At 35.2% G+C, this 72089-nt stretch overlaps 4 protein-coding genes, 1 long non-coding RNA gene, 1 other non-coding gene and 4 pseudogenes across 7 annotated transcripts in view; 4 read left to right on the top strand and 6 right to left on the bottom strand.

Moving 5' to 3' along the window:
* Positions 1-10036: 10036 nt before the first annotated feature.
* On the bottom strand, positions 10037-13564 carry LOC116119960 (wall-associated receptor kinase-like 22). Its single transcript, XM_031405900.1, has 3 exons — positions 12661-13564; positions 11687-11800; positions 10037-11368 (listed from the first exon to the last, which is right to left on the bottom strand). The coding sequence occupies exon 3, from the start codon at positions 10854-10856 to the stop codon at positions 10140-10142; it is 717 nt and encodes a 238-aa protein (XP_031261760.1). The 5' UTR covers positions 10857-11368; positions 11687-11800; positions 12661-13564; the 3' UTR covers positions 10037-10139.
* On the bottom strand, positions 10860-13447 carry LOC116119951 (wall-associated receptor kinase-like 10). The gene is made up of 3 exons (XM_031405890.1): positions 12661-13447; positions 11687-11800; positions 10860-11368 (listed from the first exon to the last, which is right to left on the bottom strand). Exons 1-3 carry the CDS (start codon positions 13445-13447, stop codon positions 10860-10862), a joined length of 1410 nt encoding a protein of 469 aa, XP_031261750.1.
* Positions 13565-20538: 6974 nt separating the features above from the next.
* LOC116119959 lies at positions 20539-23706 on the bottom strand (annotated as a pseudogene).
* A 6949-nt stretch (positions 23707-30655) lies between these two features.
* On the top strand, positions 30656-32538 carry LOC116119952. Its single transcript, XM_031405891.1, has 2 exons — positions 30656-30716; positions 31814-32538. The coding sequence occupies exons 1-2, from the start codon at positions 30656-30658 to the stop codon at positions 32536-32538; spliced, it is 786 nt and encodes a 261-aa protein (XP_031261751.1).
* On the bottom strand, positions 31051-31157 carry LOC116119984. The gene has a single exon (XR_004126477.1). It is a non-coding gene; the product is annotated as a small nucleolar RNA R71 (small nucleolar RNA).
* A 13154-nt stretch (positions 32539-45692) lies between the features above and the next one.
* Positions 45693-46547, bottom strand: LOC116119972 (annotated as a pseudogene).
* A 1358-nt stretch (positions 46548-47905) lies between these two features.
* On the bottom strand, positions 47906-50311 carry LOC116119973 (annotated as a pseudogene).
* A 4816-nt stretch (positions 50312-55127) lies between these two features.
* LOC116119953 lies at positions 55128-57430 on the top strand (annotated as a pseudogene).
* Positions 57431-62803: 5373 nt separating this feature from the next.
* LOC116119968 lies at positions 62804-65501 on the top strand. The gene is made up of 4 exons (XR_004126474.1): positions 62804-62975; positions 63579-63653; positions 63885-63959; positions 65248-65501. It is a non-coding gene; the product is annotated as an uncharacterized LOC116119968 (long non-coding RNA).
* Positions 65502-66504: 1003 nt separating this feature from the next.
* Positions 66505-72089, top strand: part of LOC116119979 (zinc finger transcription factor YY1-like) — a 5995-nt gene continuing 410 nt past the window's right edge. The window contains exons 1-6 of one of the 2 annotated variants that reach the window (XM_031405917.1): positions 66505-66779; positions 67433-67491; positions 68401-68600; positions 70310-70399; positions 70997-71140; positions 71782-72089. The exon at positions 71782-72089 is cut by the window's right edge and continues 408 nt beyond it. In XM_031405917.1, the coding sequence (XP_031261777.1) occupies positions 66694-66779; positions 67433-67491; positions 68401-68600; positions 70310-70399; positions 70997-71140; positions 71782-72089 (887 nt within the window). In that variant the 5' untranslated portion in view covers positions 66505-66693. The remainder of the gene's footprint in view (positions 66780-67432; positions 67492-68400; positions 68601-70309; positions 70400-70996; positions 71141-71781) is intronic. The other variant, XM_031405918.1, reaches the window with a different exon arrangement.

A 72089-nucleotide genomic window follows, 5' to 3' on the forward strand; every position in this document is an offset into this window, starting at 1 on the left:
GGTTCATTGAACCTCTAAGGTACAGAAAGGAGCGTCCGTCAAGTCCAGGTCGCTAGGATGAAGATTGTCAGGTCGCCTAGGCAAGGGATCGCGCGAGATCATGTTCGCTGCGAGTCTTGAGCGAGCTCACCCATACAGGTCGGAGCGACCAAAACCTCCAATGTGACTTAGTTTCCAAAGCTCGTTCCCAAACCTTAAAAAATAGGGGGCTTCTGTTATACCGGGAAAGCAAAGGGCTGACATGGGAAAGTCACGTTAAGGGTGACCTGCTCCGTTAGGGCAACACGCACACGTCAGACCTACAAAATAATATGGAGCTACACGCGTCCATTCCTCAGCAGCAAGTCGTGCGAAGTCAGCTTGGAAAAAGGAAAATGGGACAGTAAAGCCGGATTTATCCTGACAATCACACCAAACCATGGATTTAATGATGATTACACGCTTCAATTTGGTATAAAATGAAGAAGACCCCTCCATTAAGGGAGTCGGCATTCTTCACATAAAAAAAACTTCTTCTTGTAAAAACACTTACTTTTCATAACTCTCATTGTACGTCAGTCCGCCTGCGACCTGACCCACACTAATATCAATACAAATCAGTGGTGTAGGACTTGCTACCTTGCATCCGAACACTTTAAAGTCTTCTTGGCATTTATTTCACTTGATACATCCATCATCACGTGTGTTAATTCATCAAATAGCAATACCCACGTGAGAATTGGTTGGTGCCGAAAACGAGCATCAAAAGGGTGCTAGGACCTAACTGGGAAGGTCCATACTGGGTCGACAAAGTAATCAGACCGGGGACCTACCATCTCAAAAGGTTGAACGGTTCTAAAGTACCTCGAGCTTGGAATGTCGAGCACCTCCGGCCGTACTACCAGTAATCCTGAACTCAGTTCTCATTTTTTGTTAATTTCTTTTAAGTATTACTTTATTCGCTCGAAACAGATCGTATGTGTTCTGTTCGCATGTAAGGATTCGTTGACAATTGCTTATGTAAATCGCGAATTGTAAATTGTACATACAATATATGAAAAAAGCGAACTACACATTGAAAAGATAGTTCCATTCATTTACAAGTCAAAAGACCCGATTACAACGGGGACAACTCATTACGCTTAAGGCTGGTCGGGGGGATCCTTTGATCCAGAACCCCCTGCCTGGTCGGGTTGTTGGGCGCCCGCGGCTTCCAGATCGTCCTCTTCGGCCATAATACGCAAGGTCGCTTGCCAACCCTTCGGGAGGTCAGACATGTCCAAATCCGGGTTCCTTGCTCGCAGGGAGTAGATACACCCGATCGCCCAGTCCGCGGCCTTTTCTTCTAGCTCCTCTGACTGGTTCTGCATTTCCTCAGTCAGGGAAGCGATTTTGTCCCGACTCTCCTGGAGCTCGGCCTCGAGAGCTCCCCTGTCTTCTTCAGCTCGCTGAGCCCGTGCGAACGTCGCCTGGAGCTCCTGGTCCTTCTCGCCGATCTCCCTAGAGAGCCTGGCGGTGGTCCTTTGAAGTTCCTTGACTTCCTCCGCACGTCGATCTAGCTCCGCCTTCTGGAAGTCAACTGTTCGCTGAGCAACGTCCTTTTGGTTCAGATACCTATTCACTGCTTCCAACGCTTGGGTTCTTTCCGCCTCAACGGACTCCAAACTTTGCTTCAGCTTCGCGACCTCCTCCTGCAGGTCGCTCGTCCCCTTTGCCGCCCCCAGCCGCGTCTTCTCCATGGACATCCTCATCGCAAGCAACCCCTGCGAGCAAGATACGAGTTAGAAATAAATCAAAACGAAATTTCAAGTACAGCTGGTTTACCTTGCTCAGATGCTGGAACGATGTGGCCATCAGGTCGTCGCCCGTGTCTGCAAATTCGCCGTACGACTCCGACAGCTCGCACTCGAGCAGGCCATAGACAATTGGCTGCAGGTACTCGGGCAGACTCCCAAACGAGTCCAGAACAGGCGCGTCCTTCGCCTTGTCGCTAGTCACCGCCTCGCTCGCGGGTTCCTTGCCCGACCTCTTGGATTTCTGGCACGTTCTCAGAGGCTCCTCCTCGGATTCGGTCTCAGACTCTTCGACCTGGACCTGTTTCCTCTTCTTAGACCTTTGGGCCGGAGCCTTCCGTCTAGGGCGAGCAGAAGGTGCCTGAGCGACCTGTCCTGTCCCGGTCGCTTCTTGCGCAGGATGGGGCTGCGAAGGCGCAGAAGCTCGCAGCGGTTGTGCGGGAATAGCACGGGCAGCTTCGGCCGCCCTCTCCCTCTCCCTCTCCCTCCTTGATCGAGGGAAAGCAAATGGTGCTCGGCGGGACTGCCCGGACTCCTTTGGGGGCATGGTCTCTGCATTTAAGCTCGTCAGTAAGGGAATTTACTCATTACGACAAGAAAGGGACCAGTATAATTACCTTCTAGGGGTTCTAACGACGCATTGTCGCTGAAAAATCCGTACTTCCACAGGTTCGCGGTCGTCACAAGCTTCCTCACGTCTCGTTGTTCCTCGTCCAGTACCCCGAAAGATACAAGTCTGTCTGGATCGGCGAGTAGCTTTTCCTCGGTCGTTCTATTGACTGCAAAAGAAAACAGGTGCTTATTATGGGTCAAGCGAGCAGATAGCTAACCAACGAAAGAAAATACTTGGATCCTGAAAATGGCAGTGGCCGTTATAACAGAAAAAGAAAAACTTTGTCCGTAGGCCCCGCATTGCTGGGATAGCTAGTATCCCGCGGTAATGGAGGTCGCCGAGACAAATAATACGGGTCCTTGTCCCTACTCTTCTTCAGGTAGTAGGCGACGCCGAGCTCGACCGCGTTGGCTCTCCCAAGCCGTTCTCGCAGCACGCGATGTACATCGCGACCGCGATGACATACGCGTTCGATGTAGCTGCATCGGTGCGATTCCGAAATGATCCAGGACCGACCTGATGAAAGGATGGAAGGGAATCCTCCCTACACCTTAAAGACTCTCAGAGATCGCGGCAAGGCCGTCGGCCCGACGCCGTGACGGCCTAGTGTAGTCGAGGAAACACTCCGTGCGGATGTCGAAAGCTTCTTTATTCTAGCATATTCCTCGGAGGTGAGAACCGAGTAGACATCGAGAGCTGCGTCTCGGGAGCTCCCCGCGAGGAAGAGCTGGCTCTCCCTCGGTCCTGGATGTGACGGTTCCCTTCCAGTCTGCAACATCGACAGACACGGTCATTTAGGCCTCGTGTTGTCCCGTGCGGCGGCAGGGGACAAAAACTTAAAACCTAGTAATAGTTCAAGCCGCCATCCACGGCTTGAATCCAATGACGGCGTCGCGACTCGGTAAAACACTGGAAGACCCAACGCCATGGTTCAACCAAACCAATGCAAAATGAAAAAAGGAAAGAACCTTACTCTGTGGTATATGGAGCTGGGGCCGAAACTCGTTCTGGTTGGAAAAGCGCCGATGGGAGAAATGATTCTTGGTTTGCCAAAGTTTATCATCGAAGCGAAAGAATTTCGGTGACCTCATCTAAAAAATACAAAGTTTTTATATGGATTGCGAATCGACGGTTACCACCTCGGAACCGAAACGGCAGGTCTCTCTCTCCGCATTAAATGCGCCCCACGTCGCATTAAATGCCGTGGAAAGGGGCGTCGTTTCAAGCCCACGTCGCATTAAATACAGATATAGGGGTTGTCGTTTCAAATGTGTTACACAATCAATGCTGTCAAAACGGCATGGGTCATCATACCACGCATTTAATGTGTCTGACAAGCGTGTAACGCATGCAGAGTGCCTGACAGCGCAGAGCCAGGGTCATTGAACCTCTAAGGTACAGAAAGGAGCGTCCGTCAAGTCCAGGTCGCTAGGATGAAGATTGTCAGGTCGCCTAGGCAAGGGATCGCGCGAGATCATGTTCGCTGCGAGTCTTGAGCCGAGCTCACCCCATACAGGTCGGAGCGACCAAAACCTCCAATGTGACTTAGTTTCCAAAGCTCGTTCCTCAAACCTTAAAAACTAGGGGGCTTCTGTTATACCCGGGAAAGCAAAGGGCTGACATGGGAAAGTCACGTTAAGGGTGACCTGCTCCCGTTAGGGCAACACGCACACGTCAGACCTACAAAATAATATGGAGCCACACGCGTCCCTTCTCAGCAGCAAGTCGTGCGAAGTCAGCTTGGAAAAAGGAAAATGGGACGTAAGCGGATTATATCCTGACAATCACACCAACCCATGGATTTAATGTGATTACAAGCCAATTTGGTATAAAATGAGAGAAGACCCTCCATTAAGGGGATTCGGCCATTCTTCACATAAAAAAAACTCTCTCTTGTAAAAACACTTACTTTTCATAACTCTCATGTACGTCAGTCCGCCTTGCGACTGACCCACACTAATATCAATACAAATCAGTGGATGTAGGACTTGCTACCTTAGCATCCGAACCACTTTAAAAGTCTTCTGGCATTTATTCACTTGATACATCCCCATCACGTGTGTTAATTCATCAAATAGCAATACCCACGTGAGAATTGGTTGGTGCCGAAAACGAGCATCAACATTCTTATAAAAGAAACTATTGTTTGAAATGAATCTAGATCTATGGATTTGTCAGAATCAAGTTTGCAACTTGTAAAAGAACCAAGAGTTTGCCACTGTTGGAAATGAAAAAAGATGACAATTTTGGCATTGAAAATGATATTAGCCACAAAATTAGACTTGTAAAAAATGATATGGTTGAACATGCAACATGTTATTCTCTCCCCTGCATGTAGCAACATATTGGTCTTAATGAGATCGACAAAGTTTGAGCAGAAATACAACAGAATCAGCATTTTAAGAATTCTCCAGCAAACTTAAACATTTCTTCTTAGAACTTCTGTAGAAAACTTTTGACAAAAAATCTACAGTACCCCAGCAATTTAGAATCCAAAAATACTTAAAAATTTCTCTTAGAACAACTTCTGTAGAAAAATTCTGTAAATAGTCACTCCAGAAATGGTCATTCAGAATATTATAGTTGCTTACCGAATTGGCCTAAGAAACATTGAAGCTCCAGGAATCAGAGTGTATCAATGTCTTCCACATCATCAATCTGCCGCTCACCAAACACAAACCAAGCGGATGTCAAAAAAAATATGAAAAGAAAACCTACGTAGTCGCTCAAAGATGGGAAACATACATATATTTCCCTATCTTAGCATCATTCATTAAATGATGAAAGACTGAAATTACAAGATGTGTCCTCAATATATAATTGTAAGAAAGAATCTTGATCTCAAAACTTAAACCGATTATCAAGCAGATTAGAGGGCGAAGTACGGTGGTGAGAACCAGAAATGACAAATCCTAGAGACTTATTGATTGAGTGGATAGAAACTTGAGAGATTCAAACTCGAGACATTTAGATACTTTAGGAAACCAGTTCACTAGAAGCTTAAGCATTAATAAAGGCCTAACATTAGTAAAACATTATCTATAAGTACTATGACTTAATCACAATTCGTAAACCTGTAACATAACTCTTAAAAATGGACATGATTTTGGTCACTACTTAGCATAGTTACATGTACAATTGTTCAACACTAAACCCACAGAGATATGGATAAACGTTGGGAAAAGCTCTCTTTGATGTTTAGAAGAACTCAGAATTTTCCACAACAATTGAACCAGCCTGGATAAATTGCAGGACTTAGTTCAAGCTCAACATTGGTACTATACAGTAGTATAATAGATTTGTCAGTGCATTGCAAAATTGACTACTAATTTTGTATTTAGCTTAAACATAAGTTAAACCAAGCCTTATGTTAACTAGATAGCAAAAATGATAAGGCAAAATGATAAACAAGGCAAAGAAATATATGGTAAGAAATGATAGGTACCAGTTACAGCACAGGTGTAAGCCTGACAGTGTGGATCCAAATACGCATATATTAGCTTCAAAGTGTCTGTCACACTATATGGTTTCGCTTTTGAGTTTTCCGTAAACATTTTTTATCCAAAATGTCTACATAGTTGATGCAACTCACTGCTTAGAAGGTACTCTTGCTTCACCCTTAAGCTAAGTGTGATTTTAGTATTTTACAACAGTTACGGTTGAACATATAGCAAATGGTAAGAAAGATGACAAAAACTGATGAATTGTTTTATTGTAATGCTGGAGAATTACCTCCTTAAGCTGATTATATGTCACTCATTCAAAGTACATGGTCGGCCAACAACCACATCTATGGGACCATGTCCAGACAAAACAATTCACTTAGCATACAATTGCAAGTCAATTACAAAGTTGAAGATAAGTATAACAATGTAAAACACTCCATGTCTACACACTCTTAACTCCACCTCTGATTGCTCCAACACTTTGCTACAATTTGCTTGAGTCCAAGAAACCACTGGACGGCCAAGCTCCACTCAAGCTTCAATAGCCGAAGTCAACTTTCAGCTCCACAGCTTGAACTACCATCAAGCTTTCAACAAAGGGACCATGTTCCAACAAAAACACTCAAACAAGATATGAGAATGTTAAGAACAAGCAAAAAAAGGAATCTGAACAAAGTAATAAAACTCTTTTGAGGAATTTTAGAGAACAAATAATAGAATATTCAGGTTCAAAGAAAAACGCAAGGATGAAGAAGGTGATATATAATCTTGCTCACCATATCCTTAGAACAACAAGCTGACAAAGGCTTACACATGTTGGGCTATTTTAGGAAAGTTTCAAAAACTTTGTTGGACGCATGTGAAAAGGCACAACAACTTTCTGGACCACTTTTGAAATATCAGTACCTGCAAATAGACCTTTCACGTAGATTTGATCCTAATTGGAAAAATGTTTACACAATTGACTCCACACATATTATAACAAGTTTAGACTAAGAAAATGTGCCAATTTATGCAATATGTCAAGACATGTGTAAACTACAGACACAATTGTGCTTAACAAAAAAAAAAAAAGGTGCAAACATAAAAAATGAATATACACACATCTTCATAAGTTGACAAAAATATTTACAAAATACTTGTTCTAAATTTGTCTAAATCACAGTGGAGAATTTAAATTTGAAGCATGACCAAACATAGCCTCAAAAATAGAAGCAAGGACCAAGTTCAGAGTAGATATTAACTCGTTTCTAATTAGCATACCGAAGCGAAATCATGTTTTGGCACTAGAACAAAAGGTGCAAGGCAATAAATTAAACCTGTGAGATGTTAAGTCCTCCAGACCATAAGCACCGTACTATGAACGAAATATGTGTGAAGTTAGGGATTTGAGAGAGAAAATCTGTGCAGAAATTTTATTAATTTTCGACTGACATAATCATTGGAACAAGAGGAACAACAATTGTTTTTACAAAAAAAAAAAAAAACGGCAGCAGTTTGACTGCTGAAAGAAATCTACTTAAGCGGCAGCCTTCTGGGATGTTTATAACAGTTGCTCAAAGACGGCAGCGTTTCTGGAGATTATGATCAACAATATGGTACCAAACCTTTGAATTATTCTGACCTTGCAGAAGATATTGGCTTTCCCCCGGTCAAAAGTTCAACAAGAACAACTCGATAACTATAGGCATCGCTTTTATTCAATTTTACAAGTATATGTTAAATATTTAAACAGGATTGATAAGATTTCACCTATAGTTTATCTTGATTTCAAAAGGACTCTTTACCAGTGATTAGAAATCCAACCCGTACAGTGACCTGACCAAGCCAACGCGTCCTGGGCCGCCGGTCAAACTGGTGTCCAAAAGTTTGAAATCTAACAAAAATACTCCTAAAATTTACATGTAAATCCCTATAAGTTTGCAAAAACACCTCAAACACTACCGTTAGCATCGGCAAATAGGGTCTGTTTTCAGAAACGACAACACTCCCCATCACCACGAAAATACTCCTCTCAGTCTCCTAACCAAAACCTATCTCACCCCTCCCCCATTCGCCTTCCCATTCGTCTGCGACAACAGGCCTTTTCCGACAACGACAACACTTCCTATCACCGCGAAAACACTCCCCTCAGCCTTCTGACCAAAACTTATCTCATCCCTCCCCCATTTGCCTCCCCAGTCGTTGGTGACAACGGGCCTTTTCCGGTGACGACAACACTCCCCATTACCACGAAAACACTCTCCTTAGCCTCCTGACCAAAACCCATCTCACCCCTCCCCTGTTCGCCTCCCCACTCGTCGATGACAACAGGCCTTTTCTAGAGACATTGTTTTGCGATTCTTTGTTGATTTACTCACCAAAAATCGACGTTGTTGCCACCAACTCACCAGCCATTCCTCTTAAAAAAACTCTAACATTCTAGTCTTCAATTGTTTACGAATTAATATCCAAATTTCTAAGGTTTTGAATGAATATAGAAACTTGTAACCGAGCCCGGTGAAGGCTCTAGGTCACAATTCAACCTGTTGAACCAGCCGAGACAGACCGAGTTCCTAATCACTGCTCTTTACCATCATTCTTTCCGTAAACCCTCTTTCTCATTTAAAATATACAGTAAACATGTGACTGATTTACATAAATTAATCAATTACTTAATAGACATCTCAGGAAACTCTTTTATATATTCACTGAAGTAATAAAAACATCAATAAAATCGGAAGTAAATGAAGAATATATGCAACCAATTCTGGAGCTCATGGTAAATCAGTTTGTATAAAATCATGATGTCCACAAATGGCATACGTAATGAGGGAAAATTTATTTTGTATAAAATCACGATGTCAATGAAATTATATATATTTTCAATTATTATTTAACTAATAAATTAGAAGAAAAAAATTCAAAACTTGAACTTATTATGTCGAGAAAAGATTCCCACAACTTACACAAAATTAAAGAAGCAACTAAAAGTAAAGCAGACCAAACACAAGAATTTTAGAGTGGTTCAACCCACTCAATTTAGCCTATATCCACTATCTATTCAAATAATTTACTAAGCCAAACCTTACAATTGTGTAATTTTTGGATGAGAAAAATTAGAAACTTCTTACTCTATCCCAAAAAGTCCAATTACACTCTTAATAAGAGCCCATAATTACTATTCTTTTTTGTGTTTATCTTACACTTTTTAAGATATTTTAAACGTTTAATCTACTAATCTATTTAAATCTACTAATCTATTTAAAGGAGAGAGTCCCCTTCCAACTTACAACTTCCTTTCCCAAACAATATGAGATTTAAGGTACAATCCCAACATACTACCAGTCAATGCCCGGAAGCCAAATATAGTAAACACTGTTGTTTGACTACTGAAAACACCAGTCAATGGTAGTCAACCCTAGTCATGTTGACTGAAATGCTTTAATTGAGGGGAATGTTGACTAAAGTTGTTGTATTGCTTCTGTTTGGTTGCTAAATTAGTTTAGTTTGTTAATTTAGTTACAAATAATACTATGTTTACTCACAATCTTACTATCTTTTATAAATATAACGTATAGTATGAGTACGTATAGTATGGATACCATATATAATTTTAACAAAGATAATAAAGTGATTAATAAGATTATGAGTAAACATAACATTATCACAATAACATATGTCAGCTCTTTAGCTAAAAGGCTGTTAATGCCGTTAGTTTTATAAAGAAGAAAGTTAACTTCGTTAGTTTACCATTAGTGCTCTATTAATAACTTTCTTGTATTATCGAGCTCCCTTGATCAATATCGATCAAACACTGATTAACGTCGGTCAAAAGTAGTAAATGCTGTTGACAACGGTTGACCTACGATTGCCATATGTAGCGTTTTCTTTTTATAAACTACAATTACCATTAAGGGAATGATAGTATATTTCTGAAACTTTTCAGAGTTTTTCATTTTAGCAAATCTAAGAGGCAGATTTCTTTACCTCTTATCTTTTACATGAATTCTTATTAGTCGGTACACTTATTATCGCTGCTTTGATTTCAACTTATGTAGTTATTTTTTCAGGATTAATCTGGTGCGGTACTCTACAGTTCTTAATCTGGCAGATCTGCTGTTGGAGGAATAAATTAGTGTTGTGAAAATTTGAGTCCATTCAAATTAAAAGAATATCCAAATTAGGCTCAATTACTTTGGTCTTTTAGTACTCAATCCACTGATGTTCTAGAGCGAGTATAAGAAAAATCTCAAGTCCTATGTGATAAATGAAAATAATTTTCTGAAAAAACATGAATATTAATCTAAAATATGAAGCAAATAGGCACTACAACTGTATATTTTTTCGGGATATACGCTTGGTTAATAGCGGTTGGACGTCTATCGATAGACTTATATGGTCAAAAGTAGTACCAGTAGAAGTAGAATCAACATCCCAAGCCTCAAGTACTTCCGTTCTCTCATACTCATCCTCTTGATAATTCAACTGAATATGACCTTCTTTTATTGAAGATCGAATTCCTTCCAACTCCATTGTAACTTCTTTCATTGTGGGCCTTTTCTTCGCATTCATATTTAAGCACCTTTTCGCAAGATTAGCCACAGCCATTACCTCCTCTTTCTTGCCTAGCTTTAGTACTTGAGCATCAAGAATATCGTAAAGTTGATTCTGCTCCATACAATTAATGAAATATGCTACCAAACCTTTGAATTCTTGTGACCTTGTAGAAGATATTGGCTTTTCCCCCGTCAAAAGTTCAACAAGAACTACTCCATAACTATAGACATCACTTTTGTCGGTGAATTGGCCTGAACGAAAGTACTCTGGATCCAAATATCCAAAAGTCCCAAGTACTTTTGTGGTGACATGAGTTTGATCTATGGCAATTGATCTTGAAGTCCCAAAATCTGCTACTTTTGCTCTATACTTCTCGTCTAAGAGTATATTGGTAGACTTGATATCGCGGTGATAGATTGGCATGGAAGCTGACAAGTGCAAGTAACAAAGTGCTTCTGCAACTTCTCCCGCTATCCTCAAACGCATATCCTATGTGAGTGAAAGCTCTTCAATTTGACCATGAAGATAATGGAAAAGGGTTCCATTGGGGATGAATTCATAAACTAGTAAAGGGACCTCAGTTTCCAAACAACAACCCAAAAGCTTAACTATATTCCTATGATTGATTTGTGAAAGAATGGCAACCTCGTTGATAAACTCATCAACCTTACCAACTTCATCAACTATTTTTGATTTTTTTACTGCAACAATTCTTCCATCTGTCAACATTCCCTTGTAAACAGTACCTTGACCACCTTCACCAAGTATTCGATTCACGTTAAAATGATCGGTGGCCTTTTCTAAATCTTTTGAATTGAACAGTTTGTTTCTATCCACACTGCCATCAGAAGAAATTAACTGTTGTTGTAGAAGTAAACCACCATTGTGTTCGAAGTACTTCTCCTTGAGCTTGATCTCCTTTTTTCTCTTTATTATATTGAGCAACCACCATATTCCAACAATAAGTAAAATCAAACCTACAAGGCCTCTGCCTGTACCTGCATAATTCAGTAAGAAATCAGAAGAGAGAATTCATTTTTTTTTTCTTAGTATTGTTAAGAAATATGAGTTATTTTGTTTTATTGTTTATTAAGGGTAGATTTGTCTTTTCATTATTTCCTTTGTTTAGCCTATATATATATCTTTGTATTTAGGTTAAATCATACTTTTTGTATTCAATTGAATTGTGCAATATCAATGAAACCCTAGCCTCCTCTTTTTATTATTTTCTTTGGATTGTTTAACAAGTATAATTCACAAAGATTAATTTATCTACTTTAGAAATTTAACTTTGAAGGGTGAAACCGATGACATACCAAAAACGATCACGAAAACCTTTGACTCTTTCTTTGGGTAGCAACTGTAGCCTCCTATATAATTTTCGCAAATCATAAATGGTGGGCAATAGCCTAAGTTACATTCATCAATATCTGCCATGTACAAAAAACACAGGTTATATGATAAACTTATCACTCATTAAAAAAAAATGAATAGGTTAAGGATTTCAATATTGATAAAAAAATTTATTAGACCAAATTGGTATCTCTCTTGTGTTGTATATTATATAAACCATCAAGTTACATTAATATTATAAGAGAGACAATAAATAGACAAAAATTATGTCAGTCTTGTGTCGTATTACATGTTTATGGCTGGTTAATTTAGCTGAATATTTGAAAACTCTTCTAACTAATAAGACTTAGGGTGAGTTTGGGGTGGTTGTAGCTTATAATCATTTTTGTTTAAGCAATCACCCCCAAAATGTGTTTGGTAAACACATTTCAAAAAGCGTTGTTGTAACTTCTTCTCCTATAAGTGATTATGGGACAAGCTACAATAATCCCAAACTAAACCTTAAAATATCAAAGTTTTATAAATTTTCAAGCACGAGATGCCAACTAATGCTAAAAAATTTCGTTAAAATTTTGCCTTAATATTTGTCTACATCAACTAATGAGAGGAGTATTTAAAAAAATATATATACACATTCGGAGAAGGGACAAAGTAATTATAGTTTATAACAATTGAAAAAGAAATAAGAGTAATGTTACATATATAAATTATTTATTCAACTTATTCACTTATAAATTAATATGATAACCCTGTCTGTTTAACATATAATTTCCTTTAATTTATTTATTTTACTGTTTAACTTAAAGTCATCTAATAATATTAAAATACGTGAGTTGGCATAAAAGAGTTTGTATAAAAAATTTGTGAATAAGTATATTGTCGAACAAATAATATATAAAAGTCAACAAAAAAATTGGTCAGACATGAGGAATATTACCTTGACATCCTCTAAGAAGATAGGGATTTCCTTGGTAATGTTCGAAGCATTTACATTGAACAATGCTACTCCCAGAAGTACAACTAGAGGTTGATGTAAAGCTTGTTGAATTATTCAAAGCAGCTGACCGATTGAATGAAGAACTGTCTATTCCCCAATTGAGTCTGACCGGAACGTGCGTCATTCTCTGAAGATCTTGAAGATTGGTTAAGTTGTTTCCAAACCAATTTTGATCCACCAAAAAGGCATAATTGCAATCCTGTTGTCTTCCTCCATTACTGATGATGCTGCTTTGAGGAGCCTCGACGGATACATTAAAGTTCTTGAGAGGAGAACTAATTGTGGTCTGGCAACAGTTGATGCCGGATTGGCAACTACTATTTACCCCTAAATTTGTGGCATTTTCATTACACATGGAGAAGCATCCTGAAATAAACGAATTGTTGGTGGAAATGGAGGCAAGCTTGCTGCAACTTACGCCGGTGAATCTGTTCGAAGAACCGGAGGAGAATTCAAAAGGGGTTGTGTCCAAGTTAACAAATTGACTAGTTGATTCATTCTGGCAAGAATTGTATATCGGATGATTGACTCTCATGGTGTTTGTTAGTATTGAAATTTCAAGCAATTCCAAATTGATACTCCTCAAAAATGGTTTGCTCGAGTTGCAATCTACGGCGAACCAGTTGTCGACAGAGCAACCGGGTTCGATCCCAAATGGATATTGAATGTCCACTACTCCGCATTGTGAAGAACAGTTTCCTGATGATTGTGCTTGTGCCAATGCCATCATCGACCATGATAGCAAAATAATCCGAAACAGAAAATGTATAATCATTCTTCAATCGGTTTTTCTTTCTCTTTTGCTTGCCTTTGTTGTGAGTATAGACAATATACGTTTGGTGTGTACATGTCTTTGAATTTATGAGGAATAAAACATAATTGCATAGCCATATTGACTCTTCGTTCCGTAGACATGTCTTCAATCCAACTGCTATTGAACATTTCAAATTAGTAGTTTGGTCACACCGGCATCATTAAAAAGTAAAAAAAATTAGACTCTTTTCTGTATGTGACAAGTAGATGTTTAGTGAATTTTATTTGTTTTTAAAATGTGAGAAAGAGATGACAAAGTATATGTTAAATATTCAACAAGAGTTGTCTCAGTCAGATTTGTCTCCTGGATTTACTAAGTTAAAGTTTTTATGGAATTGGTCATATATAGCTACAGTCAAAGCTTCATTGTTGAAGAGACCTCCGTCTTCTTCCACATGAAGTCATGAAAAAGACATATTTAATTGATAAAGATATTGCCTATTTTATAAGATAACACTACTCTAAACCCCCTAAGGTATAGCCTAACTACCAATCCCCTCTAGTTTCAGAAATAACTCTGAACCCCCTGTTGTTTGTTAGAGTTACTGAATTTCTTGTTTTAAAAAGGACCCCTTACCAATTACCATTAATGTTTCCATGAATAACTAGGGGTGGGCAGGTCCTAGTACCCACCCAAATTCAAAGGAATTAGAATCGGAACTGGAATCAATCAGTTTCTTGAATTCGGAATCAGAATCGAAATCGAAACCAACCGGTTTTGGTTCTTAGAAGCCAAGAACTAGAACTTGAAACATCGGTTCTGGTTCTGGGTACTTAGGTTAATTTTAATTACCCTCTACTTTTTAAAAGTATGACAAATAGACCATCTAAAAATTACTACACCCCCAATAGTTTACAAAAATTATAATTCAATCCTGATTCTTACCTGGGTACCCAAATCTCGATTCCAGTTCTTGATGGTTCTAGTTCCTATCCGGAACCAGCCCTCATAGGGTAGGTTCTGGTTCTAGAAATTAGGAACCAACTAGTTCTAATTCCAATTCCCGGTTCCTATAGGGATGGAACCGAAACTGGTTGATTCCTAATTTCTAAAACCAAAACCTTGTGCGGGCCGGTTCCGAGTAGGAATCGGAACCTACCATGTGAGAGTCAGTTCCGAGTAGGAACCGAAACCGAAACCACGAGTATCCACCAGTTTCGATTCCGACAGGTTATTTTGCACACCCCTAAAACAACTACCAAAAAATAATCAATTCATTATAGGTTAGTATCAATTACAAGACACTTTTATCAAGACTTTATAGATACAGGTCAATTTTATTAGAAAAGACAATGAGATACAGTTAACGATTTAAAACTCATAACCTTAACTTTATTATTAAGGGTATTAAGGTAATTTTATGTGTTATATAGTTTCATTTAAAATAATTTTTTTAAAACTACAATAATTTGAAAAAACATATCAATAGAAAAATGACACATGTCAAAATAAAAATAAAAATAAATGAGGACATATCATATTCTCTTCTCTAATCTTCATGTCCCATAGTTGTAGACTTCTAATAAAAGTGTCATTTGGTTGATAATACAATAATGCTTGAGTTACAGATTAAACTACCGATTTGATATATTGACTCATGTGAATTGAGTTAAATTTTAAGATTTGGGTAATTGGACAGGTGGATCGGTATGTAAAAATCGGTAGCTTGATCGGTAAGTGTAGTATTGCCCTTAATAATAACTCATTTATTAATTGCAAGATTTGAAATAAATGCTTTGATAGCCAACGAACCGAAGAGCAGGGACAAACCCGGCCAATTATGTGAGTGGGGGCAACTATATAAAATAATAAATTTAAATATAAATATTAACTATTATATAATATATTTTTTCAATTTACATGTAACAAACAACTTTAATTCATTAGTTATCTCATCTTATGTTGGTAGTGAATTCTTTAAACTACTTATGTTTATAAACAATAATATTTAATATACAAGATCAATATGAATCCTATAAGTTATCAATGTCTTATATTATTATTTGATTTTTTTAAAGTCTTTCTTTTAAATCTTAAAAATATGTATGAAATGAGAAAATAAGAGGAGAGATATAATATTTATTTACTAACTTTTGTTAATATTTTATACGAAATTAAAGGTAATTTATAAGTACTTGCTACACTTCAAAAACCTTTATGGGGCCGTTTGGATCGGGTTAATATTAGATAACTGTGGTAATATTTTTTAAATTGAGCAGATGACGATGTTTAGTCGGTTTGTAAAAAATTATTCCCGAAATATTTGATGACAAATAGTAGCATTTGGGGGGTAAGTTTCCAGTAATCTTAATTAGGGGGGGAGGGGTGGTTTGTTATTTAAACTTACATTGGTATTACAATTTTTTTCCCATATTGCCCCTAAACAGTTGAGCATTTGGTCTAAATTAACCTTATATTTGTTAATATTTACAAAACACCTAATCACTCATGCAGACACTTTTGTCCTTACTTTTTAAAAATTTCGGACAACATTGCCCTTGTTAATATCATTATTTATAGAAATGCCTTTATACCAAGAACTAGCCACCACCGACAGCCACTGTCGACCGTCGTCAGAGTCGAAGGTTGCCAAAAGTCGCCATAATGGTGTACGACCGGCCGTATATGGTCGGTCGTGCACCGATGTGGCTTTTTTTGACATGGATTACAGATCTATGTTCGAAAAAAGCTAGATCTGGTTGTTTCGCGGCCAGATCTATGGCCGTTTCAAGGCCAAGCATGTGGTCGTGAAACAACGACTGATCTGGCCATGAAATAGCCAGGTCTTTGCCCTTGAAACAGCCAGATCTGTGGCACTGCCGGCGTCACGACCAGATTTGTGGCACTGTCAGCGGTCGCCAGCAGTAGTGGCTGGTTGCCGGTAGTGGCTTGGGGTGGGTAGGGATGTTTTTGTTAAGTTTAAAACGTTTTTGATTGCTAGGGTGTTTTTGCTAAATCTAAAAAATATGGGGTTAAAAGAAATTATTCAAAAAATAATAATAAAAAATACTGTTATATTAATATTTAAAAAGGAGGGTAATTTAGTAATCTATATAACATATCCACTCATTTATCCTCCCAACCAAACATATTATTCACCAATTTATTCAAACCAACCAAACACATTTTATAAATATTTCTCGTAATCTTCAAGGTGATCTTTTATTCCGTTAATATCCTCCTATAATAAAACATTATATGATCCAAATGTCCCTTATATATAATAACTTTACACCAAAAAATCAGCATGCCACATTGGGTTCAATCGAGTGAGCAGCCCCCACTGGGTCCAACGTTAGTCCATCCTTGCCGATGAGACACTAAATTGATTCTTTTCACACACGAAAAAATTATTTTCTCTTTTCAACTTTTCTTTCTCATATAAAATATACATCATGTATGTTACAGATTTACATAAAATTATTTAATTACGTGTACTTACTACATCTTAGGATAGCTCTTTGTTTGTATATATAATGAGTTAATAAAAATATCAATAAATCATGGGTTTGTCTACGATCAAAGAGGTTTGTTCTCTTCCTTAAGTTCTTAATTCAAACCTTGGGACCACCACCACAATAACATTGTGACATACTTGTCATTTGGACTTAAAGATGTTTCAATGGATCCCGTGACTTATCTAGTCATTTTTTTTAGGGTATTTAATGGATCCCGTAGATTGTTAAGGTACAAGTAAACTACCCGATACCTTTGGGCTTGTAGGTGTGCAATGAACTTGAGAGATTAGTTGAAGTATGTGCAAACTGCTCTCTCTCTCTCTCTCTCTCCTCTCTCTCTCTCTCTCTCTCTCTCTCTCTCTCTCTCTCTCCTCTATATATATATTTATAATATATATATATATATATATTAATTATATATATATATATTATATATATATATTATGCACGAGTGCATCTAATTACAATTAATGTGTTTGACAAAAAATTGCAGTTAAATATTACTAATTTATTATTATTTTCCTTTTAGATTTTATTAATGATTTTGTAATATAAACTTGCCCATCTAAGACCAAATTCCTTGCTACGTCCATTATCTCTCTCTAGAAAAATGAACTATAATTGGGAGATATATCCATCTCTATGGGGCCGTTTGGATAGGGTTAATATTAGATTACTGGGATAATATTTTTTAAATTGAGCAGATGACGATATTTAGTTGGTTTGTAAAAAATTATTCCCCAAATATTTTATGACAAACAGTAGCATTTTGGGGGATATATTGCTAGGAATCTTAATACCTTTGGGGGCGGAGGGGGGTGCTGTTATTAAAACTTACCCCTGGTAATACAATTTTGTTTCCCATGTTGCCCCTAAACAGTTGAACATTTGGTCTAAATTAGTTTTATATTTTTGCTAACATTTACAAAACATCAAATTCACTCATGCAGACACTTTTGTCTTCGCTTTTTAATTTCTTTGGACTACATTGCCCTTGTTATTATCATTATTTACAAAAATGTCATTATACCCAAAACTAGCCACCACTGCCAGCCACAGTCAACCGCAGTAGGAGGTGCCAAAAGTTGCCATAATGGCATACAATCGGTCGTGTATATGGCTGGCCGTACGCCGGTGAGACTTTTTCCAACCATGGATTCAGATCTAACTATTTCACGGCCAGATCTGTGGCCATTTCACGGTCACATCTTTGGCTGTGAAATAGCCATAGATCTAGCCGTGAAATGGCCAGATCTGTGGCATTGCCGCCGTCACGGCCAAATCTGTGGCACTGCTAGTGGCCACCAGCGGTGGTAGCTGGCTGCTGGCAGTGGCTTGGGGTGGGTAGAGGTGTTTTTGTTAAGTTTAAAATGTTTTTTAGTTGTTAGGGTGTTTTTGCTAAACCTGAAAAGTAGGAGGTTAAAAGAAATTATTCAAAAAATAATAATATAACATACTGTTTTATTAATATTAAAAAAGAAGGGCAATATAGTAATCTATATAACATATCCATCCATTTATCCTTTCAACCAAACATATTATTCATCAGTTTATTCGAACCAACCACACATATTTTCTAAACATTCTTAATAATCTTCAAGATGTTTATTTTGTTTATATAATATCTTAATATAATAAAATATTATATTGTCTAAACGCCCTGTACAGTAAGGAATAATTATATGTTCTTTTTTCTTGAAAAAGCGTAAAAAGGCACGCATACCTAACAGAAGAGTGAGGTTGAATAGCCCACTGAAATGCTCTATTGAGACATAGGAACTATTTGACCTGCTAAGAGACGCTTTTGGAAATTCATTTTCATCTTTATCAATACCTGAAAAGATGTATAATTTCACATATTAATAAGGTTATGAATGATGCTAACATACAAAGGTGGTATCGATATAGTTATCAATGTGTTAACACTATACTAATGGTAAGAAATAAAATATCATGCCAAAAAAATCCTACAATTATGTTATTATCATCCTACCCTTCACTTTTTATAGTCACCATCACCATCCAGCCATCACTATCCAGCCACCGGCGTTTTCAGCCTTGTTCTGGCTGATTTTTCACCCAATATCACCTCCAACCTCTTCCTTGTAACCCTTACACCAAGCCCCTTCACCGTTGCACCCTCCCATCGCCTGAAANAGCGTAAAAAGGCACGCATACCTAACAGAAGAGTGAGGTTGAATAGCCCACTGAAATGCTCTATTGAGACATAGGAACTATTTGACCTGCTAACAGATGCTTTTGGAAATTCATTTTCATCTTTATCAATACCTGAAAAAATGTATAATTTTATATATTAATAAGGTTATGAATGATGCTAACATACAAAGGTGGTATCGATATAGTTATCAATGTGTTAACACTATACTAATGGTAAGAAATAAAATATCATGCCAAAAAAATCCTACAATTATGTTATTATCATCCTACCCTTCACTTTTTATAGTCACCATCACCATCCAGCCACCACTACCCAGCCACCGGCGTTTTCAGCCTTGTTCTGGCTGATTTTTCACCCAATATCACCTCCAACCTCTTCCTTGTAACCCTTACACCAAGCCCCTTCACCGTTGCACCCTCCCATCGCCTGAAAATGGCCTCCTTGGCATTTGTGTTTTCTCCCAATTTTGAGGCTAGATTCTGGCCGATTCTCTCATTGAAAATTCACCCCAAAGCCACCAATCGAATCCCCTTCATCTCCTCAACAAAACCCGCCCTCTCATCATCTGTCGTCACTCACAATTTGCTACCCAAGTTCCATTCCCACCGTCGTGCGACAACTTTTTTTGGGCCTTTTTTCCACTGTTTTTCGGCCTTTTTGACCCCTCATACTCCTCTTTGTTACTTTGTTGTGGTTGTTGTGAATTCTTTGCCCACCAGTTATCATGCACTAGCCCAAAATCTCCATTCAAAGTCGTGCCCACCAGTTATTTGAGGAAATTCCTCAACTAGCTACCGAGCCAAGCACAGGCCATTTCCGACGATGGGAGGGTGCAACGGTGAAGGGGTTTGGTGGATTTTGGTGTAGGGGTTACAAGGAAGAGGTTGGAGGTGATTTTGGGGGAAAAATCAGCCGGAACAAGGCTGAAAACCTCGACAGCTGGGTGGTGATGGTGACACTGTTGGGGAAATAAAAAGTGAAGGGTAGATGGTAATAGCATAAGTCAAATTCAAAATTAATTAATTAGCTTAAGAGTGTAAATCTTGAATAAATGCAATCAAAGTATTAACTCGAGATTTTGTTAAACCTCTGGTGGGAACAAGTCGTTTGCCCTATCAATTTTCTTTAACAATAAACAAAATTAAAAAATAAATTAAAAGTTCCATATTAAACAAAATTTAACAATCTCTTTTAAACAAAAATTAATAATCATATACCATCATATCAAATTATTCAAAATACACAAAATCAATATTCGTTCATATGGCTTTCTTTCAACTCATCAAAATCAGACACCCATAATAAAATTCAATAAAAAATCATAAATCTACAACAAAAAAACAACCAAAACCAAGAAAATATGTGCACAGGTTGAATAAAAAGTGCAGTTTGCCACAGTTATCTCTGAATTAGTTTATAAATGCTATCACAAGACTGAAATATTATTCTAAATATTTTTTTTTCATGATTTTTCAGTTAATTAACAGTGGTTGGATATCTACGGATGGTGCAATGCTGTCAAATGTAGAACTTGTTGAAGTAGACACTACATCCCAAGGTTCGGTTACTTCAGATCTCACGTACTCAACCTCTTGATAATGTTGCTGAACATCAATATCTTTTCGTGAAGCTCGAATTCCCTCTAACTCCATCGCTACTTCAATCATTGAAGGTCTATTCTTCCCACTTAGGTTTAAGCACCTTTTTGCTATGTTGGCAATTGTCACGATCTCTTCTTTCTTTCCTTGATTTATTACTTTAGCATCAAGAACATCATATAGATGATTTTCCTCCATAGAAAGAATGAAATGCATCGCCAAACTTCTTCCTTCTTCTGATCTTGTTAACGATATTGGTTTTTGTCCAGTTAAAAGCTCAACAAGGACTACTCCAAAACTATAAACATCACTTTTATCAGTGAATTGACTTGATTGGAAGTACTCTGGGTCCAAGTATCCAAAGGTTCCTAATACATTTGTGGTGACATGAGTTTGATCAATTGCAATTGATTTTGAAGTCCCAAAGTCCACTACTTTTGCTCTGTATTTTTCATCTAAGAGTATATTTGTTGACTTGATGTCTCGATGATAGATGGGAATAGAAGCAGCTGAGTGTAAGTAAGAAAGAGCACCTGCAACTTCTATGGCAATCCTTAACCGCATATCCCATGTGAACGGTACCTCTTCATTTTGATCATGAAGATATTGAGAAAGAGTCCCATTGGGAACAAATTCATAGACTAATAAAGGAACTTCAGTTTCCAGACAACAGCCTAATAACTTAACCACATTCCTATGGTTGATTTGTGAAAGAATGACGACCTCATTAATGAATTCTTTCATTTTCCCTTCATCAAGACTTCTTTATAGCAACAATTCTTCCATCAGCCAACATGCCTTTGTAAACAGTACCTTGACCTCCTTGACCAAGAATCCTATTTGGGTTAAAATGATCAGTTGCCTTATCTAAATCCTCTTCATTGAAGAATTTGTTTCCATCAATATTGACATCAAAAGATGTCAACTGTTGTTGTAAAAGTAGACCACCATTCCTTTGAAAGAACTTCTCTTTGCGCTTGATCTCTTTTCTTTTCTTCATTAAGGTGCACAGCCACCATGCCCCAATAAGTAAAAACAAGCATCCCAAGCCGCCTGCTCCGATTGCAAGACCTGGACAATTCAATTTAAATTAGTAATAATACTTGTTTAATCCATATGTATAGCAAATGATATGTCAGAGTTAATCTATTTTAAGTTGAATTTTTTTTTTTTTTTTTTGACACAAAATCATATAATAAATATACCTAGCATGGCCATGTTGTCCTTCGATTTAATATTCGACCTAGGTGTGTAGCAAACGAAGCTCCCCTCAAGGTTTTGGCAATCCATTGTCCCGCAAACTGGTGTATTACATTCATCAATATCTGGTGCAAAAAGAAATATAGAATTAGTTCAGTTACAAATTAAAGATCGTCAAAATGCCCAGCAACAAGAACAGAAAACTAAAATTGAAAATGCAAAAAAAAAAAAAAAAAGTTGTCTATTCGATTTATATTTCGGTGGGATCCCTTTTCAAATTGATTATTTATTAACTTCTTTTGACACGGTCCCCATTAGGCCTGGTTGACCAGTTGCTGAGCCATAGTCACCCCATGCCCAGAATTTTTCTTAAATTTATCAATTCCATCCTTTATAGATTCAATTTTTATTTGGCTCCCCTAGTTTTTTTGACTAAATATGGGTTTCAAATATAAATATAAATGCTAAGTATTTCTTTATTTGTTTCTCCCTTTCTTTCTCACATTTGGTTGTTGTCTCATGTTCAAGCAGATATATGAAGGCTATAATGGTTCAAAAAAAAATAGAGGTGGGAATTTGGCCCGGTCCTAGGACCGGACCAGGCCCAAGGGAGGAGGGACTAGACCCAAGCCGGTCCCTCCTCCAGGGCCCAAGCTTGAGATTGGTCTCGGACAGCTCATTAATTTAGGGGTTAAAAATAATTTTACAAAAAAAAATAATAATAAAAAAAATCTCAAGCCCATAGGACTGGTCCGGGCCCTAGGAAAACTCATGGGCCCAGGACCCTCAAGGACCGGCCCAGGACTGACTAGGCCATGGCATTGCCCACCTCTAAAAAAAATAAATTATAAGAGTCACATATTTGGTTTGATGGAACAGGGTGATTTACCTAGACATCCTTCTTCAAGAAGATAAGGATTTCCTTCAAAACCATTAGAGCACTTGCATTGAATATTTTGAAACGGAGTAGTTGAAGTAGCATTGGAAGAAATTTCACAACTAGATGTTGAATTATAACTTGTCGATTTATTCCTTGCATACAGATTAAACGAGAAATCCTGAATCCCCCACTCCACCACCACAGGAACGTGCTTATATTTCTGAACATCTTGAGGGCTCTTTAAATTCGTTTCAAACCACTGTTGTTCCACCAAGAATGCATACTTGCAAACTTGCTGGTCATCTGCTTCATCATTTATGCCACGAATCGATGCATTAAATATCTGCAGAGACGAAGGGATTGATGTCTGGCAACATTCGATGCCATAGCAACTATTTTCTCCTATCGTAGTACTGTTCTCGCCACAGACAGATAAGCATCCGCCGATGACAGAAACAGTAGAAGACATGAATGCGAAGTTGTTGCAGCCGACGCCTGTGAATCTGTTTCTTGCTTCAGAGAAAACAAAAGGGCTTTCAGCCAGGTTAACATTTATACTTGCAAGTGTATCTTTACAAGAAGAAAATACTGGGTGATTTACGCGCATTGTGCCGTTTAGTGAAAGTTCGAGCACTTCCAGGTTGACACTGCTGAGGATCGGGACAGCAGAATTGCAGTCTATGGCAAACCAATGGTCGATGTAACAATCGGGTCCGATTCCGAAAGGAAATGGAATGTTAACATTGCCGCAACTGGATTGACAATTCGGCTTTGTTGATGCCTGTGCCGATGTGATTATAGGCCATGAAAGCAGTATGATATGAAACAGCAGTTGCAGATTCATTCTTCAAATCAATACTCCTGTTCTTTTGCTGTGTGATCTTAGTGAGTTCAGAAATTACTAATATTTATGTGTGCCGTCTCTTTATTTTAATATAGAGCAATGAAGTTTCTTGGATATGAATATTACAAATGGCCATATATGTTGACCGATCTATATTAGTTTAAAGGACTTGACCCGTTCCGTGGACTTTAATTTCTTGCTAGATGTTGAAAGAGACGAAGTCTTTCTCCACTTGGAAAATGACATTAATGATTAAGATTCCCGAGGTAAGAAACCACAATCCCATTTCTCATTCAATAATAATATACATACAAGACTTTATTACAAAGATATATATACAAGGCCATATAATAAAAACTAAATACATGATCGAATATAAATATTCATTAATAAAAAATGAATGGTATTTCAATTAAAGAATAATGTCAAATATTATTATTCTATCTAATTTATAGCTTATTGTTAAGATATTTCGTCGTTAGAACCAGATACAAATGTAACAGTTATTTTTAGAAAATATATTTTTTTAAAAATAAATTTGACTCATAACCCACTTTAAATTTAAAAATGATGATCACTTCATTAATTATATTTCTGTTTAAAATTAATATAGCTTAAATTTACCCAATTTCTACTGTTATATACCAGTGAGTCCAATACCTCAACAAGAATTTTGTTCTACGGGACCGAAGGATAATATATTTTTTACCACTTGTCATTTAGAAAGTGTTATAGATTGTAAAAGACAAATTGCTCAAAGAGACAAAGAATGAGTCAAATCTGGTTATAATAGCTTATGGAATAAACAAATCTCATCTAATCGACCTCAATGGTTGGTGAAGTAAACTGATATATATTTTATGCTTGTCTTAGTTGTAAGAACAGTACAAAAAACAAATGGATTGTCCACCATATACTACCTCAATAGTGTTGAAATCTATAGCTCATGGGCGAAGCAAACAATACATATTTTATGCTTGTATTAGGTGGCCACATTTGTGATTTGTTTAACCATTAAGTTTGTAAGGTGTTTAATAGATTTCGAAGATTAGTTGAGATGCGAGCTGACTCGAATATCTCGATCACCAAAAAAATAACCACTTGACTTATAGATGAATGACAAGACCTTAGATTATCCAGAGGTCTTGTATTTGAGTTTCACTAAATGACCATCTATAACATTTGTGACTATTTATGACTTATTTGAACCATTGAGCTTGTACGCATAAACTGACATGAATACCTCCGTCACAAAAAATATATATATATATATTTGTTAGACTACTTGGCTTATTGGGTAGAAATTTGACTCCTATAAGGAGAGTTACTGTAATGTAATGTTAAAATTCATTGAATTTAAAATATTTATGCAGAATGAATAATTTCATTCAATTTTCCACAAGATTAATTACTTACAAGAAAAAAATATTTTTTTTGGGGCTTGGATTTACAATATTTTTTAATTAAATTTTCTATAATATTTTTTAATAAATAAAGTACAATATAAGCTCTGACTTTTGGGGGCTTTGGATTTATTTCTTAAATTTTTTTTTTTTAAACTATCGTGTTAACCTAATACGATGCCTTACCCCAATCAAGATATATATACAGAGTTGATCTTGTTAAATAAATAATATTACAATTATCTACTTGTTCCTTAAATATAATTAAAATTCCTAAGAGCATGTTGTTAATACAATTGGAGAAAACACAGCAAGTCAGCATATGGAACTTGAGTGGTCCTATAATTTCTGGTAAATTCCCTCTTCTGATAATTTAATAAAAAACTACTATTTTCCCCATTGGTGGCCAGGTTAGGTCCTATGAAGAAATTAAATGTGAAGACATTATTAAAAGGTAATACTAGAGGTATAAAAAAATGTTATAAATATTTATATACAAAATGATGTGACAGAAAATGAATAGAAAATTGAATATGATGAATTTGATATTTACAGGCTATTTTTTACCACTTGCCATTTACTCATTTAGAAAGTGTTAAAGATTTTAAAAGACAAATTGCTCAAAGAGACAAAGAATGAGTCAAAATCTGATTATAATAGCTTATGGAATAAACAAATCTCATCTAATCGACCTCAATGGAAATATATATTTTATGCTTGTCTTAGTTGTAAGAACAGTACAAAAAATAAATGAATTGTCCACAATATATTACCTCAATAGTGTTGAAATCTATAGCTTATGGGTCAAGTAAACAATATCTATTTTTATGCTTGCATTAGGTGGTCACATTTGTTATTTTCTTGCCCGAGGCCGGTAAAGTGTTCAATGAATCCTGAAGACTAGTTAAGATGCAAGCTAGTCAGGACACCCTAGTCACCAAAAAATAATCACTTAGCTTATGAATGGGTGGCAATACCATAGATTACCCAAAAGTCTTGTGTTTGAGTCCCACTAAATAACCACTTACCACATTTGTGAATATTACCTATTGGGTTTGTAAAATGTTTAATCGACTTTAAAAATTAGTTGAGGTACGCACAAACTAACTTGAATACCTCAGTCACCAACAAAGAATATTTGTTAGACTACTTGGCTTAATTTGACTCCTATAATAAGGAGAGTTACTATAATGTAATGCTAAAATTCATTGAATTTAAAATAATTATACAAAATGAATAATTTCATTTAATAATTTATTTTCCACAAGATTAATTACTTACAAGAAAAAAATATTTTTGGGATTTGGATTTATAATATTTTTCAGTTCAATTTTCTATAAGAGTAATACTATACTTATAAAGAAATCTGACAAAGATTTTTATACAAAGTGATGTGGTAAAAAATGAATAGAAGAATTAATATAATGAGTTTAACTTTTTGTTTCACTCTTCCATTCATTTTTTGTCATCTCACTTTGTATGAAAATTTTTGCAAGATTTCTTTGTAAGTATAATATTATTGTTCCTTAAAATATTCAAAAAATTTTTTTAACTATTATGTTAACTTTAGATGCAAAAAATCTACCGTCATGAAAATAAGGTCTGATCCCGTGAGGATGAGGCCACTGACAATCCGATAGACCTGCACACATGAAAGGGCAAGATGAAGCTTCCGAAAAACATCGGGGTGGTGTTTGTCGTAGGCACTCCAACGCTCAAGTCAGCAAGGCCGAAAGAGATTATTTGATAAGAATTAAGGAGATGAAGAATTATCAGGAGTCTTGTCGGAAGCTAGGACTACGGCAGAGGCGTCAGGTCCTTGGGAACAAGAACTTTAGGAGCAAATAGATGGTTTTGAGTAGTGTAGACTGACTATGGGAGATTGCCTCTTAATGAGAGGGCAAGCCTCTGTTTTATAGTGAACCCAAGGGGTTGGAATCCTAGTAGGACATTGAGTCCTCTTTTTTGGGAGATAATCCCTATCAAGAAAGAAATATGATTTCTTGACCTTATCAGATTAATTAGTTTAATAGTTTAAATAAGATTTGGAGTCATAGTAGGAAACTAAGTGCTATTTTGGGAGATAATCTCTATCATGAAAGAGATATGATTTCTTGACCTTATCAGATTAAGTTTAATAGTTTGAATAAGATTTGGAATCTTAGTAGGACACTAAGTCCGATTTTGGGAGATAATCCCTATCATAAAAGAGATATGATTTCTTAACCTTATCAGATCAAGTTTAATAGTTTGAGTAAGATTTGGAATCTTAGTAGAAGAGGAAATAGAATAGGATTCTGATTTCTTATTTATAGACTATTACAGGCTAATGGGCTAAAACCCAGTTTAGCTTAACTTATAGGATAGCCCAACTCATAGAGTGGGTAGTTCGTAAGGTGATTTTAAGCTTATGTCCAATCGAGATTGGGTTGAGGCCTTGGGCCATGACATGTTTATTTCATTATTAGGCCTCGTCAAGCCCAAGACGATTTTTTGCCCTAACAGTTAGCCCCCCACTCTCTAAGTTAAAGAGTATTTAGCTTAGAGAGTAGATTTAATCGAATGAGTGCAGACTGAGCGGATTAGTGATAGCAGCTCGTTAGGTTGGATGGATCATTGTGCGAATTGGGTCGATGACTTTTCGATTTGAGGTGCAAGTCCTTCAATCGGTCTGGGCCGATTGAATGTGTAAATCTATAAATCGATCTAGGCCGATCGAAGGTGTAAACTCATGAATCGGGTAGGGCCGATTGAAGGTGTAAACTTGTGAATCGGACAGGGCCGATCCGAAGGTATAAACTCATGAATCGGGCAGGGCTGATCCGAAGGTGTAAATCCGTGAATCGAGCAAGGCCGATTCAAAGGTGTAAACTCATGAATCGGGCAGGGCCGATTCGAAGGTGTAAACTCGTGGATCGGGTAGGGCCGATTCGAGGTGTAAATCCGTGGATCGGGTAGGGCCGATCCGAATGTGTAAATCTGTGGATCAAGCAGGGCCGATCCGAAGGTGTAAATCCGTGAATCGGGCAGGGTCGATCCGAAAGTGTAAATCCGTGAATCGAGCAGGGTCGATCCAAGGTGTAAATCAATGGATCAGGCAGGGCCGATCCGAAGGCGTTAATCCATGGATCAGGCAGGGCCGATCCGAAGTTGTAAATTCGTGGATCGGGCAGAGCCGATCTGAAGTTGTAAATCCATGGATCGAGTAGGGCCGATTCAAAGTTGTAAATCCGTGGATCGGGCAGGGCCGATCCGAAGGTGTAAATCCGTGGATCGGGCAGGGTCGATCCGAAGGTGTAAATCCATGGATCGGGTAGGGTCAATCCGATGATGTAAATCCGTGGATCGAGCAGGGCCGATTCAATGGTGTATGCTAAGTGGAGCTTGTATGGAGATTACAGTCAAGTCGGCATGATCGACTTGTAGTTGAAACCTTTGAGGGCTATGTGGCCCAGTCAACGTGACCGACTTTGTAGTTGAAAACATTTGATTAAAGCTGGAGCAGTGACATGCATGACATATATGTTTTAAGCAAATAGTCAAACAGAGAGTTGATATGCATGATGTGCATGTGTTATGGACTGAATAAAGAGTGAGCTAAATGGAAAAATGGGCTGCATTTATTTAAGTAATAGGCCGAATAGAGAAAGATTTAACCAAATAGAGTGGTAGTTAAAAGGAGACAATAACACATACCTTTCCCCTTTAAGTGTTGCCACCCATGCTTGCTGGACCGAGTGGAGATAGGGGTGTTACTTTCTATGTCGAAGCTGAGCCAGTTGAAGTTGAGTGGGCACGTGATTCACTTTTGGGCTGATCCGAATGGGCACGTTAATATCGTATGTGCAGACCCAAATATCATTGAGTGGACTACTTGTGTTGTTCAGTGGTGCTGAGTGATAAGAACTTGAAAATACACATTTAGTTAGTGGTTTATGAGGATTAATTGTGGGAAATTAGGCTTAATTTGGTTAAGTTGCTTAATATTTTCATAATTTTCTTTTAGGGGGATCACGGCTATTTTTGAGTGTTTTATAGGCTACTAGTGCTTAAATGTTATACTCGGATGAAGAATCATGTTGGCAACGGAATAAGTGACGAGTGAAAACAAACAGATCAAGAATCGGAGTTGAATTGAAGAAGTTATGGAAGTTGAAGTAAAGAGAAGATTCTAGATTACGTTCCAGCTTACGCATGCATCAGTATTTTAAGAATATCTTGAGCTGTAGAACTCTAATTAATACGATTCTTGGACTGTTGGAAAGCTGATTCAAAGGATTACATTTCATATGTTTAAACTTTTCCAAATTACATCTTTATCGAGTTCAAAAATCAATATCTTTGAAGAATAGTGGAATGATGTGGGAAAAGGGCAGCAGCTACTATGCCGCAGCACAGTGCTGCGGCACAGTCACGGAAGTCACTAACTTTTTAACCATTTTTAGCCAAGAGAATAGGGTTTAGGGTTCCAAATCAAATAGAATTAAGGAAAAACAAACCCTAACCCTTGTGGGATATAAATAGAAGTCTTTTAGCATTATTTTGGGGAATCTTTTGGTGAGAAGAAAGGGAGAAAAATCTGGAGAGAAGAGAAGTAACATAAATTCTGGAGCTTTGATTCACAATATAGAGAAGTTTTCCTTATTCTTTTCTTGTAAACTCATGATGAATGTTTCAATAAATGTGATTGTTTCCTTCATGTTTATTATGAACTAATTTTATTCTCTAGGGCTAAGATGTCACCCAATCTCTTAATTGTGTATTGATCTTTGATTGTTAATTTGTATGAAGAATTTTTCCTAAGTTTTACTATTATTCCTAATGCTTTCGATTCTTAAGGGCCCAAGAATTGAATAAACCAATGGACTAATTTGAGATTGAGAGATGATACTTAGTTGGTCTACGGTAGTAAAACCATAGGTTGAGCGAATGCTAGAGATAGGTTACCGCGACTTGTGAGGTTTTGGTAAACTCCATAGAGCGTAATGATCCCCAATTGCTTAAATCTAATTAGAGATAATTCGAGTTAGTAATTAGGAGTTAATTTGATAATTGTTCGAGAGAAAATTATTGGAAATTTAAGGAGTTTGACGTGTAGGAAGAGCATAATAAAATTAGCATGAGAGATCGATACACATGAATAAGAGTTGGTGTGAAGTCTATGCCACAGGTCTAGTCATCTTGTTTTTACCCAAAGGTTTATTTTAATTGTTCTTTTTTTCAGTTTTCTTTTTAAATTCAATTGTTTATTTAATTTAGGTTTCCTTGATAAAATTTGGATTGATCAAATGGTAATAGGATAGTTTAATTGGTAATTGATTATAGTAATTACCTTGGGTTCTATATCCGTATTTTATACACTTTATTACTTGCACGATTTCTTGCACTTGTGAAAATCAACAACAAGTTTTTGGTGCCGTTGCCGGGGAATTGCTTTTATATTATCAATATCAATACAAGCTGTTTAGTTGCTAATTTGGTTTGTATTATATTTTTTTTTTAATTATTATTTTTAGTGCCTTAATTTTTAGTGTCGGACTGTATAGAGGAGTTAGTTCAATGACTGATACAGGAGTTGAAGTTGTTCAAAGAGCATTGAAGGACTACTCTAGTCCTACAGGTGAAGGGAGCTATTCTAGCATCAGGAGGCCACCAATTCAAGCAAATGCCTTCGAGATAAAGCTAGACATTATTCAATTGATACAGATTTGGTTCAATTCATAGGGTTACCTAATGATGATCCTAACCTGCATATGGCAAAATTTCTGGAGCTCTGCGACACATTCAAACACAATGGAGTATCCGATGATGCAATTAGGCTTAGACTTTTCCCATTCTCTCTTCAGGATAAAGCTAAGGCTTGGTTGATTTCTTTGCCATTAGGAAGTATTACTACATGGAATGAGTTAGTTCAAGCATTCCTTACGAAATATTTCCCACCTGTCAAGTCTGCTAAGATGAGGAGTGACATCACGAATTTTTTCCAGCAAGATATGAAGTCACTCTATGAAGCTTGGGAGAGGTATAAGGATCTCTTACGGAGGTGTCCTCACCATGGGCTACCAATATGGTCGCAGGTGCAGACGTTTTACAATGGGTTGTTGCCAAATATATAAGTGATGATTGATGCTGCAAGTGGGGGAGCTTTAAATAATAAAACGTCAAAGGACGCATGCAATCTGATTGAGGTGATGGCAAATAATAACTATATGAGGACTCCAGAGAGAACTTCGATAAGGAAATCAGTGGGAGTGCACAAAGTTGACGGTTACACTACATTAGTTGTTCAACTTTCGAACATTCAGAAGCAATTAGGTAATGTGTTGAAAGTAAATGCAATTGAATCTTCTTATCTAATATGTGACCTTTGTGTAGGAAATCATTCATCGAAGGATTGCCAAGAAAGGAACCCGTTTGCTCAGCCTGAATAAGCCAATTACGTCAATAATTTCCAAAGGGGGCAAGGGAATTCGTATTCCAATACATATAATCCAGCATGGAGGAAACACCCGAACTTTTCATGGAGCAACAACAATGAGCAAAAACAAGCTCCTGTTTTTCAACCTCAAGAGCCAAAATCTAATTTAGAGAATGTGTTGACCAAGTTCATTGAAGAGACAAGCAAGAGATTTGAGAAGACTGACATCCTAGTTCAAAATCAATCAGCCTCTATTAGGAACCTTGAGACTCAAATTGGGCAAATCCACAATATTTTAGTGGGAAGAGTTCAAGGGACATTGTCAAGCGATACAGAGAAAAATCTGAAAGAGAGAGTTAATGTTGTCATACTGAGAAGTGGTAAGGAGTTGAAGGAGGTAAGGAAGGAAGAAGAAACAAAGGAAAAACTCGAAGAAGAAAAAGAGGGCACAGGAGAAAAAAATGTCAATAATGCCCAAGCTTCAACAAACAATGACTCGACACTCTCGTATCCTCGCAGAGTGCAAAAACAAAGATTGGACAAGCAATTCGGTAAGTTTATGGACATGTTTAGAACTTTACATATTAACATTCCTTTTGTAGACATGTTGGAGCAAATGCCGAAGTACGCGAAGTTTCTGAAGGAGATTATCACCAAAAAGAGGAGATTTGAAGAACATGAGACTGTGATGCTTACGGAAGAGTGCAGTGCATTGCTATTGAAGAAATTACCACAAAAGCTTAGAGATCCAGGAAGTTTCACAATTCCTTGCACAATAGGTAATGTTCATTTTGATAAAGTTTTATGTGACCTAGGGGCTAGTGTTAACCTCATGCCATATTCGATTTATAAGAAATTAGGCCTAGGGGAAGTAAAACCAACCACAGTCCATCTTCAACTAGCTGATAGGTCTATAAAATACCCCAGGGGAGTAGTAGAAGATGTATTGATCAAGGTAGATAAGTTGATTTTCCCGGTAGTTTTATTGTTCTTGACATGGAAGAAGATCGGGAAGTACCTCTAATTCTAGGAAGACCTTTTCTAGCTACGAGTAGAACGCTGATAGATGTTCATAAAGGAAAACTAATCTTAAGGGTAGAGGATGAACAAGTTGAATTTAATGTTTTTGATAATATGAAATGTCCACCCAAGTTAGATACTTGCTTTGAGATTAGTATCCTTGATGATAAAGTAGTTGCGACCTTAGAAGAAAAACACCCTCGTTTACCCCTAGAAAAATGTGTTGTCAATTTTAGGACTTTGGAGGGAAATAAAGCAATTGAAGCTTTATGAAGATGGTGGCATTAAGGATAGAAGGGTTTGGATTTTCCTCGATGATCCAGATTGAAGGATTTGAAAAGTCGAGCTTACGACTCTAATAAAGAGCTTCTTGGGAGGGAACCCAAGCTCTTTAATTTAATTTTGATTTTTGTTTTGAATTTAATTTAGTTTTGATTTGGTTTGATATGTTAGTTGTTTATGTTTCACCCATTATTTCTGTTATGAACTCTAAATTGGCCAAGCATGGCACATAGTTTGTTTTCTTTTGGATTAGATTCCCGATGACTATTGGATACAACAAACAATATGCATGCCTTCACAAGATTATCTCCACATAAATGTTGCGCACGAAAGGTAGTGTGGTTGTTCTCTCTGCACATTGAGGACAATGATCATCTCTAACGTTGGGGGTAAGGAATATTTTCTTATGGTCAAATTGTTTTTGTGCTTTGAATTATCTCTTTAAAAGCTTTTGGGTGAAATTGTTTTAGGTATGTTGCTCATACATAAGTCAATGATAAGACTATGATAGTGAATTTGTAACATTGAGATTTTATTGACTTTCGCGTAATGTGAAGATGATAGTAGATGAAAATTGCATTTAGTTATGATTCTCTGGGAATAGGTTGATTGGTTGAATAATTCGGAAACTTAGAGACGTTTTAGGGTGTTTTTATGGGCAATAATTTTTTTTTTTTTTTTTTTTGGTGTGAAAATTGGGCATAAACTCTAGAACTCACTTGAGCCGAAATCCTAGAATCTGCATTGCTTAGGATATGATTTAAGCAATTTCTTTGGAACGATGAGCCTTTCAAGCCAACCTATATATTTTATCCCTACTTAACCCTTTGAGCCTATATATACACTTGGTAAGCCTTATTTTTTTTTTTTTTTTTTTTTTTTTTGTTGTAAACCTACTATCTCACCTTGACGATGAAGCCTAAAACACTTTCGACCCCTCTTATTGTGAGAGACTTAATTTAGGGTGACCTCATAGAAAAACTCATGAAAAGAAGTGTGGTAGAAGAAAATGAATATATCTTTTGGACCACAACCTGAGTATGTGCAATGAGATAGGTTGGGGGTTATGAAAAAAAAGAAAAAATGATAATAGTAGAAGCAAGGGGGTAGACGAATTTTTTCTTTTTGAGGTACTATCTTTCTAAAAAAAAAAAAAAAAAAAAGGAAAAAGATATTTCCAGAAAAATAGGAAGAAGTAGCTGGGGAGAAGAACTTGAAATGAGGTACATTACATGAGGGTTTTGTGCCAATGTTGGAAGGAAGAGTTCAATCAATATGAAAGGGTAAAGGGTGAATGAGAAGGGATGCAAGAAAGAGATTGTTCATGGTCATTTACTATAAAATATTAAGTCTCTTACATTTTGTTAAAAAATCATTTCCGTTCTTTCATAAACTATTACCCTAGCCTAACGTTACAACCATGAAAAAGACCTAATAATCCGAGGTGTGATTGGATTCTACATTAGTGGAGAGTGGTTTGAAAAGTGAGCCTATGGAGTTTGATTGCATAGTTGTTTTATTTTCGTACTTTGCCTATGGAAGCTATGCATAAAATCATCTGGGTTTTTGGATGAATGGTTTGTGAATGATTATGAGAGAGTCAATAACAAAAGTGTAGTTGAAATTCACTTTTTCTTTGCATTTGTGTGTTGTTAATTATTCGATTTGTTCACATTGACATAATTTTTTAGACTATTATATGCATGGATCCTAAAATATTTGTTTGAGTCTTTTGTTTTGAGTTTAGGTGAGGTTAGGTTTGGATGTTTGTGGGTATCATTGTTGGAAACCCTCACGAGACTATAACTTGTCCAACTACGGCCGCCTAGGGGTTTAAAGGCTTGTTGCATATTCTAAATGCAACCGTGACAATCTACAGAAGTGATTTAGGATAGTTTAGATATAGACTTTTTTTTGTTTGTGTTTTCAAGCTAAAGGACTTGTTCTATCGCTTAGCTTGCTAGGGACTAGCAAGAAGCTGGTTGGGGGTTGTGATAAGAGCTTGAAAATACACATTTAGTTAGTGGTTTATGAGGATTAATTGTGGGAAATTAGGCTTAATTTGATTAAGTTGCTCAATATTTTCATAATTGCCTTTTACGGGATCACGGGTGTTTTTGAGTGTTTTTCAGGCTACTAGTGCTTAAATGTTATGCTCGGATGAAGAATCATGTTGGCAACGGAATAATTGACGAGTGGAAACAAATGGATCGAGAATTGGAGTTGAATTGAAGAAGTTATGGAAGTTGAAGTAAAGAGAAGATTCCAGATTACGTTCTAGCTTGCGCATGCCTCTGTATTTTGAGCATATCTTGAGCTTTAGAACTCGGATTAAGACGAGTCTTGGACCGTTGGAAATCTGATTCAAAGGATTACATTTCATATGTTTACAACGTTTCCAAATTACATCTTTATCGAGTTCAAAAATAAACATCTTTAAAGAATAGTGGAATGATGCGGGAAAAGGGCAGCAGCTACTGTGCCGCAGCAAAGTGCCGTGGCACAGTCACGGAAGTCACTAACTTGTTATCCATTTTTAGCCAAGAGAATAGGGTTAAGGGTTCCAAATCAAATAGAATTAAGGAAAAACAAACCCTAACCCTTGTGGGATATAAATAGAAGTCTTTTAGCATTATTTTGGGGGATCTTTTGGTGAGAAGAAAGGGAGAAAAATCTGGAGAGAAGAGAAGTAACAGAAATTCTGGAGCTTTGATTCACAATATAGAGAAGTTTTCCTTATTCTTTTCTTGTAAACTCGTGATGAATGTTTCAATAAATGTGATTGTTTCCTTCATGTTTATTATGAACTAATTTTATTCTCTAGGGCTAAGATGTAGCCCAATCTCTTAATTATGTATTGATCTTTGATTGTTAATTTGTATTAAGAATTTTTCCTAAGTTTTACTATTATTCCTAATGCTTTCGATTCTTAAGGGCCCAAGAATTGAATGAACCAATGGACTAAGTTGAGATCGAGAGATGATACTTAGTTGGTCTACGGTAGTAAAACCATAGGTTGAGTGAATGCTAGAGATAGGTTACCGCAACTTGTGAGGTTTTGGTAAACTCCATAGAGCGTAATGATCCCCAATTGCTTAAATCTGATTGGAGATAATTCGGGTTAGTAATTAGGGGTTAATTTGATAATTGTTCGAGAGAAAGTTATTGGAAATTTAGGGAGTTTGACCTGTAGGAAGAGCTTAATAAAATTAGCATGAAAGATCAATACACATGAATAAGAGTTGGTGTGAAGTCTATGCCCCAGGTCTAGTCATCTTGTTTTTACCCAAAGGTTTATTTTAATTGTTCTCTTTTTCAGTTTTCTTTTTAAATTCAATTGTTTATTTAATTTATGTTTCCTTGATAAAATTTGGATTGATCAAATAGTAATAGGATAGTTTAATTGGTAATTGATAATAGTAATTCCCTTGGGTTCGATATCCGTATTTTATGCACTTTATTACTTGCACGATTCGTACACTTGCGAAAATCAACAACACTGAGTTGCAGTGGGGAGTGGAAAGTTTGCAGACAGTGGGGAGCGTGAGGGCTTTTATGACAGGTGTGCTGGAGATTGTGATGTGAAGTTGGTTTGAGTTGATATGTATTGGTTGGGAAGGGGCGATGGTTCGAGTTTGGAGTTTTGGAATACGGTGGGGTAAGGAGATTAGGCGAGAGTAGGGTGGTGTCACTTAAGCAGGTTTTGTTTGGGGGGTTTCTCTTCGTGTTTAGTAAATGACTTTAGGTGTTCTGAGAGGATTACTGCTGTGTTTTTAGGATTTCACTGCATGATTGGAGAAGCTGTTAGGGCGATTTTAGGAGAACAGATGGACATGTTTTGGGTTTCAAAGTGATGGCAAATCTCCGTGAAGTTGAATTGGGATTGGATCAAGGCTGGTCGAGTTTGAGTTACCTTCTAATTGAGCGGAGGTCTTAGAGATGCTGGCGTATTGCGGCATCTTCTCGAATGAACAACTTGACTAGTTTTATGGCGAGTAATGCATTGCAAAGCTCTGATGACGGTGGCAGACCACCTGGTGGTTTGATGATTGAAGTGAAAAGGCGCATGTTGAGAGGTTAGAGACAAAAGATATTGCATTATCTGAACATAGGATTGGAGAAGAGAGATTGTTGAAGCAAAGCCAATGAATCAAGTGGTTTAGGAACACAACTTTAAACTCTAACACATTATTATTCTATTATTAATTTAGAACAATAATATGAAGCTATTATTAATTTAGAACAATAATATGAGCTTCAAGGTCTTATACTACTCACTGAATGGATATAATATAAAATAAATTACGATGTGCCGAATAGATATAATATGGCCTATGAATAGATAAAACAAATGAAGAAAAATAAAGAAAAAAGAAAAAAAAATTCTTATCGTGACGAGATTTTCTAATTAACATTGTCAATCAAAAGGAGTTCCGTGTTGCCTCCAATGTTGTAAGTCATCATTGGCATATGATTGTCAGGGCCCTACGGTGGGCGTCAAATTGTAGATGCAAAAAATCTACCATCATGAAAATAGGGTCTGATCCCGTGAGGATGAGGCCACTAACAATCCGCTAGACCTGCACACATGAAAGGGCAAGCGTGAAGCTTTCAGAAAACACTGGGGTGGTGTTTGCCGTAGGCACTCCAACGCTCAAGTTAGTAAGGCTGGAAGAGATTATTTGATAAAAATTAAGGAGATGAAGAATTACCACGAGTCTTGTCGAAAGCTAGGACTACGGCGGAGGCGTTAGGTCCTTGGGAGCAAGAACTTTAGGAGCAAATAAATGGTTTTGAGTAGTGTAGATTGACTATGGGAGATTTCCCCTTAATGAGAGGGCAAGCCTCTGTTTTTATAGTGAACCCAAGGGGTTGGAATCATAGTAGGACATTGAGTCCTCTTTTTTGAGAGATAATCCCTATCAAGAAAGAAATATGATTTTTTGACCTTATCAGATTAAGTTTAATAGTTTGAATAAGATTTGGAATCTTAGTAGGACACTAAGTCCTATTTTGGGAGATAATCCCTATCATGAAAGAGATATAATTTCTTGACCTTATTAGAACAAGTTTAATAGTTTGAGTAAGATTTGGAATCTTAGTAGGACACTAAGTCCTATTTTGGGAGATAATCCCTATCATGAAAGAGATATGATTTCTTGACCTTATCATATCAAGTTTAATAGTTTGAGTAAGATTTGGAATCTTAGTAGAAGAGGAAATAGAATGGGATTCTGATTTCTTATTTATAGACTGTCGCAGGCTAATGGGCTGAAACCCAGTTTAGCTTAACTTATAGGATAGCCCAACTCATAGAGTGGATAGTTCGCAAGGTGATTTTAAGAGTAGGCCCAATCGGGATTGGGTTGAGGCCTTGGGCCGTGACATGTTTATTTTGTTATTAGGCCTCGTCAAGCCCAAGACGAATTTTGGCCCTACCATTAACCTAATACGATGACCTTACCCGAATCAAGATATACATACATATATATATATAGAGTTGATCTTATTAAATATAATTAAAATTCCTAAAAGCATGTAATTAATAGAAATGGAGAAAACACAGCAAGTCATCATATAGAACTTAAGTGGTCTTATAATTTCCGGTAAGTTCCCTCTTCTGATAATTTAATAAGAAAACTATTTTCCCAATTGGCACGCCGGGTTCGGTACTATGAAGAAATTAAATGTGAAGACACATTATTAAAAATTTAATTAAAAAAAAAAAACTATTTTCCACATGATTCATTAATATACTTTATGTGGTGCATTATAATATATTGTGTTTTTTTTTTTTTTTCTTAATTGAGAAATGCATAATATATATTTAGAAAATTTACAGTTATGCAACTGCTACAATAGGAGTTGATGAATTATGTTTTGGCCCATTTTTCATTTCTACCCAGCCCATTTAAATGGGCTTACGGAAGTAGAAATGGTAAATCTCTTAAGAATTTTATTAATATAGGCTTCTGGAGATAGTCCCAAAACATGTTGAGACATATCCCTATGAATCTTAATACCAATGACATAAAACGCCTCACCCATATCCTTCATACTAAAATGTTGAGGGATAAATTGTTTCACCTCATGCAGCAAACTTAGATTATTGGTTGCAAGTAGAATATCATTTACGTATAACACAAGAAATATGATTTTGCTCCCACTGACTTTGTGGTATATACACTGATCCATGACATTCTCTACAAAACCAAATGAAGAGATAACAGTGTGAAATCTTAAATACCACTGTCGGGAGGCTTGTTTAAGTCCATAAATGGACTTCTTAAGCTTGCAAACTACATGCTCACCATCACGTGAAATGAACCTATCAGGTTGTTTCATATAAACCTCTTCCTCCAAATCTTCATTGAGAAAAGCAGTTTTCACATTTGTTTATGTAAATCTAAATCAAAATGGGCAACTAATGCCATGATGATGCATAAGGAATCCTTTTTAGAAACTAGAGAAAATGTTTCTTTATAATCTATCCCTTTCCTTTGCGTGAACCCTTTGGTAACAAGCCTGGCCTTGTATCCCTCAATGTTGCCTAATGAATCTCTTTTGGTTTTAAATACTCATTTACAACCAATAGGTTTCTTTCTAGTCAGTAACTCAACAAGGTCTCAAACTTTAATATCTGCCATAGAATTCATCACGTCATCATGGCATTATACCATAACTCAGATTTACTATAGTCCATAGCTTGTGAAAATGTGTCAATGTCATCTTCAACACCTATGTCACAGTCAAACTTTTGCATATACACTACATAATCAGTAGGAATTGCTGATTTCTTTGTTCTAGTAGATGTCCTTAATGTGGTATCAATAGTTTCTTATTGAGACTATTGCATAACTGGTTGTTCCTCCTATGGTGGAGGTTGTTCATAATGATCTTCTAAAACAATCTCATCAGAACATAGACTTTGAATGATTGGTTTCTCATTGTTCACCCTGTTTGGATGAACAGCCAATCTTTTACTTGATGTAGGAGCATTATCTGAAACATCAATTTTCTTAGAGACTAAGTCTCTGAGTTGATCACTCCCACCAACCACGTCATTCTCAAGAAATTTGACATTTCTTGATTCAACAATTCTACTAAAATGGTTCGAACAATAAAACCTATATCCCTTGGATTTCTCAGCATATCCAATAAAATATGCACTAATAGTCCTAAAATCTAACTTTCGTTCTTGTGGATTATAAACTCTAACTTCAACTGGACAACCCCAAATGCGTAAATGACTTAAACTCGGTTTCCAACCTTTCCACAACTCGAATGGTGTTTTGGGAATACACTGCAGTTTTAAGAGCTTCGATCCACAAAGAATGAGGAAGTTTGGAGTTACTCAACATACTCTGTACCATATCCATTAATGTTCATGTTAGTGTATTCCTTAGGAACCAATTGTGTTATTGGTTTCAGGGCATTATATCTTGTAAATACTCTTTTAAGAATGGAAGAAAGAGTTATAATTTCACATGGTGTTTACTGCTTCATTTATATTATTTATAATGCATGTAAGATGTCCGGATGACATGGATCTTTAGAAGATCAAATCATCGAAGCATTCCCTACATAAGTAATGTTAATTGGGCAATAACATTGCATAGTAGGCATGTTGAATGCCTCCATTGAATATCATTTGATGGTATTAGTGTGGGTGATTATAAGAGGTATATCACTAGGGCATTAGCATGGATAAAAGGTTGGTGAAGTGTTTATCAAATATGACCGATTACGGTGAATCATATGGACATTTAGAATGTGGTCAAAGATACATCGTAGGATCGTACTAGTGTACCACTGATCCTTAGACCTGAGACATCATGGTTGGACTCAACATAGGATGCATATGATTCATATGGTGTATATACACGAGACTAGTCATGTTTTGTGTAAGAAGCCAGTTTGGTCATATGTTATTCATGTGCAAGGACAAGTGATGGTCAAGATGGGATCCGTTGACTTGAAATGGTTTGGTCCCGAGTTCCCAAACGAATGTCAATAAACATTAGAAGAAGGAAATCTCTAGCCAAAGTATAAAATAGTCATATGAAAATGAGTTTCATGATGACACATTCCATTGTATTGATTGAGAATTCGGATAAAGATTAAGTTAAGGGTTTTGACATACCATGAACCTATACTTAATCGAGATTAGACAACGGAGGGATTTTACTACATAAAACGTACAATTAAGAAAAAAGATTCATTGGAGTTTAACTTCATTGTGGCTTAGGGGTTATGGCGCATTGTTAGATGCCTACTATAATCGGTGGGAGTTTTTATCATAAAGAGTTATGATGAAACATATCGAATTGCGATATTGGGCCCACAGCTAGGTTACAGTGAACCTAAGTGTTCACACCTAAAAACCAAGTATGAGAAGAGAGAGTAATACATATCGTTAAAGGTTAACGATATTCAGATGTAAATGTGTGTATCCGAATTTATGTATTAGTGAGAAATGATTACTCATGGGAAGCTAGCACTTATCAAGGGGAATAAGGTAATTTGGTTATTATTGGATTAGATTCAATTATGGACTAAAATATATTATTAAATTGGATTCAATAATGGGTCAAATATTAAATGGGATTATTCTATATGCTTTAATTATAAATTTGTTTAAATCAAGGATTTAATATTAAGGAGTTAATATTAAATTGAAATTGTTTCAAGGACTTATGATTAATAATGATCTAATATTAAGAGTTAATATTAAATTAAAATTAGTTTAAAGTCTTGAAAATAATATTGAATTTGTATTAAGTGTTAATATATGATTCATATTACTTCAAGGACTTGAGAACAATTTNCTCTAAATTAATCAAATACATACGATCATAAAACATCAAATAATTTATAACATGAATTATATAATATAACACAAATCAATACAAAAATAACACATTATTTATGCATAGCAAAGTAATATATAACATAAAAAACCATCATACAAGCTGTCACTGACTTCCACGCACCACTGTGACTAAAGGACATGCCCCCACGCGCTTTTCACGTGCCGCTAGAAGGCAGCACACACTCCCATGCGCCTACATGGCACCACCACGCACCGTCACTCGCCTTCACGCGCCTAGGACACATTCCCATGCGCCTGATGCAAGCACAAGCTCTCTCACGCGCCACCACGCGCCGTCACACTCTCACACGCGCCTGAGCACGCATCCTCATGTGCCTGACGCAAGCATAGCTTCCTCACGCGCCAGCACACGTTGGGTCTGAATGCGGGTCAGTTTGACCCGTTTGACCGGGTTGGGTTGACCCGGTTTGGCCCATTGGACCGGTTCATTGACTGGTCTGGACCATTGATCGGTTCATTGACTGGTTTGACCCGTTGACCGGTTCATTGATCGGTCTGGACTGTTGACCGGGTCAAGTTGACCTAACGGGTTTTGGGCTAGGTTGATCGGGTTGTTTGACCCGTTTTGGCTTTTGACTTTGACCGGGTCAGTTTGACCCGTTTATCCTATTGGGTCGGTTCTTCTTGACCCGTTTTTCTGCAACTTTTATCCAGTTTTTTCAGATTTTCAACAGCCCGTTTCTGGCCATTTTTTCGGCATTTTAAAGGGGAAACTTAAATGTGGACATATGACCTATATCGGTGACATCCCAAATGACAATTTCGTCCTAAATCGGTGCCATAAATGGCTTCCGAAAACCACCCAAACAATAATTTCTAACCAAAACTTTAAACTAGCATAACTTTGCATCCAGAACTCCGTTTTTGACAAATAATATACCGTTGGAAAGCTTTTTCAACAAGGATTTCAATGACACCAAAATTGAAGACAGATTCTATTTATAATAAAAGTTATGCTTGATTTACAGTACGGGTTTTAATGGAAAAATCCCAAATTTTATGCAATATTTTTCATATTTGCAACAAACAACTTCATGCTAGGCAGAGATTCAAATAATGGCTCTGATGCCAAATGTAAAATACATTCATATTCCAATATTCATATAAAAGTGATAATACAATCAATTTCAATATAAAATCTCCATGGAATATATGCGGAAGTAAATGACAAACCTCCGGCCATAGCAATTGTTGTTTGTTCTTCTTGCTCCTTCATAAATTACAAGATCTTCCACTAACTGCAATTTTTGGAGTGATGGTTTTGAAACAAAAAATAAAAACTGCGTCAAATGGGGACCTGTAAAGTCTCNTTAAAGAAAAAATTTAAAAGATATAAATAGTTATAAACTAATATTAAAAAAATACTTAAAAATTAAAAAAGGAACTCAAATTATTATAAAATAAAAAAATTTAAGAAATAAAAAAAATCATTAAAAATTTATATAATTCTTAAATAATATTGTTACCCTTATCAACAATTAAGTCCAACAACATCTATTTATGTTTTGTCTATTTCTTAATTCTTAGGCATTTCAATTCATTTATTAAAATAATAATTTTAATTTTTTTTTAAACTTAATTCATTTACTAATACAAATGTCAAAGTTTTCTTATTACAAGACTTTTAAAAAATTAATTTATATACATATTTAAAAATTTGTATCATTCTTACTCAATTGATAAAATATTTACGTACTATTAACATTCATCTAAAATTATGTATAAATCAATATTATTTAAAACAGATAAATATCTTTGGTTTCACACTTGTAGAAAGCTTATTAATTAAGTTATCATCATTCTGAGTTGACAATGTTTCATTACGGGTATGCCGAAAAAAACGGGTCATATGTACAAATATGAAAAATGATAGAGTTATTGAAAATTATACACCGAATTTGTGCATCGAATGACGTGACAAAATCTTAACCATTAATTAATATTAACTTATAATGAATCAACGGTAAGAATTTCGTCATGTCATTCGGTATACAAACTTAGTGCACACCACTGTAGCATTACTCGTACAAATATATATAGGGTACGGGTCCACTCTTAATCTAGAAGTTGTGAAATAATATAGTTTATATAAATTGATAAAAGATTATTTTATTAAAAACCAAACTCCATCAAAGAAATATTGGAATTTGAAAATATACTTATACATGCATCCATAAAATCGAACACGCCATGTACTTTCTTAATCTTTTTCAACAAAAATTACATTAGCAAAAGACACTTCTAGAGGGTGCTTTAGCCTTTATCCGATTGATCAATGCTGCCCGTTGTATCTCAATCCAACATTAGAGAACAAGAAAAAAATGCAACAAAGCAAAACTCAAAAATCCAACAATCAATAAATCCATAATTCAAAAAAAAAAAAAAAAAATGGAAAAAATATACATCATGGTGAGTAGAAAAGTCCAAAAAATTCTCGATTCTAGAGCAAATTTGTCACCATATGTTTGCTCCACCAAACATTGCCTGAAAAAGACACTCCACATGCAAGTCCTTATATGAACTTGTGCAGGAAACAAAGTCTGTATTAAAATTAGATTTGTATGATGCTGTTAGCCCATCAATTAATCTGTCTAGTACAAATTAGATATGCAAACCATCTTGACAGATAACTACCAAATAAATAATGAAGAATCATCTACATCACCAACTGGTGAGATCATAAGACCATTGGTGAATGAAGGCCAACAATGCTAAACTATTTAACAAAGTATATGAACTCGGTGGTAAAAGCTAAAGACAACTACAAGTCTAATCAAGGCAAATAAGATTGGTGATCAACTAGTTCAAAGAGCAGTTTGAGGCATATACAACAATAAACTATTTGTGGTTGGAATAAAGAAGCAAAAACACACCATTATGAGAAATTGACTGTTTCTAAGAAATTAATAGACAGTTGATGCTATCCAACAAAATTAAAGAATTAAGAAAAAGCACAAAGCACACAATACCTACCTGGTAACATAGTTCCCATACTGCTCCTGAGCAAGAACATAAGCAGATTCCAAAGTTTCATCACTATACATTGACCTTGTTGTTCATCTGAACAATGCTCCAAAACTCTATTGAAAAGAAAATAAATAATAGTTTCAACAAACAAAATGGGATTCAAATAAATAAATACAAGAGTCTGCACAGCCAAGAAATTGTGTTCTATTACCTGAAAACACGACAACCCTATGGATGTGTAGAAAGCATGGCACTTGACCTCGAAAGCAGAAAATAATAAATCCAATTTTTCTGTAGGAACACTTTCTGTACCCTTCTGTATCACATGATCCCTTCTATCACGTTCCTGCAAAAGTTCTATTTAATTTGGTATTTCTTCCGCACTGAAAGCCTTCCCTTGGAATTTACTATGCTTTCTCAGATTGCCCAATCTACTCCTAAAAGGGTGGTGCTGTATCTGTTGACTGTCTCACATTCCAGTCAAACATCTCTAAATGACTAAATTACCTTAAAGGCCCTTAATCATTTATGAGGCCTGTGGGGCCTATAAAAGAAGGCTAAAAGCTTTTAAAGCCAGCACCAATCAGCTGAATATCATGAACAGCTCAAACCTCTCGCACTTGAAGGCTCACAATAACCACAAAACCAGCTATAGAAGAGCCATGTACCAAATTAAAAAGATATATTCGAGATAACTTAGCCCACCTCTGTATCACACGGCAGCCATACATCTGCAAACTTAAAGGCAGCATCTGGCCAACAACTTTCTCTGCAAGCTCCTTCTCTGCTCAGGACTTCCACGCTCAAAAAACTGTAATAATCAGAATTCAACAAGAAATAATCAATAGCATACTAATACAGAGTTCAAAGTCAGTAAGATAATTTGCTTAAAATAATATGCATTTGGACCAAATATGTTGAAAAGCATACCTTTGAATAAAATAATTCCCAAAAATATCAGTCATTAGTTTTGAAGCATGTGGAATAAACTTTTGAAAACGCAACCTTGTCTTCAAAACGCAGTGCTCCAGCTTCTGCTGAATAAATTGACTCATGTTGATCCACATTGAAATGAGATATGCATGCAAATTGATTTTCATATAGGAGACAGTACAACAATCTCATGATGTATGGCTTTAGGCAAACAAACTCAGTAAGAACACTGCCTGAATTCTACTATACGCCCTACTATGTCCGAGAGCTCAAGCTTTTGGCATGCTGGATTTCAGTTCTTCAAGAAATGAATGCCTCTGGGGTCATCAAAGAGTTTACTCCTTTTGCCCTTGCCATCCGGATAGATACCTGTATTTCTTTGTTAACCTGAGGATAACTTAATCATTTCGCCAACCTGGATGACTGTTCCACCAACTGGTAATGATGGAACAGTGGACGAAATAGGCGATACTGGAAATTGTGCCATGACACCCATGCCTGGAGGACCCCCATAATTACACCAATGCAATTCCCAGTTTTCTAGGATTTGGAATACCCAGACTCCCATTTGGTGGAGACAGAAGTTTCTGATCACCCAAATAAGCAGCAGAAGGTGGCTCTTTCAGTATAGAGAATCAACCTGAGCCCCAGTACCATTACTTGAGGGCAACCTAACATACTGAACTGAAGCACCGTATGCATCCCCAAAAGGGTGTTGAAAGTTGCGTTTGAAGAGGATTCACAAAAGAAGGTTGCAGCATCATTACATGTGTCCATAGAACTTCTGACATTGCAAATCACCCATAGGTGGTATGTTTTTGCTGTTGAAATGCCAGTAGTTTGAATATTAATGCTTGGACCTGAAGTAGCATCAAATGGCATAGGAACAGACCATGGGGAGGGTATCCAGCAACAAATTCTGGGAAATGCAGAATTCAGAGCATTCCACCTGCACTGTAGTGCAGAGCATACACACCAGATGGTGAAAATTTGGGTAAAATGGATTACCTGATGGCATATAGGTTCCCACTGTGCACACAAGGGAGTAGTTAGAACAGGGGATTGCATTGATGTTGCGCCTCGAAGAGAAATAGCATGTCCATCGGAGGGTTTTCCATGCCACTTTGGATATGATTCATTCCTGGTGATGTGCTTGACCCTGAACCTGATAGGGGTTCCTTGTTGTGCCGATGGATACTGTTGCAGCATAATTCTCCATGATACTGCTGCTCTTATTGTTCTTCCTAATTCTCTCTGCTTAGGGGCAACAATAACTGACACATCATCCCCAATCCACCAGTTTTAGTGGGTTATCATCAATTTGTCAGTTCTGAGAAGACCCTGCTCCATCAGGAGCTGTTAAACTAGGAAAAGACATAGCTAGAGAATCATTTTTGGATATTAATGCAGTATCATGTGAATCTAAGGCAGATTTATCACCCAAACATCAGCAGAGCCACTTGATCCTGGTACTCTCGAAAGGTTAATAGCAGAAACATCCAAGTAACTGCATGGACATCGTGATCAGTTGGTTCATCTGTTTTGATGGCTTGAGGAGCGAGACTGATATATACGGAGAAGGGGTACAGGGAAATCTTCCTACAAACACACAAAAAATGAAGCAAAAATCAACAACACAGATAAAAAAGACAACATTATTTTGTCAACTCAAGTTTAGTATAATGGAGAGCAGAGCCTAAAAGGATAAAATGTCACACAACTCAACACTGGTATGAGCCACCTTCATTCCATAAAGTTACCCAAGTTGATGGCAAATGAAAAAAAAAAAAAATCGATATTGCAAAATATAAAGAAGATTACAATTGTTTGTGTACAAAACATCCAAATCCCAGGTCAACAAAAGTGAAAATGCCTAAGAAGATTCAAGAGTATGAGCAAGCATGATGGTCGTTAATTCAGACTGACATGATTAAGAAACTAAGGAAACATTTAGGATGAAATCCAATACATTTTCTGTTTATGAAAAAAAATATTGAGAAATCTTAAGAAAGTGTCTTTGGGAGTTTTCAAAAGTTTAGGATACAGTCTTAAGAATACTTTAAAATCTATAATAAACTTTTTTTCGATGTTCCTTGTCGCATGATATCCAAAAGCTGTCTAAGCTTTAAAAATTGTTTCCAACTCGCTAACAAAATGCCCTAGAGAATGTTTATATTCTATTGTTATGTAAACACCACTTATACCAATTATCAAGCTCAATTGGTTCAGAAACACTACTAGCATTTAATAATTACCAAAAAAAATTACCTGATCAGATCAACAAACTTTTGTGCGCCCAACCACAGCTGTTTTCTGTCCTGAATGAATGCGGGACTGTTTTCTGCCCAGTTGTCTGAAGCTTGTTGGGAGAACTATCATCCTCTAGTTTCCTTATGAATAGAAAGAGAACTTCGAGACAGATGCAAGGCTCCACTGCCATTATCATCTAATGCAGTAGACTCCATTATTGCCAGACACACCAATATGGCGTTCCAAGCGATTCTCTCGTGAAATAAGAGGTGGAGGAAGTCGTGGATTCAAGTTCACGTTAGAGCGTAATACGCAAAATAGGCTGGATCAGAACGCAGTTGCTCCTCAGATTCAAAATGTCCAAGATTGTCGCTTAAACTTTCCAAGCCTAAATTCAGACCAGAGTTTTGTTAGCAAAGGTTTCCAATAGCTGCAAATTACCCTTCCCAAATTGGTGGTGCACACCACTTCGATTCGGAATCATTCGTGCTTGGTCTCCATGAAATCTGTGCCTCTCAAAAGCAATCCCAATTCCTCTGTACCCTATCTCAATTGGGAACCACACATTGCAGAATCTTTGGAAGAGGGCCAGTTCTAGCTCTACAGCTTTCCACCATTCATAGGGCTCTCTGTTGCCATCTGATTAGGGGATAATTAGCCACTTTTTCTCTGAAACAAGGACATTCAAATAATTGCCTGCACTGATACAATGTCAAGTTCATCAATTAAAAATCATAATATTTCCTGAACATGACAACAAGAATGCAAAAATGCCTGTACAAACCAGCATCTCATGGTTAGATATGAGGTGATGCAAATTTATCCATAAATAATCCGATTAATTCGGCTTATTTATCATTCTCAAAAATAGTTGGTTAATTCCCATCAAAATATAGATATCACTATATTTACATCAAAGGGGTCCATTGTTGGGTAACATGAGGCAGGATACAAGAAATATTCATCCTGTCAACAGTACCCATGTCAAAACCCGTAACCACCGACAGAGGTACAAGTTCATGTACTTGGTCACCTAAGGTTAAAAAAGTATTTTTATATACTACTCTGAAATTTTTGGCAGGTTTTGACTTATTTATTCGATTAAATAGACGTACAAGAGATGCTTATGATAGGCATGCATAAATCAAATTATTAATATAAGAATTCAATTCTTTTTTTGAAAACACATAATCAATTGAGCATAAGGAAACCAGTCTTTCTATCAGATTTGGTGTGCTTAACATCAATTTTTCAAACAGACTTAATTAGGATCATCTAGAAATGCTTAACCCAACCCAAGTTGGCTTGCAAAATAAAGGAACTAGTTTGTCTTCAAGTTTGGCACCAGTAAGGCAAAATGCAAAACATATCAGTCAGTCATAAAGGCAATCTGCCTAAGAAAGAGAATGGGGGCATGCCATAATATGTCTTTGGAAGTTAAGTGCTTCCTAGCCTCAAGGTAAATTACATTATTCATGACAATGGGATACAAGACAAAGAATACTCCATGAGGGTTGCTATTAGTACAGCCCAAGTGACTGCATTATGTCAAAAAATGTTTCTCCATTCCCATTATACAGGTAAAAATCTATTAACTGTAACTGAAAATTATTGGTCCAAAGGACAGCTCCTTCGTATTACAGCCAAAGAAGTATTGTCCAAGACAATGCCATTCTATTTCTTTTATCTTCTTTCTTCTTCCTTTCATTGAATGCGCCAAATGGCCAAACTTTACTCACTTTGCTGAACTTTATATTACAGTATAAAATTGAGCCAAAAAGCTATAGCTATCATACCAACTGCATAATGTTTTCATGCCTATTCAAAAGGAAACTCTTCCTTAACGATTCCTCTTCTCCTTTCCTTATCCTGCTCCAACTATTAAAGGTCTTCCCTTTGCTAATCACTCTCCTTCTACACTGTTACAGGTGGTCTTCCGACCCTCAAAATCTCCACTAAGCAATTTGTAAGGAAATTTAATTTTCTTCACTCAAGAATAAAAACAAACAACATAATTTTCTTGTAATCCACTTAGAACCCTTCACTACATACAGAGTGGACTTATGTGAAAACAGATTCTCTAAAAAAATCCGTGCCAAGTTTGCAACCACTTCTCCATTCCTACTTGCCAAGCCTTAGTCCCTTAGCCAACTAAAGACCAATAATAACAGAAATATATGTGCTGAGAGACCCAAAACTAAAAGCTTACCTTTTACCGCACAACCTTGATGCCCATCAAAAAATGCATAGCTGAGAGACGTCTGAGTATTTACCTCTAGAAACATTGACGTGCATAGCTGCGTGGGGCTGTACTCAAAAACATTGACGTTTTGGAGAGAATGACCTAATCTATTTCAGTGGCCAAACCTCTTGTTTGTGAACGCCCACACATTTGGCTTCCTAGAAGTAGAACCCAGGGGTGGCAACATATGCGAATGATGGGTCCCCTCCCCTTGTACTTGCCCCATATCCACCCCAATAACCCAAACTCAAGAAAAATATTTCATTCTGTACCTTCTTTTAGAATAAAACTCTATTCCTTTTTTTCTACAACCACATCTCAATTAAAGAAAAGAATATTAATTACTCTTAAGAAATAAATCCAACAAATATGAACAAACTCTTAATTATATATCTTTAATATAATATTTTAAAATGATAATTTTTTGTTATCTTATATACAGTTAAACCTCGATAAATTAACATCTTTGGAACTATGAAAATTTATTAATTAATCGTATATTATTCAATCGTATAAATTAATAAATTATTAATTTAAAAGAAGCATTCTTTATTTTCTTTTTTCAAAATATTGAATTTAATTTATGTACATATTGTGTACGATTAATGTGGTATAGAGAATAGCAGTTGGAAATAACATCATTAGCCTATTTTATAGCTAGGAGTTAATGTTGTATAGGGAATAACTTAATATATAAGGAGATTATTAATTTATATATCAAGTAGTATCTATGTGTTTTTCTTAATGTATTATTATATAAATTTAGCAAATTATCAATTTACCACATTGGTCCTAAGTCGGGACTGACCAAAAATATTATTTAATCGAGGTTATTAATTTATTGAGTGTTAGTTTATCGAGATTTAACTACATCAGTTTGATAATCTCCTTATGTTTCATGACGTAACAAAAACCACTTTATTACATTAGCATAATAATTAAAGTAAATAATTAATTATTTGTGAAAAATTGAAATATTTATTTAGATTTTGTGGATATTCATTATAAAAGAATACTTAAATTGAATTTCAATTAATATTTATTATCTAATTAATTAATTATACACATCTGGAGTGATCCATTATTATTTATTTTATTTTTCCACTAAATAAAATCGGTGCACTCTAGGAGACGTAGGGTTAAAGGAAACCCTTGCTTAGAAAATTATTAGAAGTTCTCCTTCAATATCTAGAGTTCTACTGGGGCCACTCAGTACGGAGCCTTAGGAATTGGTGCTATCCCGGGTGCCAATTTATTGCTAAACTCTCTCTCTCTCTCTCTCTCTCTCTCTCTGGGAACCAACCTCGATAACTTATCCGAGAACATGTATGAAAACTCTCGGACTACTAACACATCTTTGATCTCTAGATTGGGAACCATCCTGTTATGCACCATCTGGGCAAAAATACTCCATAAATCTTTTTTTCTCAATTGTTTTTTGGCCCTCATATTACTGATCATCACACTAACTGCATTGTTTTAAAAATCGGACCACTCGTTGACTCGGTCAAGGGGTTGGTTCGTGGGTTGACTGGTCCAACTGATTGGACCGGTCGGTCTGACCGGTATATAGTAAACACATCTTTAAACAATTCCCTGAATTGTTATAAGTTTAAAAACTAGTAAATACATCCCTAAAATTTACATATAAGCCCTTGTAAGTTTAAAATAAAACCGATTGGACCGGTCGGTCTGACCGGTAATAGCTGCAGCCAAATACTCTCAGCATTGTATAATCTGGTTCCAACTAAAACAAAACTTGGAAAGGAGAAGTAAATATAATAGGACCCTGCTACACTTACTGATTAAATTACCGATTTTGATATACCGACCCACTGTCCAATTATCCAAATCTCAAAATTTAACTCAATTCACCAAAAGTCAGTATATCAAATCGGTTGTTCAATCGGTAGCTTTAGCATTATTGAATATAATAAAGCTGATGGCAATTTGATTAAGCAAGTAAACATCAGCACTTAAAAGCATTCCACCAAAAAGATAATAGCTTAGAGAGTTTTGGGAATTTTCCAGAGTCTAATTTTTTATTTTCTTTTCCTTTTTTTGGATTCTCGTTAATTAAGGTAGATTACTAATCCTCCTTCTGCATCAAAGTTTATTAGACTTGGTAAGAAGCATATTCTTTGAGGTCTACACAAACAACAACATACCGAATATAAGGTCGTTGTTTCCATCAGTCACTTAATCACCTTTTCTTCTCGATCTCTTTGGTTAGTGTTGCCGCGGTTGATTCTTTATTTTGTTTGATCGTTTTGTTTGTTGTTCGACTTTGGAAATGCTTTAATTTTATGTTTGTGTTTTTGTTTCTCTCTTCGTTTAAATTTTGATGAGGTGTGGGATTTGATTGGCTTATTTTAAAAATATAAGGTCTCTTAACTTGAAGATGGTGACAAATGTTCTCATTTCTTTCATGCCCATGCTAAAGTGACATATGCTAGGTCCAAAATGCACAGCTTAGATATGGATGAAGTCATTGTTTTAAATGAGGTTATTATTAGTGAGTATATTGTTGATTTTTATAAGAAGCTTTATAATTCTCCTATTGTATTGGCATGGTTTTCGAAAATGTTCAGCTTGTGGGGAAGAAGGTCAGAGGCAACAACATTGGTCTCAAATTTGACATTACTAAAGCTTTTAATATTGTATGCTGGGATTTTGTTCTTTGTGTTCTAGCAGCCTGTGGGTTTGATCCAATCTTCATCAATTGGGTTAAGGTGTTGTTGCACGCAGCTAAATTATCAATCTCAGTGAATGGTTCTCCTAAAGGTTTATCTGACTTGTAATAAAGGGGTTAGTAAAGGTGACCCTGAATCTCCATTACTCTTTTGTCTGACAGAGGAAGTTCTCAGTAGAGTTCTATCAAAACTTCTAGAAGAGGGACAAATCACTCCTATTTCTTCTCCTGGAGGGTGTACTCCTCTATCCCACAGTTTGTTTACTGATGATATTTTTATCTTCTGTCGAGCTGACTCCAATTTCTTGAGACAATTGATCAAGTTCCCCGATGGGTATGAGCAAACTTCTGCGAGAGGGTGAACATATCTAAGAGCTCTTATTATCTTGACCATAAATTCAATCAGAGGCAGGGTATTATAAAAGACATCCTAGGTTTCCAAGAAGGCAAACTACCTTTCACTTATCTAGGTGTTCCTATATTTTATTGCCAACCTAAATTAGACTGCCTCAAGCCAATTGCAGATAGAGTAAAGGCAAAGCTTTCTGAATGGAAAGGAAAGCTCTTATCCCATGTTGATCGAACCCAACTTGTCCATTCCGTTATGCACTCCATGTTGCTCTATAGCCTTAAAATCAAATTTTACATGTGGCCGAAGGCTCTGCTCAATAATCTCATGAAGCACATTAGGAACTTTATTTGGACAAGCGACTTGGATCCACACAAATTTGTTACAGTGTCTTGGAAGAAGTTTTGAATCATTTTTCAGAGGAAGGTTGATTTTCTTTTGCTAAAGAACTCATCAGAATCAAGTTCTTTGCATTTTTTTTTTCAATTTCGTTAGTGTTTGGTAAAGAGGAAAAGGAAGGAAAATTTTCCATTTTCGATGACATATGTCAAGTTGAGAGAAGTATTAAAGCTGAATATCTCTAAATTTTCTATTAATGAGAAGATATTGTTTGTTAAAGAGTAGTGTCCTTTATATACAGCTATTAGCAAAGCTTAATCAAGTTCTAACTAATTAGTAACTAACTAACGAAACACAGGTTAATTATGAGCTCACTTGGCAACATTTGATTTGATTGACACCTTAGTCAAGGATTTTTTTTTTTTCTTTACAGCTCAACACTATAAAATCTGAAGCTGCTCTGTCAACAGACACAAATAACCTTTATGTGTTAATCTATATCTAATGAATACAGAGTTATTAAGAGTGATAAGCAAAATTATGCTTTTGATAAGGTCTTATAAAAGGGTAATAGCTGTAGCCAAGTACTCTCAGCATTTTATAATCTGCTGTGTATTTTTTTAATTTGTCCTCTTTGTGTGTATTTTTTTAATTCATTTTATATAAGCTACAACACATTGTTTCTGAAGAGGAAAAGCTGCAGTAACTAACCCAAGTCAGCATTTTCATTAATCTGACATGGACTTCTTAATTGACTGAACTAACTTCTTAAAAACAGAAACTTAACGTGGCAAACACATAACCAACATAACAACTAAGTTTATATGAAAGAGTTTGAATAGATAATTTAGTAGTATGGTATTACTCTTAAATATTGGAATTTTAATATTTGCATGATTAGTTGGTTAAACTACGAAGTAATTCACTGAAGCAAATGTCATTGGTTTACTTCTTTAATCCAAAAGAATACGAGAGGAGCACGATTTGTTGTTAGAGCTGTTGCGGTGAGTATAGGAATAAGCTTTAGCTTTCTATTGGGATGATTGAATCTCTATTTTTTATTAGTTAGTTTATACATTTTGTGGGTCTTTAGATGTATGTTTGATATACTTTGTAATGCAATTGATGTGCTGTTTAACTGTTCCATTACAGAGCTTATGAGTTCTGTCCTAGGGGTGTCAAAAAATGCCAGTAAATCTAAAATAAAAGGTGGTATGTGGATTTTCTTTTTCTTTTCTTTTCTATTTTGTCCAAACTGTTCTATTACACATTTTCTCTATTTTTTTTATTTTTTTTTAACTGTGTATGTGATAGACTTTTATTTTACATTATCCTTATGCTCTTTCAAGTCCATGGTAATAGAGAATTTGTTTTGTGTTTGTGGCAGAATTAACATTAATTTGTTTCCCTTTTATTGTTGCTTTTAAAAGGAAGCAGTTTCATAACATGATGTGTGGGAGAGCTACATGAGGTTTCTTAATATGACTTTTCTTTTCTGGTTTGGCAGTGCCAAAATGGTTGGGTTGATGGCTGATAATGGTAATGAGTCATTTGTGATTCTCAATTTTACCTTTTATTTGAGAATTATGACGTAAAATTAAGTTGAATTGAAGATTAAAAAGCTGGTCTGAAACGGAGTACTGAAACCTGTTCTAATAGTTTGTGGATATGATACTTGGTCCACTTTTTACATTTAATTTCCTGAAGTTCTGATTAAGGAACAACCAAAAGTAGTATAGGTGCATATTGGAAAAAAACATTGCCTTTTATGCTGTAGGACATGTTAGAACTTTTTTCTGTTGGATGATTGGAGGAAATATTATGGTGGGATTTGTTTTGCTCCCGTCCCTAAGTACTCGATCTATGTAAAATAACAGATCTATTTGCTTCTGGGTACTGTGGCCTATGATGATATATCCAGCTAGGTGGAAACTTGAATTATCCAAAATTAATGAAGAAGAAACATTTGTTTCCTTATTCACAGACCGTGCCCTATTCCATCCTTGCATAAACACTAGTTAAACTTGTAGGTTAGTGTGAGAATTGTAAGAGATCTAAATCAACTAGGCTATTGATAAAGAAGAGACTTGGTGATAGAGAATCAGAAAAAAGTAATAGAAGAGATAGAGAGAATAAGAAGGATAGATTATGGATAACAGCTTGAAAGAGGAGAAATCCAGAAGAACGATCTATATGGAGAAACTAATAATCGTATTTATTCATCAACCATGCATGTCAATGTTAGATGCCTTTATTCATAGGCTTAAGAAACCAAATCCTACTCACAACATTATGTAATAATTCTAATCCTAACAAGACATGGAAATAAAAGTCGAATTTAATTATTCTAAAATATTGAGAAACAAGGACTAAATAGCCTTTTGATCCTTCCCATATGTCCTCTTTTACTTTATAAGATGATCATGCTGCCTTGTTGGAGAAATCCTCTCATTGAAGTTTGGAAAAGATGCTCTGTTGCATTATATACATACTTGGTTGATTAAGTGGTAATCTTATTCAAGTTAGACGCATTATCATTTCTACAAGTTTATTCCTACACTTTAATCAACAGCTTTGGAATGGCCTCTTATTTTTCTTCAATTAATATTTACTTGCTCTTATATACTTTTCCTTTTTCAGCTTATTAGAAGCTTGCTAGTAGTTATCGCACGGATGTGAACAAGTAAGTTCCCTGCATTTCTCTAATCTGTTTTTTTTTTTTTTTTCCTGGTTACAACACTAGTAGTCTCAGCTTGCTCAGTCTGTTTTGCTACTTACATCGTCTTTATAAATTTTAGACCCATATAATTAATGTCGCCCTTTTGTAGTTTTTTCAATTTCTATGCAGAGAACCTGGTGCAGAACAGAAATATAAGAAAATAAGCATGCATATGAGGTAAAAAGTTCAATCATGTGGTTATTTTAGTTTGTTATTTGCGGTTGAGCCTGGGTTAATGATCTGAAGTGTTCTGATTTTTCAAGTGATGAAGTTGTTCTGTATTGTGAAGGTATTGTCAGATGATGAAAAGCGATCCCTGTATGACAGGTATGGAGAGGCTGGACTTAAAGGTGCTGGTATGGGCATGGGGTAAGTTGAATTCTGCATACTCTGAATAAGACCATCTATTTTAAAATACATTATTTATTTGGATACTTGCACTGACTGCTTCTCATTGTTGGAATTTCCTTGACTAAACCAGGATTTCGGCAGTCCTTTTGATTTGTTTGAGTCACTATTCGAGGGCATGGGCGGTATGGAGGGCAGAGCAGTTGATGGACATGATGAATATTACAGCCTTGTCATAAATTTTAAGGAAGCAGTTTTTGGAGTTGAAAAAGAGATCGAGGCAACATGCCTTGAGAGTTGTGGGACTTTGTGATGGTTGGGGTGTGAAACCAGGGACAAAGGCATCTAAATGTACTACCCTTGGTGGGCAAGGGCAAGTTGTCTCATCAGCAAGGACTCCTTCAGGTGTCTTCCAGCAGGTAATGACCGGCTCTTCATGTAATGGGACTGGGGAAGTGTTTACTCCGTACAACACATGTTCTAGGGATGGACGTGTGAGGAGAACAAAACGGATCAGTCTGAAAGTTGTAGCTGGTGTGGACACTAGTAGCCATTTAAGGGGCCACCTGCAAAGTTTCATACATAGATGCAATTCTGGGGACTACAATCATGGTCCCGACGGTGGATGGCATGGTTGATTTGAAGATCCCAGTTGGAACGCAGCCGAACACAAAACTTGTAATGGTAAGGAAAGGGGAACCAGTACTAAATAAAAGCAACATGAGAGGAGATCAGTTGGTACGGGTGCAAGTTGAAATCCCAAAAAGATAGAGCAGCGAAGAGAGAAAGCTTATTGAGGAGCTTGCAGATCTAAGCAAGGGAAAGACAGCGAGCAGGAGAGAGTTGCATGTGCATTTTTGTATTTTCAATTTTGATTTTCTTATCCTGGAAATCATATTCCTGGAAACCATCTTTTCTTTTGAGAAAATTAAATTCCTTGGGTATTGCTGATCATAAACATTCATTCATAGAACTTCCTATCACTACCAAAGACATCAAGGTCGTAATTTAGGTTAGTATTTCTGTATTATTATTCGCAAATATATTTTGAAGAAGGGCAAAAATGTATTCAAACAATTTCAAATATATATATATTTTTTTGAAGTTAAAAATCTTTTTAAAATTATAAAATCTGATTTAATTAAATAACTAAAAAGTATAAGAATATTTTTTTTTATGTTTTTATTATTTAATTATATGATATTTTAATTTTTAAATATTACAATATTTTTGTTGATTTTTAATGTTATAACAAATTTATCTTTTAAGTTTTTTGCTGATTTTCTGAAGTTCTTTTTAATTTTCTTAATAGTATGGAGTTTTAATGTTTTTCCTTTAAATATTTGTTAAAGGGCATTTACATTTTTTTTTAAAATCATTTTCTGTTAAATTTAATGTCAATTAATAGAATTTTGTCATTTTTCCGTGTTATAGAATTTGAGTCCTTTCTTTTAAGCACTGAAAAGGTGTACGTAAATTAACCCCTATTACTTTATGTAGTAGTATTATTTGGTATATGTCTTATTGTATTGGTCCATCGATTTGATTTAGGGAATATTCACCAGAGGAACCGATACTTTGTCAAATACAAATATATGGGCTATGGCAGAGAAGTCACAAGTTGAGCTAAGAGAAAAGCATAAGGGAAAGAAAAGAATTGGTGAGAAAGATATTCAGGATTTAAGTTACTTGAAGTCAGTAATAAACTTGATATTGATTTCAAGGGGACGAACATTTAATACATTCCAATATTTGGAGGTGGAAGGAGGATATGTACTGGCAAAGTACTTCGAGCTTTGTTTGGTTGAATTACTCTTATCATTTCAATTGGAAACTCCCTGAGGGGACTCAACCAGAGGAACCTGACATGACTGAAGCTTTTGGTGATATTGTGGGAAGAAAAAATGACCTAGTTGCAACTTTGTATATATACTTCTTCAGATATGTTTGTAGATATATGATATATATTCAAAGATTAACTTAAATAAAAGATTTGATAAAAATAATTTGTATGGCAATAAAAATTTTCTCAAGCTAATCTTTCATTTCATAAAGAATGCTACAGTTGCATACCTAACTTGTGTATATCAAAATTTCCCAATTGTTGGTATTCCAACTTTTATTTGATTAGATGAGCTACTATTAGAGGTCAAAGTGGCTAACGCCTGCAGGAAAGTGCAATGCTGAAACTGATCAACAAAGTATTTAGTATTAGAGGATATACTATATCTATTGGACAGGAAACTATTATTTAAATTTGAGTAATGCTATGCCAACCCATAAATTATCTTATTAAATCTCAACTCCAAATTATTTCTATCAAAAAATTTAACAGTAGAACGGTGGCCTAGTCCTCAGCATGGGTTAATTTAAATCTAGTCCAACTCATAATCAAAGGACTTTAATCATGCAATAATTTTTCATTTTTGCAGTTCACAATCCTTCCTAAAACATGAAACATGTTTCCAATTCTTAAAAGGTTGGTTTACTGAGTTTTAGAAGCTCATATGGAATGCATATTTCCTGTCAGATGAATAATTTCATAATTTCCTGTCATGAATAATTTCACCCTACCTTTTCTTTTACTAATTTTTGGCTATCATAATTTGATATTCATACTAGTAATTGATTGACTTCATCTTCAACCATTTTGATAGACTTATATTTGTACCATGTCATTGCTTTTAACATTGGAAACTATTGTATTAATTCTACAGTTGGTAATATGTCATGTTACATGTTACCTCTTTGTAAACTTGAGTCCCACTTATGTTAATATAGTAGAATGTGTCACGTGTGCCAGCTGTCAGTGTTTTATTCGTCTTGTGTCTTAGTATAAAAACGTTGTTTGTAAAAAAAAAAAATAAAAAAAAAAAATAAAAGAATTATTGCTTTCACATTGGAAACATTGGCATGATTATTTCAGTACACAACTTGCTTGTGAATGACAGAATCATTTCAGTTGGGGGCCAAAGCTCTTGCTTTGTGAATGGTTGCCTCTAAATTGAATGTCCCCACTTATTTTGCTTAATTTGCTTGTGAAGTCAATCTTTCATAAAATGACAAAGAAAAAAAAAACTAAACTTTTTTAAAAGGAGAAAACATGTTCTCTCTCATTTAAAAAAAGTGACCAACCACCAAGTTAAAACACGTTCCGCCTACATTAATTTGATATTCATACTACTAATTGATTGACTTCATCTTCACCATTTTGATAGACTTATATTTGTACCTGTCATTGCTTTTAACATTGGAAACTATTGTATTAATTCTACAGTTGGTAATATTTCATGTTACCCCGTTTGTAAACTTGAGTCCCACTTATGTCAATATAGTAGAATGTGTCACCTGTGCCAGCTATCAGTATTTTATTTGTCTTGTGTCTAGTATAAAAACGTTGTTTGTAACAAAAAAAAAATAAAAAAAATAAAAAAATAAAAGAATTATTGCTTTCACATTGGAAACATTGGCATGATTATTTCAGTACACAACTTGCTTGTGAATGACAGAATCATTTCAGTTGGGGGCCAAAGCTCTTGCTTGTGAATGGTTGCCCCTAAATTGAATGTCCCCACTTATTTTGCTTAATTTGCTTTGTGAAGTCATCTTTCATAAATGACAAAGAAAAAAAAAACTAAACTTTTTTTAAAGGAAAGAAAACATGTTCTCTCTCATTTAAAAAAAGTGACCAACCACCAAGTGTAAAACACGTTCCGCCCACATTATTTGATATTCATACTACTAATTGATTGACTTCATCTTCACCCATTTTGATTGGCTTATATTTGTACCATGTCATTGCTTTTAACATTGGAAACTATTGTATTGATTCTACAGCTGGTAATATGTCATGTTACTGTTACCTCTTTGTAACTGGTCCCACTATGATTAATAATGTGTCACCTGTGCCAGCTGTCAATGTTTTATTCGTCTTGTGTCTTAGTATAAAAACGTTGTTTGTAACAAAAAAAATAAAAAAAATAAAATAAAAGAATATTGCTTTCACATTGGAAACATTGGCATGATTATTTCAGTACACAACTTGCTTGTGAATGACAGAATCTTTCAGTTGGGGCCCAAGCTCTTGCTGTGAATGGTTGCCTCTAAATTGAATGTCCCCACTTATTTTGCTTAATTTGCTTCGTGAAGTCAGTTTTCATAAAATGACAGAAAAAAAAAACTAAACTTTTTAAAGGAAGAAAACATGTTTTCTCTCATTTAAAAAAAGTGACCAACCACCAAGTGTAGAACACGTTCCACCACATTAATGTTTATGGTCGCTTAGAATAATCACTTTTTAAAATTCCATTGACCATAATTATTATTGCATTGAATAAAGTTATAAAAATTTCAATACTTATTTGTTGTTAAAAAATTATTTAAATTTCAGTGATAATTAAATTCCAATATTTAATTGAGACATCAAAACTAAAAACATTAAACACAAAGATTAATTGATCTTGCGTGCTGAAAAATCAGCCAACGAATTAAGTTTTGTTGGCTAAATCATTGCTTTCACATCAGAAACATTGGCAGTATTAGAAAGTTGTGTAGTGTTCAATGAATTATTTTTATTTCAGTTGGGGGCTAATGCTCTTGTATGTGAATGGTTGCCTCTAAATTTAATGTCCCCACTAATTTTCTTACTTTATTTGTGAAGACAATCTTTTATAAAATGACAAAGACAAAGAAAAAAATAAACTATATTAAAGGGAAAAAATGTTCTCTCTCGTTCAAAAAAAGTGGCCAACCACCAAGTGTGGAACATGTTCCGCCTACATTAATGTTTATGGTCATCTAGAATAATCACTTTTAAAATTTCATCCACGATAATTAAAATTTCAATATTTATATTATGTTAAAAATTTATTTAAATTTAATGAGTGTTAAATTCCATATTTAATTAACTAAGATTGTCTGAACAAAAATATGAAAGTCATTGATTGACTTTGTAAATTTTAGGTAACTAAATAAACACAAATAGTTGGCACTTGAATTTACTCTATCAATTGATAAGATCATCAACCTAAAAACATTAAATTATTTTCGATGAGCCTAAATATTTTCCAATGTGTTTCAAGTATTATTCTGTTAAAATGAACCCGCTTTGGTTCCATTAAAATTTACTGTCATAGTTATTGTGGACAAGTATATTAAAATTTCTTTTTGAAAAAGGGTAAATTTGACATTTCATCTTCTTAAAAAAAACCCTAAATTTATTTTTGACTTGTGATTTTAAATTTGACATTTCAATTTGAGGTAAACTAAAAAACAAAAACTATTGACTCTTTAATTGATTGAGATTGCTATGATCATATTAATAGTGTTATTAGCCGTCCAATTTACTCCATTAATTGATTGAGATTGTCAGACTACAAACACAAAGTTGATAGAGATTTCAAATTTAGTTCTATATAAATCAACACAAAAAACTTGAAGAGAGTAAACAAGCAAATTGATGAGTTGAGAGAGAGAATTGTTATAATGGAAAGGGTGTTAATTAAGTTGTCATTTTGGGTTGTATTAGTTTTGGTTCAAACATCTGGATTCAATAGTTGTTTGGAGAATGAGAGGATGGTCTGTTAGATTTAAAGTCCTTCATAACGTCAGTGTTTTTCAAACGGAAGAAATTCTTGTTTCATGGGTTGATGATAAATGTCTAATTGTTGTGATTGGGAGAAGTTCAATGAACGCCACTACTGGACGTGTCATCAAACTTTCCCTTGATCATACAGGCAATTCGTTCGATATTACCCTTTTGATAGACTTCCAACTCTAAATTTATCTTTGTTTCATCCTTTTGAAGAGTTGAAAAATCTTGATTTATCTTACAATTTCTTTGAAGGTTGGCATGAGAATACAGGTATGTATATTATTATAGTAATAGCTTAAATATATGCTCCATTAAATTACTTTTGCAACAGTCTAGCAATATATATTTATTTATTTTTAAAACTTTTTTCATGTTTACATTCAGTATATGGGCATACAAAAATTTATTGTCATTGTTGACACCCTTAATTAAATTACGAACATGCTTATTAATTTGTTAATTAATTGTAAATATGTGTTTGTGTGTGAAACAATTTCTATTTTGTTCTTCTACTTATAGGTCAACAATTTAACCTAAAAATTGATTATATAAGCTATGCAGATTATTATGAGCTATATATGTATGTTGATGCATTAATTTTTTTCTTTGGATAATGAATAATATGTTGAGTAAATAATAAATATATTGAGTCAATATGTATTGACATTAGCTTTATAGCATATGATGCTTCAGTGTTTGAAACAACTCAAGATCTTGGATCTTAGTGGGAATGGGTTCAATGCCACTCTTTTACCATACTGAATAACCTAACGTCACTTACCACTTTGATCTTTTTGGGAATAATATGGAGAAGGTCTCAACTCGCCAAACAAGGTATATATGTTTTAAGTATTATTCTTAATTTCGTATTAATTAATCTTAATCTTTTATTTCTTATTTTAAAAAATAAATCTCTTTTTATTGGTGCAGGTATATACTTCGGGGCTTCTTTTTTTTTTTTTTTTTTTTTTTTTAAAAAAACTTAGTATTATGTACCTAATTTGTTTTTAAACTAATGACGTTTAAATTTATATTTACTAATATACTCTTATATTAAATATATTAATAATTAATAATATTTCTCAATGGAAAGTTGTATAGTTGATGTGTAAAATATTGTAGAAAAGAATTTAAGTGATAAAAACAAACGAGAATATATATATATAGATATTCTCATTATGGTGAATTAATAGATTTATAAGAGAAGAATAAAGGAAATAACATTACAATTTTTTCAATTTTGTTTGGGTAAAAATTATTGTTCGAATCTGTAAAATTCTAACCAGTATATCAAATTACTACCATCTTTTTATTACTGCTCTAGAATCTTTGAGAAAATATGGTTAATTTTTCTCTTGCAATTATTGATTCTTGTATATGACTTTCTAACTTCTATTTATCTTTTTTTGTTTATTATTATTATTATTATTTGTGCAGGTTTAGCAAATTTGAAAAACTTGAAAGTCTTGGATTTAAGTTCGAATCATATAAATGGATCTCTATCAAGTCTAGGTACCTCCCATGAAGCAATTTTTATTTTTATTTTAATTATTCAAAGTTAAAAATTCAAATTTATATTGGTATATAGAAACTTCACCTTGATATTAGAGGATTTTCCTTTTAGATATTATTAATCATTTTCTTGAGATATATTTGAGAGATGTAGTCAATCTTACTTTTTTATGTAATTTAATTCTATTTGCTTAATTTTTAAATTATATTTCTTCTTTTTCCTTGGTGCAGGTTTAGCAAATTTGACAAACTTGAAAAGGTTGGATCTAAGTGGTAATCAAATCAACACTTCTCTAGCAAGTTTAGGTATGTAGCATTTAAAAATTTGCAAAAAGTTGCGTTTTATGCTATAATTAGAAGGCATTACATTCACATAACTTTTATTTAAAAGATTTTACATAGGCAGTTCAGTAGTATGGTAACACTATACAAATATTGAATAAAAGAGAGCAGGGAATATATTACCAATTAAAGAGATCTGATGCCACTACCATTCTTTCCTACACAGCCGCCACCTCCCTGGTGACAATCCCCTCCGTTGTCGCCCCTTCCTCTTCAGCCTCCATACCCACCGCTGTCGTCATAACCTCCACCACCGTCCAATTTGCACCAAGCCTAGAATAGCACCAAGCCAAGTGCGATTCCGGGAATCAATGTACCCTTAAACCATAACCACAACAAACTAAAATCTTCAAACTAAACATTATATTAACCCAACACAAGCAACTAGTGCGCCCCAAACAACCATCAAATTTACCTTGAAAATGAACAAATCCATGAAAACATTAAACTAATAGTGAGAGAGGGAAAACAAGAATGAAGAGAGAGAAGAAAATAAATTAGAGGAGGTGGCCCTGCTAGAGTTCGTAGTGGTTTCGAAAGATGATGAAGGTGGGGCGCTAGGTTTGTTGGAGGTTGTTAGATTTTGGGGATGAGGGAAGGTGCGCAGTAGGTGTGAATTATGAAAGAATATTGGGGGTGAATGATTTTGTGGCGGTGGGGTGTGGGAAGGATAAAAGGGGTTGGGGCAATTTTTTTTTTTTTTATATTTGATTTTTTTTCTAAATTATTAAAAACTGGTTATTTAAATATTTATACATTTTTTTATTTTATTTTTATAAAACTTAACTTTTATTTTATTTAATAACCTGATTTTTAATAAAAATATAATTTTTAATAGAAATTGAAGATAGGAGTTTAAGTGACTAATTTCCAAGTTAATGAAGGTAATTATCATCTATTTGTATTTTAGGGTTGTAAGTAATATTAACTTTATAATAAAATTTGTACAGACTAGACTGATAAGAATGTCTTTTAACCATTAAAACTAACGTATGAATTTTAATAATGGGTGGGAAAATGTAGATTCGCCAAACTTTGGGGTGAGAAAATATCATTCAGCCTATTAAAATATTTGAAAAACTTAGAGAAGTAAGAAGTTAGATCATGTGCATATATAAAAATGAGTGAGTTAATAAAATAGATGACATTACAATCACATAACAAACATATCAATAGGTAGTTTAGTAGTTGGCCCAAGGCCCATCAAATAAGTAGTAAGAGTTATATTTTACTTTCTCTCTTTTTCATGTAGGTTTAAAATATTTGAAAAACTTGGAAGAGTTGAATATGATGTATAATGGACTTAGCGGAGCTCTTAATTCACTAGGTAACCAATATTTGTCAAAGTTACAATCATTTGGTGTTTTCTACCTGCTTTTCAAATTCTATTTCTTCTCTTGTTTTTTGGTTTTGTTTTTATTTGTGCAGGTTTAGCAAATTTGACAAACTTGAAAAGCTTGGATCTAAGTGATAATCAAATCAACACTTCTCTAGCAAGTTTAGGTATGTAACATATTGGGTATGCTATAAATATCACACTTGAAAAAAAAGTATAATTACAAGTACTNAATAAAAAAAATGATTTGACGCCACTGTTAGTGCTACCGAGACCGATTGGCATTGATCTACAGAAATTCGGTGATTCTATCGCTCATGCGGCTAAATGAAGTGTTGGAATCCGATGATTCAATTGGATTCTTTTGGATCAGCGTCAATCGAACCCGATAGGATTGACAAGTGTCAATATGTCTCCTTTTATCGGTGTTGATTGCTGTTGACCAACAATTGACCGCAGTGGTGTAAGCAACCACTTTTGTTCCAATATTTTTTAAATTATAAAATTAATTATTTAATAACTCAAATGTTGATTTAAGTTCATTTTGTAATTCAAATAATTATGTAAGAGTATATTTGTAATTTTACAATGTAAAATTAGATTTAGAAATAATATGATTTTTAAAAACTATCCCTACTAACTTCTAACCATTTTGTACTAATCCAAGTACTCACATTGAAAATTTGAATTTTTTTTTTTTAATAATTTCAAATTTTCAATATTAGTATTTGGATTAGTACAAATGGTTAGTGCACATAGCATTACCCTTTCAAATAATATCAGCGATCACTAAAATTTATATTGCTATCAATCGACAAATATTACTAAATTATTTTCTTATCCTTTATTTTAACACCTAAATATTAATAGTTAGAGAATTTCTGTTACTTTGGAAACTTGAGAGAGATTTTTGTTCTTACAATAATACTATATGTACTAACTATTTTGTACTACTTTAAGTACTAATATTAAAAATTTGAATTGTTTTTTTAGAGAGAATTTTAAAATTTTAATACTAGTACTTGCATTAGTATAAATAGTTAGCACATATAGTATTATTGGATTTGAAAACCTTAAAAAAAATAAAAAATAAAAAATAAAAGGTTTTGTTATTATATCTGAACATATTAACTTGTAACTCTTTTTACTTATATTCGTAAAAATAATACCGAATCGTCACGAAAGAGTTGAACAGCTTCTCCAATAACTTGGACAGTTTCACTTCAAACTTTCTAAGCTTTTTCCTTCTCTTTCCCAATTTCTCTCTTTCTTCAAACCTTAATTCCAAACCCTACTCTAAAAGTCTCTTCTTCTTCAATCCAATAAAACAATAAAACAAGAAACTAATAAAATTGCAGAGCAATGGACACTCAATACACTCACAGTTTCTTCGAACGACGCCCCATTCTCAAATCCAAAGCTCCCGCTGTTAAATGGTATAAAGAATGGTAAGTTTCACCCTGGACCGTCTGTTTTATACCTTTTGTTTCTGGGTTTCCTTAGAAATTGTTGGATTTTTTTATTATCCTTTCAGTGTTGCATTACTTTAAAGGGATGTTTTTGGTTCGATTTTATCAAAAAGATTGAATTTAGGGTGAATTTTAGCCACTGTCCATCTCTTTGTACAGGTAAACTTTGGCTTTTTGTATCTGGGTTTTATTCAGCTATTGTTGTATTTTTATGACCCTTTTAAGTGTTGCATTACTTTAAAGGAATATTTTTGGTTTGATTTCATGAAAAATATTGAATTTAGGGTGAATTTAGCCACTTCCCATCTTTTTATTCTGGCGAATTTTGTTTCCATTTACTATTGCTGCATGTTTAAAGCCCTTTTAGTGTTACATAGGGTTTCTGTGGGAATGTTTTTGATTGATTTTTATAAAAAATATTGAATTTTTGGTGAATTTAGCCGTTGTCCATCTGTTTTGTTCTTGCAAATTTTAACTTTTTGTATCTGGGTTTCATTCTTAGTTTTGAAACATATTGAATTAATGCTGAATTTAACCATTTCACCTGTAATTATTTGCACAAAAATTGCCCATTTAAAATTTACCATGTCTTTGTTTTTGTTTTAATATTTCAAAAAATATTGACTTTGTAGGGTACCCCAAGATGTTGTTGCCACTGGTGGGAAGTGCCAGCTTTATAGATGGGTAAATGGTAAGCGATTACACCTGCTTTGATTCTTTTTTGATGCTCGCAGTTGAAATGTAAACGATTCTTATGTATATATGCAAAAGTATGAGATTTTGTGTTTTGCAAACTGAGATGTAAATAGAACTTGTGCTTGCGGATTCTTGGTTGGCAATCCAACTTGAAGTCTTAGATATTAAGATTTGTTATTTTTATGCTTAGAATGTTCTGTGGACTGAAATTTTTTGAGAATCATGTTTGTTCATTTTGAATTAGGTAAAATTCATGAATGGAGACAAGAATATTGATTTATTCGAAGATTCCATAAAAATCGTGTAACTTGTTTTACTGGACCAAAAAGTGTGTTTCTATTCTTGTTTAACACTTTATTACCGTTTTCCATAGTTGAAGAGTGTTTTTCTGTTCATGTTTTTTCTTTACTGCTCTCTTCTTTTGATGCTATGCAGCTCTGCAACCAGTATTGTTTTTAAGGTAAAGTTTTTTGTTTATGAGTACCAATGTTAAACTTCTTTGTAGTAATTGGCTTCCTGGTAATCTTGTTCTCTCAAACTATAGTATGGCTCTAGCATCAGGTTTAGTAGCTTGTCAATAGGATGGTTTGCTCAATTCTTTTGTGACCACTTCCTATGTACTTCCTATTACTTTCATTTGCTTTTCTAGGTTCTAGATTTTCACTTGCTTTTTGTTCTTTTGTTTGAGAATTATGCTCCATCTGACCTGTTTCAGTTGTTGAATTAGTTTGGACTAATCATTCTGTGATTAGGCATTGAGTTTTCTTATTTGTCATGAGATTTTGTGGTGGCATTCAGGAGGGGTGTAAGATGGTGAATTTATAGAGGGTCTTTTCTGACAGTTCTTCTCCTATAGATTTGTTATTTGATTTTTGTAATTTCCCCCCTTTCTCCTTGTGTTTAGAGAACACTTTGAGAGCCTTGAAAGAGAAGGCAAAGGAGCCAGACGCCCCAGAGCCGGAACCAGAACCTACTACTGAAGTTCTATTCCTTTGCAGCTATGAAGGCTGCGGGAAGACCTTCATTGATGCTGGGGCATTGAGAAAGCATTCGCACATCCATGGAGAGAGACAATATGTTTGTCATTATGAGGGATGTGGAAAGGTAAAACTTCTAAAATTGTTCCTTCGTTTAATTGTTGCTTTTAGGATATATTTTTAAGACTGTTGTAAATATTAAGAATTACATTTTAGTTAAGTTGTGATCCACGGTTACAGATATGAGTGACATTGACATGCTATCAATCATGAAACTCTCAAAAATCTAGACTTGAAGAGACATACATTACTTAAAAACATGAAATGCTACATTTAATAAATGTGTGATGTGCTGGACGTCTCTCTTATCTTTTAATTTGTCTGTTTGGTGTGATTTGATTCCTACTACTCTACTCTGAAAAATTAGGATTGGACAAACCTAATCTGATGGTTTGAAGCAATCAGGTGCGAGTTTAATTACTTTGGTTTCAAGTATCTGTTGAAAAATGATGGGAACCCCTGTCAAATTGAACCAAATCCAGCCAACAAACAACCCAAAATACAGATAACAATGGAAAACACAATCTGATATTAATCAGTACTGTATTAAAGAAGAGAATTGAATGACAAAAATAGAATCAACAGCAAAGTAACACAAGAGCAGATAATTCCCAGCAATTCAAGGAGCTAGGGACCTCCCTTGACAATCCTTGAAGAAATATACGTAACCCTTTCCCCAAGACTGAACTTCTCTTTATATACTACTTACCCTACTGAAATATCCTCCTCTAAACAAACTTTAAATCCTGTCACGTGAATATTCCATTACAAACTCCCACTAGCACATTCACTCTTTTAGTGCTCACTCGCACTCCCAGCACCCTTTTGTCCTATATGCCCCTTCAGTTGGTAGACTTTATTAATAGGAGGTCTATCACAAAACTTTGGAAGTAGCACTAGCTATTGAACATGAAGATTCTCCCTACTTCAAATTAGCAACTTGGTATAAGCATTTCTTTAGATTACCTCTAGGAGACCTGGCTGCCTTATGTTATCCCCTTTATTCTGTTTTCATAAGTTAGCCTTCCTAGTCCATAGTCAAGAAATTAGGTTCTCCTGATTTGGATTGCATTGAACCAAAATAGTGGCCATGTTGCAACTATTTGCTTTTTCAGAAAATGAAAGGCTTCTGGTAGTCAATCCAAGTTTAAACAATTATCAATTTAGTCCTATTTTCCTGTACCAATATAAGCACTTGGTGCAATGTCCTTTTTTAGTTATGTGTTTTGTAAATATGGTAAATTTGTTAGTTGAGGTCATCTTTTGACTTTTAGTAATTTTTCTTTTATCGGTCAAAAATAAAACGTTCTTTATACAGTTGACAGGTTGTGTAAAATATAAAGTTCTTTAGAAGGTTGGCAGGTTGTGTTAAGTAGTTAATTTATCAAATTGCGAAGTAAATAACTTTTGTGGTCAATGTTTATATTTATCAGTGAGAAATCTGTGGACTTCTGTAAGGTGTAAACATTTAGAGAATTTTCATTAACACAACAACAGTTTGCATTAAGAAATGGAACTAAATTTTGCAAATCCAGAAAAGAAAGTGCTGTTGTGGTGATTCTGTTGGTGTGGATTTGATTGCAATTGAGCCTGATTGATTTGCACTCTGTTTTTACTCATTGCAATATGTAATCTTTTTTAATGTTATGTTAAATGTTGAGCCTCATTTTTCATCATTTCACTCATGTTGCTCCTCTTCGTGAATTTTATTTATTAATAACCTTCTTTAAGGCCTTATATAAAAGTGTCTGAAGTAGGTTTTTAATTATACTGCAGAAATTTTTGGATAGTTCAAAGTTGAAAAGACACTTTCTCATTCATACTGGAGAAAGAGACTTTGTATGCCCTCATGAAGGTTGTGGTAAGGTGATCAGTCTAACCAATTCTGACTATTTTTGTTGTATTTCTCCTAAGGCTGTTTTTATTTTCTCTTGGCTCTGTAATATTAGAATATATTATTTCCCAGAAGATATGAAAATTGATGCTTTTTATGGGCCTGCGACGTTATCATATACATGATTTTCACTCTGTTCTGTGTTTGGGCAAAAGATTATTCAAAGCTTGTTCACATTTTGGTCTTGGAATTTTAAAAATTGTTCTCAGTGTTGACCTTCTTTAGTAATATTCTGTTATAAATTCTTGTTGCAAATGCAAATGCAAATGCAAAAAAAAAAATAATTCGTGTATTGAATTGAGAGGGATCATTAAGGTTAAAAGGGACCATAATGTATTTGATTGAGAATGAACAGTGAGAATCTAGTTGGCTAATCAGATGGTGATTTTAGTCAATTATGTATACAAGATCCATGGTTTTGTTTTGCATTTTTATGTATCATTCCTAACACTTAGATTACCTTGACGTGCTGCTTTTGCTTCAGATGATCTTTTCAATGTTTGTGCGTGTGGGTGTGCCTGTTTACGTGCTTACCATGTGTTGTAACTAACTAAAATGTGGAACTGCAGGCGTTCTCCTTGGATTTTAACCTGAGGTCACACATGAAAACACATTCGCAAGAAAATTATCATATCTGCCCATACCCAGATTGTGGAAAGAGATATGCTCATGAATACAAGTTAAAGAATCACATTTCATCTCACCATGAAAAGGTCAGTACTATTCTCAACCTGTTAGATTCTCTTTTTTTTTGGTTTGTAATTTTCTGTTTTGAATTATTTTGTTGCATTATAAGTTAATTTTTTTCCTTGAAAATCATATAATTCTTTCATAATTCATATTTAGTTATTGAAGTTTAATTAGCATCTTGATTGGAACAACTTAGAAAATATCAATCATTTGTCAGTAGAAGTTTTTGCCAATATCTTTCCTGTAGATATCCTAAATGTTTGTTTAACCATGGTAGAATATAGAACTTTTAGTAGGACTAAATTCATTGAACATTGATTTCTTCCGAAAGACATTCACATGGTAAATAGAGTATATAAAAATTTCTACATTTAAAAAAGTAGGCGGAATCTCTAAAACACAGTACAACATATATGTACTGTCATTTCTCGAAACTATGAATAATGTCCTGTACACTGGTGCTGGATTGCCTTCACTATAAATCTGGTCTTGAATTGACTCATCATGAATGTGATTCACAGATCGAGTTAGTTTTAGGCCAGTTCAGTTTGTGTTTTACTCCGAATTCTCTTATATATAATGTCAGTGAATATGAAGAGCACCAGTGAAGATTGTTTTATCTGAGCTGTTACATCTGATTCTTAGTTACACCTTTATTTGGCAGAATGGGGCAGTGGATGTCCCAAAATATTCTACACCTCCTGAGAGGATTACGAAAACTCCCAAAAGTTCTGCAGCGGTTTATGGCTCTGCATCATCTGACCGCCCTTACGCTTGTCCTTATGAAGGGTGTGAAAAGGCTTACATACATGAATACAAGCTTAAACTCCATTTAAAGAGAGAGCATCCTGGCCATGCATCGGATGAGAACGCTGAGAATGCTGCACATAATGCTGATAATGATATGGATGAAGCAAGTGATCAAGATGTCTATACTGGAAAGCGTGGGGGCAGCAAAAGCCAGAAACAAAG

This window comes from Pistacia vera, unplaced genomic scaffold (genome assembly GCF_008641045.1).
Source record: "Pistacia vera cultivar Batoury unplaced genomic scaffold, PisVer_v2 Contig913, whole genome shotgun sequence".
Classification (NCBI taxonomy): Eukaryota; Viridiplantae; Streptophyta; class Magnoliopsida; order Sapindales; family Anacardiaceae; genus Pistacia; species Pistacia vera.

Excerpts from the sequence above, each read along its gene's own strand:
- LOC116119960 (XM_031405900.1), bottom strand. The coding sequence starts at position 10,856 with ATGCGTTTGAGGATAGCGGGAGAAGTTGCAGAAGCACTTTGTTACTTG.
- LOC116119952 (XM_031405891.1), top strand. The coding sequence starts at position 30,656 with ATGACTGATACAGGAGTTGAAGTTGTTCAAAGAGCATTGAAGGACTAC. Across the intron at positions 30,717-31,813 it reads GGACTACTCTAGTCCTACAG|TGGGAAGAGTTCAAGGGACA; the intron begins GTGAAGGGAGCT and ends ACAATATTTTAG.
- LOC116119951 (XM_031405890.1), bottom strand. The coding sequence starts at position 13,447 with ATGGCATTGGCACAAGCACAATCATCAGGAAACTGTTCTTCACAATGC. Across the intron at positions 11,801-12,660 it reads TCTTCTTAGAGGATGTCAAG|ATATTGATGAATGTAACTTA; the intron begins GTAATATTCCTC and ends TGTACATGGCAG. Across the intron at positions 11,369-11,686 it reads GGTTTTCGTGATCGTTTTTG|GTACAGGCAGAGGCCTTGTA; the intron begins GTATGTCATCGG and ends TGAATTATGCAG.